This window comes from Mastigoproctus giganteus, chromosome 2, assembly GCF_048544385.1.
Source record: "Mastigoproctus giganteus isolate SK-2022 chromosome 2, ASM4854438v1, whole genome shotgun sequence".
In the NCBI taxonomy this organism is placed as follows: domain Eukaryota; kingdom Metazoa; phylum Arthropoda; class Arachnida; order Uropygi; family Thelyphonidae; genus Mastigoproctus; species Mastigoproctus giganteus.
The window spans coordinates 235,655,758-235,727,846 of record NC_143576.1 but is presented as its reverse complement, the minus strand read 5'-3'; the positions used below and the strand labels follow the sequence as shown (position 1 = coordinate 235,727,846).

Below are 72,089 nucleotides of genomic sequence, written 5' to 3'. Positions count from 1 at the left end.
ATGGATTTGGCGTCAACAACATGAGGCTCTTGTACCATCATGCATGGTATCAAAAGTGCAGGCTGTTGTACGGTGTGGGGCATGTTTCACTGGCAGGAACTTGGATCTCTGGTGCATGTGGAACAACGTATCAGTGGTCTCCGCTATTGTCAACTGCTTGCTGACTGTGTACACCCTGCTATGTTACACTTTTTTCCCGAATGGCGATGGTGTCTTCCAAGATGACAATGCGCTGAGCCACCGGGCACTTGTTGTGCAGGAATGGTTTGAGGAACACAGTTCTGACTTCCAGTATGTCGATTGGCTTCCGAATTCCAACGATATCAATCCCATAGAGCACTTGTGGGACACTATGGAAAGGCATATCAGACATCTGGATACACCAATCACATCCATACCTGCATTGCTGACCACATTACACACAGCTTGGTTGGTCATACCTCCTGAACGCTTCCGACATCTTGTTGAATCAATAGCACCTTCCATATATGCTGTACTGAGGCCAAAAGGAGGACCTACAAAGTATTAGGTAGGTGGTCATAATTCGGTGATCACTCAGTGTATAGGCACCTCTGTAGCCAGGTGGGCAGGAGCAGCAGTGCGTAGCACATGCTTCTTGATTAGACTGGGGTTCGAGCCCGTGACCACCAAATACGGAGGATGCGGAAAGGTCAGAGAATGACCACCGCATATCCCCTGAGCAATATGGCCTTAGTTGCTAATGCTCCTAAAAACCAAAATAATAACAAATAACTCAGTGTATATATATACACGCCCATATTTAAAATGAAAGAAATCACAAATGGAATAAATGAGATAAGTTGTGTCAACCAATAATTGAGCTTGTGTCAAAAAAAATGTAGTGGGGCTTAGCAGATTGTAGATGGAAAGCATCTGTCCTATTTTAAAAATTTTTAAAAGTAGGTCAGAAATTTTTATAAGATGGCAATCCTACTTATATGTACACATACCCCTCAATTCATACATGCAGACTAGAATATTTTATGGTTTGGATGGTACTGGACACCCTACTTTCTATGTACTCATAACCAGTAAGCAAGTCAACAAGTGTTCCTGTCACTGATCAACCTATGTATATATACCCTGTAACTTGAAAAATACATTTTTGTTGATATAAAATGCTCAGCTGCTTTGAGAATAACTTACTTGAACATTTACCATTTAGCATTTGTATTTATTAAAATTCCATTTGGTCTCAGTATAAAAAAAGTAATAGTAAATAAAACTTAGAAGATGCTTTTTTATTGAGGAAAGATGTCTAAGATCACTGTAATTTGCATTGCAAAAATCAAAAATACAGTAATTATTTCTTTAACTCTAGACTGGTAGTGCTTTTCATATTGCGTTATTGGTAGCATGGAATAATTTTTACTACCATGGGTAAAATCCTAATGTTAGAACACAGAGAATTGCAGCAAACTTCACATAGCACAGTATTTTTGAGCTTTTGTGCAGGGGAAACCCTGCTATTATGTTGGATGTAATTTTTAAACATTTCCATTCTTTTTTGTGAATCCCTGCTGTTAACTGGTATGTCATTATGCAAAAAAATTATTGGGAAATCTCTGTATTATATTTTGTGTGGAAATCTCCGCATTAGGTTCTGTGCTATTGGACTTGTGCTTGTTTGAGACCATAAAAAATTGACTTTGAAACGTGACTGACTTTTAAGGTTTTTGTAAGGTTCTTTTGGTTTTTATTTGATTGTTTATAAATTTTTCTGGGATGTATTACTAAAGTTTGTTCTTAAGAACTGTATTGGAATAATTTCTTTATTGTGAATTGAATTCCAGCCCTAAATTATGCCTAAGATAAGTAAAAATTCACCACTCAAAAGAAACTTTTATTTCTCTAGAATAAAAGATACAAATTTTGGATCATCTTAGAAAAGGTATCACAAATTGCAAAAAGTTTAAATTTAAATGAAGCAACAATCTGGACCGTAAAGAAAAATGAACAGAAAATTAGAACTGCTGTTGCTGCAGGATCTTTCATTTCCGAAAATATGACAGCTTGTCACAGAGTGCTAATAATTGAGAAAACGGAAAAAGCACTCAGTATTTGGATTGACGATAGCTGTAAAAAACGGATCCCATTTTTCAATTGTGGACTGTATTGGTATCATAGCTTTATTGCTAAAAGAAGTAAAACCATTAACATTAAATGCATGCTGGAAAAATGTATGGCCAGAGTTAGTTCAACCAGGAAATATGGTCAAACTGGTAGAAAACAGGATTGGTGTGATAGTAGAACTTGCTGAGTTGGTTGGTAGAAGGGGAAGGTTTTGATGATGTGACTACTGAAGACTTTCAAGAATTACTGGTAGAAGAGGCTGACAAAGAGGATTTGGCAGGAAATGGCACTGGACGATGCCATTTCAATTCAGAGGGTGATAGCACAAATGAAAATTCTGAAGTTTCAAATTTTACATTAAAAAGCATATGGAAAGAAATAAAATTAGCCGAGCAATTAAATCTTATTTTTTGAATACATACCTTTAGACTGAAAGAAGTGCAGTTCAAAAGGGAGCTTCAAAAATGCTTAGCTCCATACCATGAAATTTACTAAGATCTATGAAGCAAACAAACCCAGATTACTGATTTTTTAAAGAGTGCAGAGGATACACGAAATTTAAATGCTATAGAAGAAAGTTCAGAAGGTGAAGATATTCTGCAATAGAGAAAACGTTATCATTTGATTATGCTTAGCAGCGATGAAGAGGAAGAAAATTAAATGAACATACATTATCTGACATATATGTATCACAGTTTGTAAGACATCTGTTCAGTTATTACTATTTTAATAAAAATTAAAGTTTCCGATAGCTATATAAAAATGGAGTATTTTTGTTAGCTTTTGGAACGCAACTCCCCATTTTGTACTGGTTCTTAGTCCTGTATAACATGGTTTTGTACTACATGAAATTTTATAGAAACCTAACTGCCATGTTAGTATTAGTATTAGCAATGGCCACATGATGCCATTATGTTATTGTTATTGATTAGATGTCAATCAGATTGTCAAGCATGTTACATTGGTAGTACAACAACTAAATTTGGGACTTCAAAAATTTCTAACACACGTGCCTACTACCACTTTAATAGCTTCAAATCTAATTTATCGGGTACAGAATTAACATAACATGTTCAATCTTATAATCATAACCCACACATCAATTTGGCTATTACAGTAGTTAAACTGAATTCCAGTTATAAAATTCTTCAAAATGAGGCTCTCGACATTGAGTGGTTTAAACACCACACATCGTTGAACATATTAAACATGAAGGTTCCAATCAACTTCTCCCCTATTTGGAATTTAGTAAGTATAAAGTTTCCACGTGCACTGAAATGCATTTCGGGAACTTAACCAGTATATAACATACTTTGCGTGTTCTTCTCTTCCCACTATAGCTAACTGAGGATGGTTTCAAAAGTCGCTCGTGCACTGCTATTAGCTTTTATCTCACTTTTATTTTATTTTAATAAGACAACTGTGGAATGGAATGTGCACTTTCCTTTCTTAGGCAAATTTTAACATTTTTTAAAGCTCATAATTTAGTAAATTTTTAATGTTTTAAAATTCATGTTGTTGTTGTTGTATGTTTTACGGCGCAACGGCAGCTATAGTCCATTATGCGCCATTAAAATTCATAATTACTTTAAGTTATGAATAGCTACTAATCGGAATTTAAAAGTTTTATAACTACTATGTACCTGTTATAAGTTTCATCAAACCAAGCGGATTACTATGAGGTGAGTGCTGATAATTAAGCTACGCTATACCTACAATCTAATAAGAAAATGTTAAAAATATAAATAATTAATAAGAGAAAAGGAAATAGACAACTTATATGTTTCCCTCCTCCCATAGGTAATTATCCAGCTGACCCTTGAATTTCGCCAAACTGTCAGCTTGACAGTTTGGAGAAACTGTCAGGCTGACAGTTTACATAGCTAACTTATTCCAGTAATTTATAACTCGCTTGCTAAAATAAAAAAATAAACTTCCTGAAATCCAGTCTAAACATCTCCCCCACCATAACTTGAAATTATGGTCCCTAGTTCTAGAATCATTATAACCATGAAAATTTCATCCTCATTCATTTTACTTATGCCTCTTAGAGCCTTAAACACCTCAATCAAGTCTCCTCTAAGGTGCCTAGTTTCCAAGCTATGCAACCCACATATTCAAAGTCTTTCCTTAGATGCCCTTTTGCCAATTTCATCAGGCAAGTTACTCGTCTTTGGGCCCTTTCAAAAAGCACATCTTTCTTTAGGTGTGGTCTCCATACTTGAACACAGTATTCCAAGTGGTCTCACAATAGCCTTATATAATGGGATTATGACTGATAGCAATTGTTCGATAAATCATTGATAGGACACCATGGGCCTTCCTTGAAACCCACCTACAATGCTCATACAACTTCATGTCTGACCGTACTGTAACACCCAAGTCCCTTTCCTCGACTACCGCCTTTAGTTTCAACTCCACCAAGTATATAAGTTATTTTGGGGTTACTGTTCCCCAGGTATAATACCTTACACTTTGCTGGATTAAAGCATAGCTGCCATTTTTCTGATCATCCCTAAAGTCTATCTAGGTCACTCTGCTTGGTGGTGATCATTAACTACTCTACCAATCTATACATTATCTGCAAATTTAGACATCGTGCCCTCTATCCCTTCATTGATGTCATTTATGAAAATAAAAAACAACAGCAGTCCTACTACTGATCCTTGGGGAACCCCACTTCTTACATCAACCCAACTGAGGAATAACCATTTATCACAACCCTCTGCCTCCTGCCCTGAAGCCATCTAGCTAAGGATTTTCCCTGTGATTCCAACTTGTTCCAGCTCATAAAGTAACCGTTCATGTGGGACTGAGTCAAATGCTATGACAAAATCCACATTTCCTAAAATGTGTGATATAAGGGTTACCTGTATTTGTTAATAACAAAATTAAATTCACCTAACACTTAAATGATTAAATATTTCACACTATTTTTATTTATTTTTTTATTTTTTCAACTGACTCTCATGATGTTCTTGTAATAGCAGTTGGTCCAGGTAGAATATGAATTTTGTTCTTCTTGGAAATTTTAGTGTTCCTGGATTTCGGTTTTGTATCCCCAAAAAATCCATTTCTCTCTACTAAACGTCCTTCATTCACCTTTAGCACCAAGTTCATAGAATACAATGTTGCAGGTGATGATGAGGAAGTCGAAGGCCTGTTAGAGGCTGAAGATACATTTGCTTTTTGACCCTTTTTTTTTTTTTTTTTTTTTTGAGGTTCACATTCAATAGCTCTTGTTTACTCAACAAGTCTGATTTACATCGTCTTCAATTAAAGGGATATAATCTGGATCATCAGATCTGGTATCATCTGATGGTAGTGATGAAGCTGCTGCTTCTACAATGCCTTCATCCTCAAAATCAGACTTAATTTCAGCTAGGATCTGAAGAATATCCTCCAGCTAGTCAACCTCTCCTGGTCCGTCAATGGATAAGTTCGCTAAATATCTTCTCAGTAGGCTTTTATGAAAGAAAAAGTAAAAAAAATAATAAAAAATAAATAAATAAAATAATAATAATATGAATGAAGAATAGTCATTTAGTTATGAATGAGATTTTACATACTTTGGTAGCAATACAAAAAAATATGTAAAAAAATTACATCACACCCAGGTAACGATAGATAAAATTTACTCCTTAGCCTTTTGCTTTCACTTTATATTAACAAATTAATTAATAAATGACAGAGTTATGAAGGCACAATAAGTTCTACATTATATATCAATTAATAATGAATAAGAGGAATTACCTCAATGCTAACATGTGGAACACTTCAATGCTGACCCTCTCCATTATTCAAATAAGTATAAAATTAATTTAAATAAATTCTTTACACTCGAATAAAAAAATTTATGAACCAATGCACCCGGAATCGAATGTCCAAGAGCTCCAAAAACTCGACCCCAAAATACACTGTTGGTAGCTTGATGTATTTTGAGTTTGGGTTTTGGAGCTCTTGGACCTTTGATTCTGGGTGCATTGGTTCATCAATATTTTTCTTCAAGTGTAAAGAATTCATTTAAATTAATTTTATACTCATTTGAATAACAGAGAGAGTCAGCATTAAAGTGTTCTACATGTTAGCATTAAGGTAATTCCTCTTATTCATTATTAATTAACAAATGAATGCACATTGAACTCCAGCCACCTGTCACATCTCACGACTGACTAACCATAGAAGGAATAAATTGGGGAAAGGGGTAAAATGTCTTAAAGGAAAGAGGTGAGACTAGTTTCTAAGAACCATGTGAGTAAGGTTTACACACACTACCAATCTAGAGTTAAACAAATCCCATTTGTTTTAAGTGTATAATAAAAGTTTTCATTTTATTTACCATCATCTCCAATATTCTAAAATGAAAGAATGCATTTGCACAATTAGATAAATATTGTATAATAAAACAAATAAATATAAATAACAATAAATAAAATATTGATAAGAAAATATAGATATTACCTTGGCTTTACAGCAGAGTTATATTCTTTGACAGGAGAAATATTTTCAAATTCACCGGCAAAGAAAAATTCATTTTCATCTTGCAAAGAGGAGTTAATATCACTTAAGTAATGAGCAAAATCTTTTTGCTGATTATCATTATCTGCTTTTGATGGATGGTTTTCATTTTCAGATCTTTTGGAAAATTCTGATTTGACAGGTGAATGCAATAAGCAGTTTGTGGTCATAAGTTGCTTATGACCACAACTAGGTTCCAAAGTTGCTAAAACAGAATTATTCAAAATTTTAGTATTGCATTTAGCCTGATTGCTGCTATCTGAGAAGGAATAATGTGTGGGTTCTGGCTGTAGTCTATCTTTGTTTTCACTGTAAGTATTTAAAATTTCTATTTCTGGTTCCTGAGCATAGGTACTGGAAACATGAGCAGTATTAGAATAACTACAAGGATAAAGTTCATTTTTGTTTTCACTACAAGTATCTGCAAAAATTTCTATTTCTGGTTCCTCGGTATGGGCGCTAAAAGTATCAACAGTACTAGAATACTCACAAGAAAAAAGTTGATCTCTGTTTTTACTACAAGTATCTACAAAAATTTCTATTTCTGGTTCCTGAGCATGACTTCTAGAAGTACTGGCAGTATTAGAAGACTTGCAAGGAAGAAGATCATCTTTTTCAATAAAAGTGTCTACCAAAATCTCTATTTCTGGTTCCTGAGCATGACTTCTAGAAGTATTGGCAGACTTGCAAAGAAGACGATCAACTTTTTCACTACAACTATCTGCCAAAATTTCTGGTTCCTGAGCATGAGTGCTAGAAGTATCAACAGTACTAGAACACTCACAAGGAAAAAGTTGATCTCTGTTTTTACTACAAGTATCTACAAAAATTTCTATTTCTGGTTCCTGACCATGACTTCTAGAAGTACTGGCAGACTTGCAAGGAAGATCTTTTTCACTACAAGTATCTGCCAAAATTTCTATTTCTGATTCCTGAGCATGACTTCTAGAATTACTAGCAGCCTTGCAAGGAAGAAGATCTTTTTCACTACAAGTATCTGCCAAAATTTCTATTTCTGATTCCTGAGCATGGGTGCTAGAAGTATCAGAATTATTAGATTTCTCATAAGGATAAAGTTCACCTTGACAATCTGATGTAAGCCCATTCTTCAGTTCAATTTCAAAACCACTAGAAGAATTTTCTGACGATGCTTCACTGTTCAAAGGCAAATTTTTTTTTGTTTTTTTTGGATTTGGAGATGAACCTTTTCGGCACGAACGTTTTACAAATGCAGAATCAAAATTAGTTTGAGATGAACAAATAATAAGCTTTTTCTGGACCATAGCCTTTTCCTTTTCTGTGGTATTGTTTTTCAAAATACATCTTCTTACCAAATGTCTCTTGGTATGATATTTTGGTAGCCTTCTTTGAAGAAATTCGGGTGTATCAGGAATTTCATTAACATCGTCCAGGGATGCATCAGCAATTGGTGTTGCTGATGAAGCAGCACTTTTGGTAAAACAACTTGAATCTGTATTATGGAAACCATTAAAAATTAAATTTGCATTCAACATAGTCTTACCCGTCTGTATTTCATTACTAGATGTTGCATGGAATGGAATTGTTGAAGTTGAAAAAAATTTATTTTTAGGGCCACAAAACTGAGTTCCAGGAATGATGAAATCATTTTCACTGATGGAATTTTCGGAAATAGGTTTAACTTCAACAGGACATTTATTTTCATCCAAATATTTTAGAGTGTGTGCAATAATTTCACTGCCGAGCTCTTCACTATTGGAACCATTTATTATTAATGAAGGCTTTTCCCCAGGTTTTGCAGGAAGTGAACTAATTTTACTGATTTCTTCATTAGATGGGGAATTTAATAATGAAGTCCTTTCCGCATTCTTTTCAGCAATCAAACCATTCGATTGTTTTGGCAAGAAAGATAACCTTGATTGACCAAGAGAAAGTTTGTTGCGAGATTTGGTTCCATTTTCTGATGATTTAACCTGCAAGAGAAGGGTTACTATGTAAAGTAGGAAATATTTTTTTAAATTTATTTTTTTTTTTAAATACAGTTTACATGAAAAAGACTGCAAACTTAACTTTTGAAAGTTAGGAAGTCTATTAAAAAAAATTAATTAAGTGCAAATATGAAGAAATTTATGAAATAGAGCAGACATACAGCCTACTCTGCATTTCCTCGTTTAATAATTAACCAACTGTTAAGACCTTTTTTTTTTTTTTTTTTTTTTTTTTTCACTGTTTATTTAACCTTTTTTTTTGCTTTATAAAATATATTACCTCCAGTTATGAGCACTAAGGTGTTCAAATAAGATATTCCATCAAATGTAGGCTGATGGACAGAAGGAACAAACTGTTAAGTCCTTTGTTTCACTATTTACTTAACCTTTTCTGCCTTAAAATATATTACCTCCAGTTATGTTCAAAGAAGATATTCCATCAAATGTAGACCAATAAATAGCAGAAAAATATACCTCATACAGAGTAAAATGGATTCAAAGTCGGCATTGCTGGAACTGCCAAGTGTATCTTATGTGAGCAAATCACATAAACTGCTTGTAATACTAGCATGGCATGCAATACAAGTGATTTAATAGACACAAAAGACCATGTACTTGTATTTTAAAATAATCAATAACCCTTCACATCATAAATTGTGCAGCGTGGGCAATTAGAAATAGGTATGAAAGTAAGACTATTTAAAAGATACAGGAGTAATGATATAAAAAAATCAACAAATAAAGGCATTGCCTGAAAATGCTCAATGTAAAACAACACATTTTTAATGAAGTTCAAGTTTATTTTGAGAAATTAGCATTTTTCATTGAGAAATCCAAGTAAAAGAAAATTAAAAATACAGTAAAATACCATAATAACAAATACTGTTTTTGTAAAAATAAAAATACTTCCAAGTCATACACGACTTCTCTCATAAAAATACTTCTCCCAAGTCACAAATAACTGCCCTCATTAAAAGTACAGTAGAGCGTTGCAAACCCGAATGTCAATAATCCGAATGAGCCAGCATTTATTTATTAATATTGTAAAGCTGGGTACACTGTATTGTATAGCTACACGCGTGGTTTGAAATGCAGTATTTATGAACGTTTAACATTCATTTTTTTTGCAATTAATGTTCATATTTTTGATTTCGTTGATACTTGATACTTTGAAAAAAAAAAAAAAAAAAAAAACAAACAAAAAAAAACTCATAAACCTGGGAACTTGTAAAGCGATAGTGTGGATGATGGTCCACACCATCAAGCATCTCTCATATTGTAGATTTATACTTCGCAACTGGGTTGTCATCATTGCAACACCAGGGTACCTGCCCACCCAGTGATGAGGAGCCAATCAGCTCTGAAATGGTTTGTTTGTTTGTTATTTGGTTTTTAGAAGCATTAGCAACTGAGGCCATATTGCTCCGGGATATGCGGTGGTCATTCCCTGACCTTTCCGCATCCTCCGTATTTGGTGGTGACGGGCTCGAACCCCGGTCTAATCAAGAAGCATGTGCTATGCACTGCTGCTGCTCCTTCCCAGCTGGCTACGGAGGTGCCTCTCTGAAATGGTGCCATATGGGTGATGGTATCCGCTGAGAATAAGTAACAATACTCTTCACCTATGGCGAACCATTACTTATTCGAGGTAGTGCAATATCATGGCAACTCGTGAAGGTAATCACAATATGAGATATACTTAATGATGCCAATTTATAACTACTTAAGTAGTTGGCTATGTACCGAAATGATGCAATTGCACTAACTTGTACATTAGTTAAACTCTTTACATAACCCGAGGCTTCAGCCCTAAACTATGCCATAATTTTTAAAGTTAATTTTTAATTATTCGCCATAATTAAAATGAATTAATTTAATTCTGTTGATGTCATAAAATTAGTTCCTTGTCAAGATCTTTTGAATGATATAAAACATCTTAAGGGCAAGATTGTGAACAAGCATAAACAGGTAGTTCTCGTTTTACGAGTTTTTTTCCCCAAGTATCAAGTATCAACAAAATCAAAAATATGAACATTAATTGCAAAAAATGAATGTTAAACATTCATAAATACCCCATTCCAAACCACGTGCATAGCTATACAATACAGTGTACCCTGCTTTACGATATTAATCAGTTCCAGAGACACCATCGTATCGTAAAAATATCGTAATGTGAACCCAACAACATTGTTTTTTTGTAATTCGTTTCAAGATCTCGGAAGTTGTATAACTAAGCTATTTATCTCTCTAAAATGTCATTTTTAAGGTCACGGGCGTGACCTTAAGGCCATATAAAAGGTCGTGAGCATGGTTTGTAAATTGCATTCATTAGCGCTAGGGAAGGACGAGAAGATGGCATCCTTAACGAAATCAGTTATCTACTCGTCCTTCCACAAATCCGTATGTTTTCTTCCTGCTGTTTCAAGGTAAAATTGAAAAATAAAATCTAATTAGTGTTTGTCGCAATCTTATTGGAATAATTATTTTTGTTTAAGTAGTTGACTTGTTTTCTTCCTTTTTATCTGCAGTTTGCCGGTTTCACGTTCGTACCACAAGTTTCATATGATCCTGGCATCCGGAGCAAGAACATATTAACCTTTGAATGTCTATATTTAGTCCTTCTCCGGAGTATATTTTATCAAACTTAATATGGATTATATGACTTTTTTAATGGGTAGGGATTATATGTATGCTAAGAAACATATTATAGTAATTTCTAAGGCTAGTATTGCAGAATTTATTTTGTGCTGTTATAAAATATGGCCTTAACTCAAATTTCTGTGAACCAAAAACTAGGATACACTTTGTTTAGTAGTAGTGGACTGGTATAAAAATATATATGCATATGTAGGTAATAAAATAAAATAAATTGACACAATCTCGAAAACTGAAAATTTGTAATGCAAATGCAGTGGGTTAGGCCAGTATTGTAGTAGAAAGAAAAGCTCCCCTCAGAAAAAGTAAAATACAAATTTTGTTTGGATCCGTAGGTGTACTGATTATCTTAACGAAGGCCCTTCCACAAGCACCCTCTCCATTATATTTTTATTTTACTAGTCCAGGCTGACACAATGAAAAGTTCTTTCTTAATCAAGGCTCTGATGATATGAAATCTACTGCATTCAGGAGTTTTTTAAAGTTTTTGACATGATCTTTACTTTGAAAAGTACATATTTTATGTGAATATAGTTAGCAAAACAGTTGGCTTGTCAAATGCAGTACCATATTTATATATGTAATTTCATGATGTTACTAGAAGTCTGATAATGATTCATAAAATCATTATGCTTTTACAAAATAACAGAAAATAATAATGCACGATTTGAGATATGGAATTATTAATTGGTGAATAATAATTTCCAAACTGATTGCCAAAACATGTAATATTACAAGTGAAGTGTTGATGAAATTTCACTACATGTAGGTGGTAGATGACTTTCTTCAACCGGTGAAATACCACCACTTTGCTTATTGGAGGCTTGAAGTGGTGAAACCCATGTTTAGTCTCTAGAGCAAAGTTTCCAGCATCCCCCTCCCCCCATAGTTCTCCTTCAACCCATGCACGGTACTAAGTACTATAGGTTTTGATACCTTTCGTGTTTGGGGTTTTCATAAAAAAAAAAAAAAGTTACCAATTCAAATCATTAAAATGCACTACACTTTCATCATTATCATATATTCCTTTATAAGAATCAATTTTAAATGCCTTTGTGATATTTTTCTAAAGCACATTTCTGGAGGTCATGACCATAAAACAATAAAAACAATTTTCACTTTCCGGTTTATTGGTCTTTTCTGTTACTGCAAGCAATTATAAATGGGTATTAAACTCGATCTTTTTGCATTTGCGAAAATACCGATAGCTGGAATTGTGTGGTTTTTTAAGTTATGGTGAAATGTGTTTGCCCTTCACTGAAATCTTCAATTGTATCAAAAACAAAATTTCAAAATCTTCACTTCATTCCTTTTTTTTTTAAGCTTCATAAACTTGTTACTCCATGCGAATTGTGTTAGTTGCAATTTGTGTGTGCCGTTAAAAAATGCTTATGCATGCAATCGTGAAATTTATAATTAAAAGAGAAGATTATCAAGGAAACAAACGCCTCTTGAAGCATTTCTGAAGAAGACAACCCTCTGTGCAACAAACCAACGAGTGCCAAGCCAATTATGAGTGATAAACGAGTGTGCATTTAGTCAATGATGATGAAGAATAAACATTCTTTAACATTTGTAAGTTGTAAAGAATTTCTCTATTATTATAATTCGTTTAATTTTACAGACTGTTTTCATTTCTTTGGATAAATCAGTCGTTGTTTAAAAAAACTAAAAACTAATTAGCTAACTAATTTTAACATAATGTCTATGGAAAATAAATTCCCGTTTCACGAGTTTTCGCTTTACGAGTGCGCATTAGGAACAAATTAACTCATAAAGACGAGAACTACCTGTATTTCACAAAGTTTTAATAATACAATATATATTATAATGTATTAAAAATTCTAAATCTGCTATCATCATCAGCCATTTTCAATCCACTGCTGGATGAAGGCCTCTCCAGCAACTTTCCAGTTCCTTCTGTTTTGTGCAATGGCCATCTATTTACTGCTCACAAACTCATGAATTTCATCTGTCCATCTCTGTTGTTGTCTTCCAGGTTTTCTTTTAGCTCCTCTTGGGTACCATTCTGTTATTTTCTTAGTCCATCTGTCATCGTCTTCGAGCTATGCGACCTGCCCAAGACCATTTTAGTTCTTTAGTTTTGATAAGAATGTCCTTTACTTGAGTTTGCTGCCTAATCCATGTGTTTCTCTTCTTATCTAACAGTCTGATTCCCAATATGATTCGTTCCATTCTTCGCTGTGTAGTTCTCAGCTTCTCTTCCATTCTATTGGTGAGTGCCCAAGTTTCACTTCCATAAGTCATGGTGGGGAGTATACATTGGTTCATTATTTTAAGTTTCAGACAAATTGAGATATTGCTCCTCAGTAGTAGGCGCCTCCGTAGCCAGGTGGGCAGGAGCAGCAGTGCATAGCACACGCTTCTTGATTAGACCGGGGTTCGAGCCCGTGACCACCAAATGCGGAAAGATCAGGGAATGACCACCGCATATCCCCGAAGCAATATGGCCTTAGTTGCTAATGCTCCTATAAACCAAATAACAAACAAACAAGCTCCTCACAGTATGTGACTATATTTCCTGAATGCTATCCATCCAAAATTTATTCTTCTCTTGACTTCCAACCATTTATCAATATTATAGCTAATGACTTGTCTCAGATAAGTATATGACTCCACCTTTTCAATTACTGCTCATTCAATCATTATATCCCTTTCTGTGGCATACTTGTTCATCATTACTTTTGTTTTAGCCATATTCACTTTTAGTCCAAATCCTTGCTAACTCTGCATAAATGATTAAGATTTTCCTCTAATTCTTTGGGATCGTGGCTTATGACCACAATGCCATCTGCAAATCGTAAATAGTTTAGGTACTCTCCATTCACATTGACTCCTTTCTGCAACCAGTCTAATCTTCTGAAAGCTTCCTCAAGGGCAGCAATAAACAACCTCGGAGATATCGTGTCTCCTTGTTGAACTCCTTTCTCAATTTTAAATTTACTACCGTCTTTGTCTAGTCTAATAAAGGAGGTAGCATTGTCATATATTTTCTTCAAAATCATTATATATGGGGTATCTATGCCTTGTCTTTCCAGTGCCCGAAACATTACCTTATGCTGTATGTAGTCAAATGCCTTTTCATAATCCACAAATGCCAGGCATAATGGTGTTTTATATTTATTTGCTTTCTCCATTAGCTGTGACATTACTTGAAGGTGATCCATAGTTGAGAATACAGCCAGCTTGCTCTTTCGGTAGATTCTCATCAAGTATTCTTTCTAATCTGTTAGTAATGACCCTTGTGAACAACTTGTAGATGTGAGATAACAAACTAATTGGTCTATAATTTCCAATATCTGATTTATCTCCTTTCTTATGCAGCAAAACTATGATTCCATTATTCCACTGCTTAGGCATTACACCTTTTCTAATGCATTTTGTGAAGAGTCTTGCCAATTTTTGTGTCATGTCTCTTCCTCCCAATTTTAACAACTCTACAGTAACTTCATCTTCCCCTGGGGCTTTCTGATTCTTCATTTTCTTCAAAGCACATTCTACCTCATCAGGAAGGATATCAGGTATGTTGTATGTGTTACTAATTTGCGATCCATCTTCTCCACTGCTGGCATCATTCCCTCGCTCCTTGTATAACTCTTTATAGTAGTCTTCTGTTATTTGAATTATGCCTTCTCTGCTATTTATAAGTACACCATCGCTATTCTTCAGTTTCAGTATCATTTGTCTTTCTGTATTACTGCTCATGGCTGCTGATTTAAATCCTTTGTTTTCCCTTAATGTTTGTTCTACTTTTCTTGTGTTAAATTTTCTTATGTCCTCTCTGAGTCTCTTTCTAATAGCTTTGCATAACTCAGTATACTCAATTTTCTCCTTGTCAGTGTTTTTCTTGCTCTTCATTTGTCGTCTTCGGTTCATCACGACAAGTGTTTCTTGACTAATTTTTTCTTCTTTGGATTTCTTTTTACCTATAGGTAAAAACCTATACTGAGTGTAGGTAAAATCTTGCTATACTGAGTTATATTTTTAAATGTCAGTATTTTAATGTTTGCAATATCTTCTAGTAGAACATTAAAAGCAGAAAATCATAACAAGCATTGGCACAATGATTCCATTAATCAAAATTTATTTCTATACTTACAAAAAAGGCTGATAACTTGGGTTGCAGCTTATCTTCAACAAGCTATAAAAGAAGAAGGTTATAAATAAAAAGATCTGGAAAGTATAATAATACTTCATATATTCAAAATAAACAAATTTTATATTAAAAACAAAAAACTGAAGAGCATAATTAGCCAATATTTCCAGACAAAAGTTCAGTGATTACAGAAATAGTAGTTGGAACATTTTAACTTCTGATTTTTTTTCTTTACTAAGCAATTAGACAAAGAACAAAGCCTCCTCTTGTCTCCTGTTTGGGATATTTTTCAATGATAAAAAGCATGGTATTTTTGGTTAGAGGATACAGAAAAATTGAGGCTAATTACAATAACAGCTGGTATATCTGATAGTCAAATGTGAGGGTACAGTAGTACAGATGTTTCATTTGACATGGTTCTGGCCCGTATTCAGTGGCAAAACTGCCATACTGCCAAGTTTGCCACTACAGGGAGTCCAACATTGTGTGGTATGGCTGTTAAGGATCATGTTGGTGCATCTGACAGGAAAAGGGGGGGGGGAATTATAGTTTTTATATTATAGCTAAACAAGGTGATTTTCTCTGTCTTGTAAACACCTCTAGCTGTATGTGATTGTTCTGGAATAAAAACAGAAAATTTGTTTATTTATATGTTGCTCTGCCTACTAGCAGCAGACAACTGCAGTTTGACTAGTTTTAATATAGTCCTATTCTGAAGTAACCTCATTAATATATAAAACCTAATATAAAAGAATAATAAAATTACTGATTAACTATAGATTTATAGATCCCAATAAAATCATCTTTATTGAACAGGATATTGTTTAATAAATCATCCTTCAGAGGATGAATCTTCATATATTCATAAATATCCTCCATCACAGAGTTGTCTGATTTAATGTTTCTGTCATAATCACCACAGAGAAAATAAAAGACAGAAACATTAAATCAGACAATTCCACTGAAGGATATTTATGAATATATGAAGATTCATCCTCTGAAGGATGATTTATTGAACAATATCTTGTAAAAGATAGGGAGGTCATAAACCCACTGTACAAGGCAATTGTAAGAGTACATTTGAAATACTGTGTCCAAGTATGGAGACTCATCTGAAAACGGTCTTTGAGCTTCTTGAAAGGGTCCAAATATGGGAAATTTGCATGGCGAGATTGGCAGAAGGGAAACCACATGAGAAAAAACTGATTATGTGGGCTACAGAGCTTGGCAATCAGGCAACTAAAGGGGACCTGACTGAGATTCATAAGGTTCTGTGAGGGGTTAGCCAAATGAATGAAGGCAGAATTTTCAGTTATAAAGAATTCCAGAACTAGGGGCCATAAATTCAAATTACAGGGGAAGATGTTTACATTAGATTGTAGAAAGTTTTCTTTTAGACAGTGAGCTGTTGATTATTGGAACAAGTTGCACTCAGATAGTTGCAGCTGACAGTTTGAAGAAATTCAAGGGACTACTGGATAATTACCCATATGGTGAGAGAAGTGAATAATTGGTATTTTCTTAACGGTTTTTTTTTTTTTTTTTTTTATTTTGGCCAGTGCAGCAAAAGAGTGTGGCTAATACTAATACTAAAAGGATTAACATACCTTCAGAAGAGTTTGCCTGTATAGATATCAAAGGCTAATGTAGGTTTATAGGGTGATATTTTCCATATAATTCACCTTCTGATAAGTTATTGTTGGGGTGGATGTTTTACATACAGTATACTGCCTGCTTGTTATACCCGGGTCTTTCTTTCTTTTTTTTTAATAACTACAGTTCTGTACATATTCAGCACAAGAGTAAGAATCTACCAGTGTCTAAGTAATACATGGAGGGTAGACCAGCTTTCATGTTTTGGGAGAATAGTATTAGTAAATGATGCATGAAAGTAAGCTTATACATCAGCAAAAAAAAAATATACTTCCTACATCACCTGTCCATCCCCTTTAACAATTTGTCTAGTTCTTCCTTGATTTATTCGGACTACACCAGATGGAAACCTGTTCCAAGAGTCAACTACTTGCTTGCTGAAGGCAAACTTGTACACATTTAACTTGCAATCAGATTTGAATTTATGCCTCCATCCCACGAGTGTAATTTGAGCAAGAGGAAGGATGTCATCTGCATTGAGCTTACTCAATTCATTAAAAGCCTTAAATACCTCAATCAGATCTCTGTGCTGGTGCTTAGTCTCCAGACTGCAATTTTCAGAACCAAAGAAGCCTTTCTTGGTAAGAGCAGCCATTTGTTACCCTCACTAATCTTGCTGCTCTTCTCTGCATCCATTCCAACATATCCATATCCTTCTTAAAATGTACTGTATCCATGTGCAGTACCTTGCATTTGTCAATGTTAAGCTTCATTTGCCACTTCTAAATCCACCTGACTAATTTTTCTAGACCTTGTTGCAGTAGCTTACCCTGATTACTGGCATTAACTACTCTGCCAATCTTCTTATCATCTGCAAACTAAGACATTAAGCCTGATATGCCTTCATCGACGTCATCAATAAATATGGAAAACAACTGAACAATTTCTTATGCTGGTAATAACAGCATAAGAAATTTTTCTTTTTACAGATAACACTGAAGTAAAATATATATATATATATATATATATATATATATATATATATATATATATATATATATATAATGTTTATTATGGAAAGAGAAACTATACAAATCCCTTCACAGCATTAGAATGCCAGGAGTTAACGATTTGAGTGAAGCATTAAAAGTGACAAAATACAAGTAATAGGAGAATACACAGAGAGATGATACAATTAAAATACAAGCAACAAAAAGCATTATATAAATGGGAAAATAAAACTACATACAAACAAGTAAAAGTGTGTAGACTAGACAGTGGTAAATTATGGCAGCAGATTATGGTGGAGAGGTCTCTATGGCAAGGAGAATCCTCTGTCCATACTTTTTATCTGGCACCAATTTGTGCATGTCACTATTTATTTTGCTGAGTGTGTCAAGCATTTGGTTGGGAAGGTACTGTCTGCCAGGGCAAGCCTGTTAGTATGACTGAAGAGCATCAGAGTGGATCTGAGGCAAGGGTGCAAAATCCTCCAGGGGCATAAGTCCCAAATGGTGGATTGGGAGATTGATCCTATTAGCATTTTAGCTGTGAAAATGATCCTCCTTTCATTAATAATGGACTCTGATTGGCATGATGGCTGCCAGTTCAGTGGTAGTGATCCTGGGATTGTGATAGAGTTTGGCATTGGTCCACTTAAGAAGCCATACTCACTGCGTAAATTCTCTCCATGCTTTTGAATTAATCTTTACTGGGGTAGGGATAATCCCCAGGACCGTCAAAAAGAAAGTCCGGTTCCACAGGTAAAATAAGCTGGCGGGGGGGGGGGGAGTATACGTTTTAGGGTTTGATAATATATACTCCTTTAAAATTAGAAAAATGAATAAATTGTTGATACAAACTAGTTTTTTTTTTAATCCTTGGCTTTTATTTGTCCAAGATATTGTGTATATATTTTAATATAATTCATACAAGTAGCCCAATTGTAAACGTTGGGAGACAGTAATATTCGCATTTGAGTTAACCACTAAACAAAACGATGTCCTTGCATTCATTATTTCGTAAACTCCACTGAGCTTACGTGGCCATCAAATGATATAAACAGAAATTTTATATATCAAAATTGGCTGAATTCTAGATTATGGGTACACCTTGTCACCACATTGCACACATGGGCAATTTTGAGATGAATTCAAGCAAAAGAAGTGTGAGCTTTTTAATATACTAATTTTTGGCTAGTGAAAAAAGGTTCAGTTAGTTTATGCCAGTAATTCTGGACGGATTCAAGCAAAAGAAGCCACTTCTTCCGGAGGTGTACCCATAATCTGGAGAATAATCCCAAAATTTTGGGGAGTGCTTAAAGTGACCAGACGTCCCGGATTATGTTAGACATTCCTGGATTTCAGTCATTTGCCCGGCATAACAAACTGTACCGGATTGGCATTATGTTTTCCTCATTTAACTCATTTGCATTATGTTTTATGGGAACCAATGGTACAACAGAGTTTCTGTAGTAAATAAGTTGTGGACATCAACAAAAACACAACTGACTGTAGGAACGATGAAAGCAATACTACAAGTTAAGTTGCAATTTTTGCTAATTCTTGTGAAGAATTTTACGAAGAAATAGCAAATAATGAAGAATTATTAAGAAAAATTCACTAAGGGGAAAAAATATATTTAATTTCTCTTGTTTGTATTAAAAGAAGTATGTACTTTTATTATTAGTAGTATTCACAGATAAAACCTAACTTTTTTGACTAAACAAAAATGAAAGTTGATTAAAAACATGACTCCTCTAATAAGTGTTTTTTTCCTTCTAATTACAACTATTTTTCTCAGTTCATATCCTTCACAAAACCTTCTGTTCGTCACGTAGCGTAACACAAGGGATACTATATATTGAATGCATATCCTTTCTGTAGAACAAAAAAAATAGTAATAACAGAACTTAAGCCAGCATTATGGCAGACCAATAGAGTGAAGAATAGAGTAGAAGTTACTCCAAAGAATTTAGAATAATTAGAATTAGAATAATATTTGTTTTTTTTTAAGAAGTGTTATTTTTTTTTATAAGTTTAGTTCAAAGAAGTATATGTATTTTATTTATATTTTGTATGTGAATATTTTTTTATAAATAAGAAAATAAATTTTAAAAAATGTGTATATTGTTTCTTGGTGGTGGGGGGGGGAAGGATTGTAAAACCCACTCCCCCAATGTCCTGCATTGGAATACTCAGAATATGGTCACTTTGCAGTGTTGCAACTGTACTATGGCCCACATAGCAAATTTGTGATTTTCTTTTTTTTTTTTTTTATTATTAGCCATGTGGTGCAAGGAAGCCTGAGGCTTATGCTGCACCAGCAGAAAAAAAAAAAAAAATTCTGAATTACCCCGAGAGAGAGAGAGAGAGAGAATCACCAAGAAAAAGAAGAATGATGATATCCAGCTCAGGACCCTGGGTGTGCCAAGCCCATACTGTCATGTAGTAGTAGTAGTGGCATGTGATGCAAGAAATCAAGTGTATGAGCTTATGCAGCATCAGCCAAAAAAAAAAAAAAAAAAAAATCACACCATTCCCACCAAATGCCTGTCCAGTTCCTCCTTAAATTTATTAAACCTATCAACTTCACACAACGACAGATGGAAGTTTGTTCCAGCAATTAACAACCCGCTGGCTAAAGGCAAACTTCCGCACATCTATTCTTCATCTGTCCTTTCTTAATTTGAATTTATGCCCCCTTAGGTTCGTAATCTGAACAAGTGGAAGGATCCCATCAGAATTCAGTGTGCTCAATCCATTCAAGGCCTTATACACCTCAATCAGATCACCGCACAGGTGCCTAGTCTCCAGCCACTGCAATTTACAGAACTTAAGCCTCTATTGGTAAGAGGATCCCTTCATTCCCCTCACCAATCTTGTTGCTCTTCTCTATACACGCTCAAGCAAATCTACATCCTTCCTAAAATGAGGCCTCCAGACCTGTGCGCAGTACTCAAGGCGTGGCCTGACCATTGCCTTATACAGAGGGACAATCACCTCCTTTTCCCTGCTAGCAAAATTCCTATATATCATTGACAAAACCCCATGAGCTGCCGTGGCAGCCTGTCTGCATTGCTCAGAAAATTTCATATTGTTGTTATTTGTTGTTATTTGGTTTTTAGGAGCATTAGCAACTAAGGCCATATTGCTCCGGTGCGGTGGTCATTCCCTGACCTTTCCGCATCCTCCGCATTTGGTGGTGACGGGCTCGAACCCCGGTCTAATCAAGAAGCGTGTGCTACGCACTGCTGCTCCTTCCCACCTGGCTACGGAGGCGCCAAAATTTCATATCTGACTGCACAATTACTCCCAGGTCTTTTTCATTTTCTACCACCTTAAGTGTAGTACCACACAGTTGGTACGTTTCTCTGGGGTTACTTCTACCCATATGCAGTACTTTGCATTTGTCAAGGTTAAACTTCAGTTGCCACTTCTTAGCCCATCTGCCCAAATTATCTAGATCTTGTTGCAGTAGCACACTGCCATTAACAACCCTGTCAACCTTTGTATCATCTGCAAACTTCGACATTAAGCCTGATATACCTTCATCAATATCATTGATAAATATACAAAACAACGGTGGACCCAACACCAAACCCTGTGGGGCTCCACTAATAACATTAGTCCACGAAGAGCAGCACCCATTGATTACCACCCTCTGCTGTCTTCTCCCACTTAACCATCCTTTTATCCATTGTAGCAACTTCCCCTTAAACCATTCTGCTCCAATTTGTACAATAGTCTTCCATGCGCAACAGTGTCAAAAGCTTTCCTGAAATCCAAATATATATCAAAATTATTTTTTGCATCCAGTTCCTTTGTAACCACATCGTTATATATATATATATATATATATATATAATCACTAATTGTTTCAATTATTATTTTAGATCATTCTAAAAGAATAACCGAAAAGAACTGGTTTTTTAAATGGCACCACTGTTACATCCCATTTTAACAATTGACAGAGAATAAAGTGCAAATAAACCTCGATTCAAGACTGGAAAAATTCCATAGGATATTAACTACCAAATTAATATTAATTTATAAACAAAATGCAATGTTATTAAAACCTACCTTTTTTTTAACCATCATGGATTTCTTATTTTTGTGCAATGTTTATGTTATGAAGTCAATGTTAACATTCTCGTACAAACAGGAATAGCAACACCACATCAGTAGTTATCATGTGTTTACCGGTTAAATTATTCGCGGGAAACTCACACTCTCGACATCAGCACAAACATTACGCGGCATATAAAAACGGTAAATCCATAAATATTTAAAGATGGATATGGGAAGATAAAATAATATTAATTATGTGCAATAAATATTAGGCTAATAATAGAAACTGTTTAAAAAATTTTGACAGCTAAGAAATCAGACTATCACGTTATCTTCGACCGTTTAGAGTTTGCATCGTGACTATAAAGGCCATGAGGAGTTAGTATATTGTGTCTGTAAGTTTCATGATCGATTTGTAGCTTTGTGAAAAGAAACACCCACATTTAGGGCAGAGAAAACTCATGTTACAATCACCCACATTTAGGGCAGAGAAAATTCATGTTACAATTACCCAAGGCCAATTGGCAGGGTCGTAAGTGGGGGGAAAAAAACCCATAGACGTTCTTCCCATTCTTAGAAATATTTCGTAACATGGGTCGATAACGGGAATCAAACCCAAGTCTGTTCCCCACATGTCAGAGAGTAGCAACAAGATCTATTACACTACACTTTCGGAGAAACCAGGTAACCAACTGTGTGATACTACAATGGGAGCCGGCAGGGTATTTTTCAAGGTGGTGCATGTGGGAATACATTTTTGTTCCCCAAATTTTAATTATTTAAAATTTTCACCAAAATTTAATTATTTAATTAAAATAACTTACTTTAATTGTGTTCTTGTTTTGATAAATTATTTTAATTAATATGAGGTGTTTCTGAAAAGTAAGGTAACACATTTTTTCTCTCGATGATGTTTATTTAATAATACGATGTTGAAATTACACACCAAGAAATAAGTGAACATGCGCTACCTCACCACAAAGTCTCCAGTTTTATTGATGCACTTGTCCCAACGATGGACCAGTTTATCAATACCAGTACTGAAGAAGTCCATGCCCACACCAACTCGCACCGCATGATGAACTTCCTCATCCGTGGTGAAATTATTTCCTGAAAAGTGTTTTTTCAGAGGGCCAAACAAATGAAAATATGAAAGCGATAAGTCTGGACTGTAGGGGAGGGGATGTGACTGAATTTCCCAACGATTACGGCGCAACCACTCACGAGTGGTGCGGGCAGTGTGTGGAGTTGCGTTGTCGTGCAACAAAATCACGCCGCTTGCCAGGAGTCCTGGTCGTTTGCGTCGAATGTTGGCTTTCAGTTTTTCCAACGTTGCACAGTAAAGCTGTGCATTGATTATTCCTTCCTTTTGGCAAGAAATCCACCAACAGAACCCCTTGGCGATCCAGAACACTGTGGCCATGACTTTTCAGACACTGGGAACAGTTTTGAATTTTTTGCGCATGGGAGATTGAGGATGTTTCCAAGTCATGGAATTTTGTCTGCTCTCCGGAGTAAAGTGATGAACCCACGTTTCGTCTGTTGTGACTATGCGCGCGAGAAAATCTTCTCCTTCGTCGCTGTATCGCAACAGGTTCTCCAAACGCATTCCCATGCGTTTTGCTTTGTCCTCCTCTGACAATTGTCAGGACACCAGGCGGCAGCACACCTTTCGAAACAAGGACATCGTAAATAATTTCGTGAACAGTTGACTTACTCACGTTGTCTTCTGTCTTGCCCGTCTGATGTCGATCTTCAATGTCAACACGGCCCGCTTTAAATTCATTGCACCAAAAACACACCTGCTTCTTTATCATCGCCTTTTCGCCACAGACAGAAACAGTTCACGGTGAATGTCACTTGGTGACGACCCTTTTGCTTGCAAAAAGCGAATAACTTCACAAACACCTGTTTTGAACCACACTCGCACCATAGTCGCCATTTTGCAACTGAAATTCAAAAAGACTGCAACACTGCACTGGCGGTCTTTTTGAACGTTATTAATGGGTCTATCTGCCCACCGAGTTTCATCTCATTACCTTTCACCATTATTAAGAAACAAAATGTGTTACCTAAAGTTTCGGAAACCCCTCGTATTTTAGTTTTTTTTCTTTTTTCTTTTTTGTAGAATTTGTATTATTTTAATGTTTTGATGGTAAAAAAAAAAAAAAGACAAATTTAACAGATTAACACGTAGTAAATAATTCTGGTTAAACATCGAAAATTATCAAATCACTTTATTACTGATTGGAGATAGCAGAGTTGGGAGAAACTCCTGTTGCCGTTAGACCATAAACATACTTTACTGATTGGAGATGAACATCCAAGAAACATGTAATCATAAACAATATCAGAACCGAAGGTGAGCAGAATGGATCCATCGACTCAATTCGGCTATTGCAAGAAACACCAATGATATTACAATATAAACATATACATATGTTATAAGCATAAACATATTACAAGATTATAAGCATATACATATCTTATCACATAACATTTGTATTAGTCACTCAACGAAAAAAATATGATCAGAAGAAATAAATTTTTAATGATGGATATTGCCTCACGCTTCTAATGACATCAGTAACCCTCTGTTACAAACTTTCTGCAAATAAAGTATACGGATGGAAACCTGATATGTGTTCCACATATAATAGTACACTGGTGTGGAAAACTTAAGGACCAACACTATTTCTAAAGGTTACAACCACAAAATCAAACGAAACAGCCTTTGGCCATTCAGTAGAAAGCTGGTGCACATGCAAAAATTTTAATCGTGATGAGAGGGCTCACATAAACAGATAAAAGCTGCAGTTCAGCAGTTAAGTGTAAATTGCCAAATGGTAAGCACGATTATTACAGACGTTCGATTGGTTTCATACAGTGCTACAGACAACAAAATGGCCAGTAGACAACATCTGGATGACTTTACCCGGGGTCGAATAATTGGGAAGCTCCAGGAAGGTCAAAGGGCGAGGAGTGGCTGCAGAGTTCGGTATCTCCCATAGCATCGTCTCACGTGCGTGGTCGGCCTTCGAACGACAGGTACAGCTGTTCGAGGGACCAGTGGTGGTTGTCCACGAAAAACAACGCCCAATGATGACTGCTATATACTCCTACAGGCCAAGAGGGACCGATACCAGACAGCGGGATCCATTGCAAACCAGCTGCACAGGAGCAGAGGATGCAGAATATCGAGGTTTACTGCGGCCAGGCGACTCCAGAAAGGTGGACTGTGGAATGAGGCAAGAAATATATATATATTTCTTGCCTCATCGTTCTTCTGTTTATGCTGCCCTTTAAAGATTGGCGCCCCTAGCAACGGCGCTACTAGCCCGTGCCTTAATCCGGCACTGCCGTTGCCACAAGTAAACGCATTAGAGGCACTCTGAACAGCCAATCGTACTAGGCTAAATGACTTCATATGTTATAAAAGCACATGCAATTTACATACAGAATATACTTATGGGTGATTTGTTCAATGAATGCGTAACTAAAAATGGTTCTATTTTAGTTAGTTAAGTTTCCCATATATTATATACATTACCCTACCAATTAATATCCAAACGCTTGCCTATCTGGGAAAACTAATAATGTATGCTGAAATCTTTAGCCTTTAAAAAAGTTTCTAGTCTCTGTAAAACTACACTGGTGTGCAAAACGTATGGATCAGTCATGGGTTTCATCTGTAGCTTTTCATAGGAGTTTCATAGGATATGGGAAAAGCATACCAAAGGAACCTCGTGAGGTACAGAAATGGTGAAGGAAACAACACCGACACAAGCCCCAGGCGCTCACATCTGGTGAGTATGGGCTTAGCATACCTAGGGTCCTGAGCTGAATATCATCATTCTTCTCTTTCTTGGTGATTTCCTTCTACCGCTGATTCTCTCTCTCTCTCTCTCTCTCTCTCTCTCTCTCTCTCTCTCTCTCTCTCTCTCTCTCTCTCTCTCTCTCTCTCAGGGTTACTCCATTTTTTTTTCTTTTTTTTTTTTTTTTTGGCTGGTGCAGCATAAGCCTCAGGCTTCCTTGCACCATATGGCTAATAATAATATTAATAACAGCAGAAACAAACGGTACAGAGAGACTTTATTCAAAAATGGCAACATAGCACTGGTTGCCATGATACAGATGCATCACTGCCAAAGTGGAACAATGGGAACAGGTGGTCCTCAGTAGGAGATATGGCCACCCCCTAATGTCGACCCAGGCTTTGCCCCACCTATCCATACTTAGAAAAATGTTGTTGATAAGTTCTTGCGGTAACATCGTCCATTCCTCTGTCAGCGCCATCTTCAGTTGGTGAACATTTTCTGATTGGCGTGGATGTGCCGCTAAGCGACTCCCTGGAGCGTCCCATTTGTGCTCGATGGGATTTAGATCGATGGAACGACCAGGCCAATCCATACGAACAATGTCCTCGCTTTCCAAAAGCATATCAACAGCTGCAGTGCGATGGGGTGTGGCGTTATCATTCATAAACAAGAACTCGGGGCCAATGGTACCTCGGAACAGACACGCATGGGGAAGGATTACCTCAGTACAGTAGCGTGCACAAGTTACAGTACCGCCTTCCAATATCTGGAGTTGTGTACGCCTATCCAAGATAACGCCTCCCCAGACGAGAACACCTTGACCGTCATATCGATCCCTTTCAGTGATGTTTGCGAGGTGATACTGTGTGCCAACCTCTCGCTAGATTAGCTGACGTCCAGAATTGCTGCTGAGACTGAATCTACTCTCATCAGTAAAGAGTACCTTACCACACTGCGCTGCTGTTCAGTCCTTGTGTTCGATACCCCACTGTAAACGGTGTCTCTGATGGGCAGGTGTTAAAGGGACACAACGTACTGGCCGTCGGGCAAACAGTCCACCTTTGTGAAGGCGTCTGGTCACAGTAAACCGCCATATCCTGCGTCCTGTGCTCCTGTGCAACTGGTTTCCAATGGATCCCGCTGTCTGGTGTCGGTCCCTCTTGGCCTGTAGAAGTATATAGTGGTCATCAGTGGGCGTTGTTTTTCGTGGACGACCACCACTAGGCCTTTGAACAGCTGTACCTGTCGTTCTGAAGGCCGACCACGCAAGTGAGACGATGCTATGGCGATACCGGACTCTGGTGCCACACTCCTTGCATTTCGACCTTCCTCGAGCTTCCCAATTATTGGACCCCGGGTAAAATCATCCAGATGTTGTCTTCTGGCCATTTTGTTGTCTGTAGTGCTGTATGAAACCAATCGAACGTCTGTAGCAATCGTGCTCACCATTCGGTAATTTGCACAAAACTGCTGAACTGCTGCTTTTATCTGTTTATGTCAACCCTCTCATCACGATTCATTTTGCATGTGCACCAGCTTTCTACTGAACAGCCACAGTTATGCAAATCGCCACAGGTTGTTTCGTTTAATTTTGTAGTTGTAACCTCTAGAAATAGTGTTGGTCCTTAAGTTTTGCACACCAGTGTAGTGTCTGTAGAACACACTCCTGCTGTTTTTTGTAAATGTCCTATATTTTCTGCCATTCAGCCTTCGAAGGAGCAACCACTTCAGCTCTGTTTTTTTTTTTTTTTTTGGGGTTAGGGACAGTCTCTCCTCACACGCACCCGAAGATTCAGTTCAACCCAGAAGTTCTCTGTAGAAGTTCTCTTGAGGTCACGGCACTGGGCTGGCACGTTTAACGTGTTGATGCTCATGTCCTTAAACCAGTCCATCACAAAGTGAGCAGTGCGATATGGAGCGTTGTCCTGCTGAAACAGGTATGGGCCTTCTCCTATGCGTTGCTACAGCATAAGTAGCACATTATTGTCCAGGACGCCTAGATAGACAATAACATTCATGATTTTGTCCAAAATAACCAATAGTCATAGACCAAACTATAAAAAGCAGGGCCAACCCAACACGCTGCAGCCGCCGAACTTCATTGTCTGGATTACACAGTCCGGCAGTCAGCTCTTTCCGGGCATCCGTCATACCAAGGCACGATCGTCAGACTGGTGGACCGTTAACTGTGACCGTGGAGCTTTCCATTGCTCCACGGTCCAAGAACGTCGGATCTTACACAAACCTAGATGGCGTGTGGCATTTGTCGGGGTGACTGGTGATTTGTAGACGGCTTTTCAACCGTGGTAACCCATTTCATGTAGTGCTCTGAGCACTGTAAATTGCATTCACCATCGTGCTACTCTCTCTTTCATGGCCTATGAGCATGTTTATAGTTGTATCTGACACGTTGTGTTTGAATAGGACTTGATCAATTATCAATGGAAGGTGTCCGGAAGGTGGCAGGCCAGTGTATGTATTTTACCCAGAATTAATGCTTCATTTTATGTTACTTTATTGTAAAAGAAATGAAGCCCTAGTTTTCTGGTATAGATTTCATTTATTTACGTATCGTTATTATTGCTCCCACTTCTTTTGGGACAAAAAATGATTTTTCACCAGAATGGTTTGCGGTCATCTACCAGTGTTTAACTCAATTTCTACTGGTCAGCAAAAATGGAGAAAAAAGAATAGTGCACATTTTAGGTTTCAAAATACTGTACTAGTACAATTGTAAACATATTGATCCTCATCAACGGAATCTATGATACTTGTACATCAATTTGTTAAGTTAAAATAAAAAAGAAAAGAAACGTATCAATCAACCGTGGTAAGCGAGACCCAAAGTCTTTAATGGAATTTTAGAGATCTCCGTATTCAAAAGTTAGGAGACAAAGCACCAAAATAAATATTTCTGACTGCAATATTTAAATATTTCTAGCATCTTAACAATTTCCGTATTACGCCATCAACGCTGATTTTGAAAGTCTTTACTGTTTCCAAGACACATTGCAACATGTCTTTATATCAGACTTGAGAGGCTGATACCAAAGCATGTTATCAGACTTGGGTGGCTTGGATAATGTTATGATTCAGCGAAATTTTAAATAGTCGATTTAACGGATGAAAGTTTACGATATCAATCACGCCTTTGCGAACAAAAACAAAGTGACTTTTAGCTTTCGGTTAGCAGGTTTTTTTGTTTTTTTTTTTTCCTTGTCATCTGCTAATGAACAGATTTCACTCTTCAAAAATTGGTTAAGTATGCTTCAACCAACCAATCAGTTAGTTGCAGATCTTCAAAATGAATCCAATGCTAATAATTCTGATCATATACAATTCAATCAATAAGAGCGTGACACTATATAAGTAAAGAACAAGAAAAAATATTAAAATATTTTGAACACGTGAACATATTAAGTCGCAATTAATAATTTGGCATATTAAAATGGAAAAATGGACAAGAGATCTCCATATAAGAGAAAACAACAGATGATATTCTGATAACGGACTAAATGAGCAATATGACAGAGTTAATGGGTATCGTGAAAGAGTTGCGTAAGTTGCCCTGGAAACCTTTTTTTCTTTTTTTTTTCATCCAGTAAAACGGGTAATCCGATGTTAGTATATATCGTAACAGGCTGATGCAGCATAGTCTTAGCTTTTTTACTTATCAATTCTATACTAGTATGTTAAAGATACAACAAAAGAAAGCAATACTCCTGATCTGATTACCAGCAGTGGTACTTCACCAATTAAGAATCTCCAGAGAAAAGTAACAATACGTGGCAGTGATCATAATATTGATGTGGGATATACTTAAAGATATAACTACTGTCAAGGGTAAATGAATGGCCATTGCTTGCAAAAAGGTGACTACAGTGACCTTAACTGGTTTTTAAATTCTTTCTGTTGTACAAACTAATGACGATACCAACTACTAATTTTAAACAGGAGGCATTCAAGGAAGTAATCGTCGAAGTTCTTAAGCTGTTTATGCCAACTAAAGAGACGTTGTTCAAGGTTTTGAAATGGATGTCAGATGGCATTATTGACAAAGAATAAAAATGCATCAGGCAATTAAAAATCATCAGGATACAAAGAAAACTACAATAAACATAAACTAATCTGCAATCAAATCACCAATGGAGTTACACAAGCTAAGGCAGATTATGAAAATTCTTTGGCTTAGAAGGTAAAGGAAAGTAGCAGACTTCTTCGCTTATGTTAACACTGAAAGGAAAGGGATGAACCACGTTGGCGGACTAGATGTTTTTATTGTCGTTGTGATTGGTTTTTTAGGAGCATCGGCTACTAAAGCCATATTGCTCCGTGTATACTGTCTGCAAATTGTATGTGTTCTGAGGCAGATTTTCTGTTTACTGGATAAAAAACCCGAGTTTCCGGGAGAAAAACCATGCTACCTTCGTCTGAGACCTAATTTACATCTGCATTCACAGTTTTCACGCATGAAGCAGGTATTAGGAACGGGAGTACTAGAACCACTGTATAAAGTAAAGTGCAGCCATTATCAACCCACTGCAGGATGGAAGCCTCCTCAACAATTCATGCTGAGGGAAATGGAACATAATCTGCCACGCTGGTCTAGTGCGGGTTGGTAGATCGACCATATTCAGCAGTCAGCGGCTTGAACCCCGGTCTACTGCAAAGAGCGTGTGCTACTGCACACCCGCTCCTGACCACTCGGCTACGGAGGCCGTGTATACTAAGTTGTAACTGGGAGCTAAATGATTTTGCGATAACTGAGAAGAAAGCGGGACAGAAGATAACTCTAAAAGTAAATAAAGCACATTACTCAGATTGATTCTATTCAGTTAGAATCATCAGCAAGCGTTAAAAGAAGCAGCAAGGGCTATAGGCAAACCTATGGCCACGAATATGAGATATCCTTGATTGTAGGAAGATGCCTATAGAGTGTACTTGTACAATGTTTCTCTTGTTCACCAATGGGAATCAAAGGGTGAAGCTAACAATTACAGACCTATTAGCTTGACTTTTCTTCCTGTGAAAATAATTGGTCAATGGTTGTAGAAGTATTATTATTATTATCACCATCATCAGTTTATTTAACAAACACCCCTGTACATAAATTATCTAGGAGGGTGTCTCATACATACATCCAACTAAACTTATTAGAGTGTAACATTGAATAAAATATCAGAAAATACATAAAATAAATAAATATAGAGGAAAAATTACATAAATAAATATAGAGGAAAAATTACATAGATTTCAAATCATAGATTCATAGAAAAATTAAAAATTTACAAAATATTATACATACAGTGTAAAATGAATAGTCATTTACACTATGAATTGATTCTGATTGTCATTCTGTTGAACAAAAAGGAATATCCTCAGTCCTATAAGAGTCTTTTGAAGACACTATAAATTGTTCTTTTCAAATTTTTATGAATTCAAGGGCCCTTGAAATCTTTCTTGAATTACGTTCTTCATTATATTTGTACTTGCGTATATAGATCCGCTGCATTGAGCTGCCTGCAAGTTTAAGTATTGTATACAAGTCTGGAAGCTTGATTTCAGGAGGATGTGGACTTGTTTGTACGGGTACAGAGAAGGGTAGTGAGATTATTCAGAGGAATCCAAGAAAGACTGCACTTCTGCAAATTGCAGTGTCTGGAAACTGAGCACCTGCGTAGAGATCTGATTGAGGTGTTTCTGACTTTGAATGGTTTGCCTAAGCTCAGTGCTGATGGCATTCTCAGTCTTGCTTAGACTAAACACATGAGGGGAAAATAAATTCAATTTGAAGAAGTATGAATGCAGAATAGATGTAAGAAATTTTTTCGAGGGTAGTTGATTGTTGTAACAAACTTCCATCTGGTGTTGTAAAAGTGGGTATTCGAATGGATAGAAAGATGAGGTCGGGTAGTGTTTTTTTTTTTTTATTACGCTGTATAAGCATGCTTTTTTGCATTATTTGCTACTACTAATGCTAATATTAATGCTTATACTAAAGCAACAACATCTACAGCAGTGCAATGAATCAGTAAAAGTGCTCCCCCAAACATTTCATTTTTTTTTTTTTTTTTTTGTGTTGTCTCTCCTGACTGTTTCTATATAGCCCCCGACGCTCCAAATTTGAATCTCTTCAGACTTTACAGAAAATGTAACATTCATAAGTAATACTGTGGCTAGAGGTTCCATTCTTCCACATATCCATACATTTTGAAGAAACATATCAATTTGATATTTATTAATTAAATTATTTATTTCATAATTAAGTTATAGGATTAATGCTTCAGAAATTTGGTCATCTGCCCCTGCCTCATACCTTCAGAAGTATCTCAGTTTAGAGTACTGGTTGCTTAGATGGATGAACAGGGTGGTAGGCTACCCCCTAACTATCTCCAGATCTATCCTACAAGCAAATCTGGGCACCACTCCCTGGAGACATATCATCATGACAAAAAATGTCCTCACGCTTGCACGGCTGAGAGAGAGAGAGAGAGAGAAGTAGGTGTGCCAAGCCCATATCACACGATGTGAGCCCCTGGGGTTAGTTAACCGACTTTGAAAGAGAGATGATAGTAGGTGCTCGACGCATGGGTCACTCTATGACGGATGTGGTAGAAAAATTGCCCGTTCGACAGTATTGAACTATGCCCGTTCGACAGTATTAAGAGTGTATCGGGAATACACCACTTCCAGTTGGTTGGTTGGTTGACTGGGGATTTTTTTGGCGCATCAGCATCTATGGCCATATTGCGCCACACCACTTCCGGAATAACATTTCATTATGGACAGTGCTTTGGACGGAGAAAGGTGGTGGATGAACGTGGCCGTCGACATCTGTATCGCATTGTTCCAGCCAACCGGAGAGCGAGGGGGGGAGGCACAAAACATCGCCAACTTCAACGAGAGAGGTGCCAGAAACGTCTCAACCGAGACTATCAGGCGATCATTGGCCGCAATACGTTATGGAAGCCGCCGACCCAACAGAGTCCCATTGTTAACATTACACAGGACACAGGACTATGCCTCAAGTGGACTAAAGAACATCAGCACTGGACCTTGGATGATTGGAAGCGGGTCTCCTGGTCCGATGAGTTCCGTTTCCAGTTATTTCGAGCGGACGGGACGATGCGTATTTGGCGGAAACTGCCCGAAGCTGTGCATCGGTCATGTCAACAAGGAACTGTTCAGGTAGGTGGACGGTCGATAATGGTCTGAAGTGTGTTCAACTGGCACACGTTGAGACCTATGCTACGTCTAGACGCATCTCTGAATGGTCCAGGTTACGTGTCCATCCTTGCAGACCATCCATGGTCATCGTGCACCTACAGGGCAATAGATTATTCCAGCAGGACAATGCGCCTCCCCACAGAGCCATGGTGACTAGAACACGATTTTAAGAGCATTCTGCAGATTTTACCACCAAGGAATGGCCTCCCCGTTCACTGGACATGAACCCTGTGGAGCATCTTTTGGATGCTGTGGAAAGGTCTGTTCGAGCTTTGGATCCTCCACCCAGGAATGCGACGGAATTATGGACAGCGGTGCAGTAAGCATCGATGAAAATACCTGTGGAACGCCTTCGTGAACTAGTGGACTCAATGCCTCGCCGTGTGACTGCCCTTATCCGGGCGAAAGGTGGGCCTACCCGTTAGGTAGGTATCCCATGATTTCTGTTCACTCAGTGTACACATACATGCATAAAAATGTCCGACTGAAACCTATTTTAATTTCTTTCTAGTGGGTGATTCCAGAGGTGAGTGGAAAATTGTTTTTATTATTCATTTTATTTTGCTCTTTGTGGTCGGTAATTTATTTCATTTTATTTCCTTCTATGTTTTTAATTCTAACTGCTAATGACCATGGGGAAAAACAGTTAATTGAGAAGGAGAAGAAATGGTAATTCCCTTCCAGGTTGCTTGTCAGATGTAGGTCTATAAACGCCCTTTTGGCGTTTATAAGTCTACATCTCGAGGGTTTTGTGTCAAACAACGTTAACTACAAAATTGCATTTTCTTTTTGCGATAACTTTGGTTTTACTTTAGACAAATAACAATTCATACCATGTCATAGAACTATGAACGGCCTCCGTTGTCGAATGGTCAGGAGCTGGAGGGCAATAGTACACGCTCATTTAGCAGACTGGGGTTCCAGCCCCTTACTGCTAAATATGGTTGATCTGCCAACCCGCACTGGACCAGCATGGCAGATTATGGTCCATTTCCCACAGCATGAATTTTTGAGGAGGTTTCCATCCTGCAGTGGGTTAATAATGGCTGCAGTTTCCCTTTTTTCCCATAGAACTGTATCTCTCTAGTACTTTACAAGTCAGCTTGGGCTGTAAGTACATTTATGGTAAACCAAGAAAATGTCAAATAACTTTTTCTTGTTTAAATTACAAAAACGTTGACTACAAAATAATTTTGTAGTTAACGTTGTTTGACACTAAACCTTCGACCTGAGTAGTGGTTTTTCTTACCCATGCGAATTTTGTTTCTAATCTTTGAAAGTGATTTTCCTTTCGTGCAGCATGAATTGTTGAGGAGGCTTCCACCCTGCAGTGGGTTGATAATGGCTGCACTTTACTTTTTTACTTTTAGGGGAAAGAATCCACTGGGATGCGAGGGATAGCCTATTTTGTATTTCTTTTAATTATACATGCGATTTATTTTGAATTAATATTCCATTTTTAATTCTGTTCCATTCCTTTTATACCACTGTGCAGTGTTTATTTATTTTTATTAATTATTCCATTTTTTATCGCAATCATTTTATATGTTCCTCAAGTAATATTCCACTTGTCCAAGAGTTTTTTTTTTTTTAATCCCATTCCTTTTGTTTCCCTGTATGGTTTTTATTTCCTTTTATTAATATTAATTTTTTTTAGTTAACAATTATACCTTTTTGTATGTTCAAGTAATATTTCATTCTTTGCGTCTGATAGGACCAACTTTAGAAATCAGAGGGTACATCCCCTCAAGGTCGTTTGTTAGAGGTAAAGCTACCTCTGAAGATGATGGTAAATATATTTCGGTACTATATTCTTTCCTTCTCTGTTTAACATTTCTTTTATTAAAGCCGTCCTTTGAGTTAATTTTTTTTTCTTTATCGTGTTTAAGGTTATCAGCATTGTCGAATTTTGCATGTGCTCGTTTGAAAAATTTCATTTTAAATAAAGTTAACGATAATTATCAATAAAACAGTAAAATACAACAACAGAATGCACACAGAAAGCCATTTGTTTAGCATTTAACCCTTTAAAAATCGCAAAACTGACTGAAATATTGTTGTAAACAGCATTTTGAAACTTTAAGAAAGTTAGACACAGTACAGAAATCAAGCCTACTAGTAAAGTTATGTTCATATACTCAAGTTTTACAAACGCGACATTATACAACCTACATAACTGATACAGTTGGGAAAATCAATAAAACTTAATCTCACTTAAAAATGTTTAGACCACAAAAAAAAACCATTTCGCTATCATTTGCGATTGCACAAAATCGGTGATTTTACCAAACTAGGTCTGCTATGGGCGCTAACATATGGACCCGTAAATTCCAATTGTAAATGTTCCTTAGAAGCGTTTCCATTTATGCATGGGTCTGGCCTGTGGCGTAGCCAGGGTAAAGTCATCAGGTGCATTGTATCACCACGAAATCTGGTAAAAAAAAAACTGCAGCCATTATCAATCCACTGCAGGATGGAAGCCTCCTCAACCATTCATATTGAGAGGAATGGACCATAATCTGCCACGTTGGTCCAGTTCGCATTGACAGATCGACCCTATTTAGCAGTCAGGGACTTGAACCCGAGTCTACTCAATAGAGCGTGTGTTACGGCACTCCCGCTTCTGACCACTCGCCTACGGAGGCATTGTGGTGCATTTTTAGGAAAGTAATATCGTAATATACATTGTACAACTTTCTTAAATATTTATGTTTATAATTCACCGTTCTTTCTAGTTAATTACATGCATCTTACAATGTCTTTAATGATATATTTCCTAAAATAACAGGTAGGTTAGCATTAGGCAATTGGCCCCTTTTTTCTGAACATACCTGCTGATAAAAAATCCCGGCTACGCCACTGGGTCTGGCGCAGTATTCTTAGCATGCATGGCTTGGTGAAGTCGCTGTTTGTTCTCACGGAAAAACAAACTTGTCTTGAGTTGCTCTGGTATTATAATAGTGTACTTTCAAACAAGATAGCCTTGCAAAAGGTTAATTTTGTCCATTTGTTTAAAAGGTATGACACCACCTTCTATCTCGGGTGGGACCAGTAGTCCTGCTAATAGCTGTGATAACACTGTCACATGTTCTACACAAATAGCCAATTAACCTTTTGGCAAGGCCATCTGTTAGTAATGTGTGGCCCCCAGACAAATGTCCAACTCCACCTGGTTTTCATGTCTTAATTATACAATCATTGAAAATGGGTGTGAAGTATGTGTTGTGTAAGGTAATGCAGTAAAGTGTATGTGTGTTGCATCAGGCCTCTTAGCCACCAGGGAGCAGCTAATACCTGATCAACTGCTGCCTGGTGTTCGTCCCTAGCCACGAGGAGGTAGGCCTTATTCTACTTTCTGTGGCTAAAATCACGAATCCTGCACCCACCGGAAGTAGTGCGGGATCGGTGGGTGCCAGCGTCTAGCACCCAGGTTGCCCAGCCTGAGTGCCAACAAAAAAAAAAAGAAATCCAAAACTATGGAGGAAGGGAAATTCAAACACTATGGAAAAAAAAAAAAAGCGTACAGCAAGAAAGCCTAATTAGAAATAATTAGTGCAGATAATTGTCTTCTTTTATTAAAAACACGTTTAAAAAATTCCTGGAAAGCAGAAAATGTTACATTATTTTGCAGATAATGTAACATTATTTACCTTCTGACCTCTTACAAAATTTGGAATAGCTGACAGTAAGTCACTTCTAACCTCATCATACAGTGAACAGTCATACATAATATGGCACCATGATTCTTCAGCATTACAGTAACAAAAGGGATCAGGTACTAAACCAAAATAAAATTTGGGACGCTGGACAAATCTTTTTACGTAATCCAAATATAAAATTTAATGAAAATCTGTCCACCGGGAGACGAATTATGACATGCATACAGGCGGACATGGTGAAGACAATTGGCTTTATGAGTATATAGGCAAACGCACCTGAAATTGCAATGAGATCTGGTGTTGTTGTTTGGCAAAATTGATTTCGTGAATATTAGCATAGTAGCTTTAATCATCAACATTTATATGCAGAATGAAACTTTTAAAATAAGCTCATACACTTAAAATGCCTCAGCAAAACGATCCAACTACTTGAAAATGTGAATATTGGTAATTGAAACTACCACTGTTTTACACTTCAGAAATGTTTTTTGAAGGTGCCTGGTTTTCAGTATCTATATTTTGGGTGGTGGCACCCAAAATGTAGCATAAACGGTGACGGGTTACTTGGCAGGTGATCAACTTTCTTTTTAATTTCTGGAAAACGTTTGCAGCTTTAATTGTGTTTGTAAAATATAAATATTCTCATTTTCTTAATGGATTTCAATACTTATTTTAAGAGATTTTTTTTTTTTCTAATTTTACTAGATAAACAAGAGCGCTTAAAGTTATCTGGATTCCTTTAGTGAAAACCAGACAACCTCAAGCTGTGTGGTTTTCAATAAGAGGTTACTTGGCAGCTCTCAATATAGCAGAGGGACTCCTGGTATTTTTGGGACCAAACCTCCACCTGTATCAATTTGTTTTTATTTACTTGTCTGCTATATCTGTTCTTAGTTCAAGGCTCCACGGTTTTATATCTACAGAGAATAAGTTAGGGATTGCTTATCATTTGTTGTCTAAAATATCACAAAGAATAGCATAAACGAAGGAATTCTTTTATTATTTCAACAGTTTTAACAAGTAATGAGTTTCATATTTTTAGCGATGTAGTAAAATTGCAAAATATATATATATATATATACACATTTTTTTTTTCTGTTAAATTGATGGTCGCCTTGTTTTGTCATTTTCTTGTATATTTCGAATTCTTTGGACCCTTTTACGCTTACACAGCAAACCACCTGGTTCAAGAAACCACATCAAACCACAGACAATACAGGACACTCCTAGGAATTGAAACAAATGGTCATATGTGCCCATGACGTCCCGAAAGAAACCTGGAAAATAAAAGATTATTATTATTATTGCAATACAATTATGTATTGAAAACAATTGGAGATTCCCAATGTTCTTATTGTGATCTCGAGTTGAAATAATGAAAACTTAAATATAAGAATAAAAATAACATTCTGTTTTGCCTCTTGTAAAAATTTACTTCATAGAGAGACTCAGACATGCTTTCATTTTATAATTCACACTAGGTTTAACCATGTAGAGAAATAGTGAAATGAAGAAAATAGTTACTAATGATCCTTTAGCGCTGCTCAACTTTCTTTTTAATACAAGGATTGTTAAAAAAAATGTTCTGAAAAAGGTTGTACAAAATTTACTGATAAATTATAGAATTGGTTATTTTGATAGTTTGATGTCTTATATAATAACATGAAAAAAAATTGAACGTCAATGTCTCAATGCAGTTCTTAAAATTTATTTTTTTTATGTCGGTACGTAGAAGAAGAAGAATGAATATCCAGCAAATCGTGCATCGTTAAATAATGAAATTTTTGACCAAAGAGGTAAAAAATGATAAACAAATCCATGAAAGAATGACTACAGCGTTTGGGGAAAAAATTTAGAAAACAGAAGAATTAAAGTGTCTGAACTTGGAAAAAGTACTTAACATTTCCCATGGAAGTATTTTAACAATAATAATCAGCAGCTGGAAATGTCCAAAGTTTGTGCAAGATGGGTTCCCAGAATTCTCCATTTATGATAAACATCGGAGGGTAGAGTTATCAAAAGAGAATTTAAAACTAATTCTTGCTAATCTAGATAGATTTTTATTCCATTTGTTGACTGGAAATGAAACTTGGCTTGGAAAGCATTCAGAAGAAGCACAAGGGGATCTACAGCTGCGAAAAAGTTTCGAACTAAACTATCAGCTGAAAAAATATTGGTCTTATTTTTATAAGACACAAAAGGATTGTTGTTAATTGATTATCTTGCACCAAGAACCACAATCAAATATGCCAAAGTTAAAATTTGCAATTCAGAAAAAAATACGAGGAAAGGTGGGTAATCGCGTTTTGCAAATCCATGACAATGCATTCGTGCACAAAGCCTGGGCTGCACAGGCTAATTCATGAGTGTGGATTAAACCAACGACATCGCTGGACAGTGCAGTGTGGAGTCAGTTTGGTGTGACATAAACATTGGGAGATCAAAATTGAGAGTAGGAGTGTGCTATAGGCCTAATGACTCTGATGAGTATAATAAGGAACTGTACAGGGAAATAGAGTGGTCCAGTAAATCAGAGTGTCTTATAATGGGAGATTTTAATTTCCCAGATATTGACTGGAATTTGGGGGCTGGTTACTCACACACTAGCAGGGCTTTTGTGGATTTATTGGATGATTGTTTTCTACATCAGCATGTTCGGGAGGCAACTAGAGGGAGTAATACTCTTGATTTGATTATCAGCAGTGATTCTTCATGCATTAAGAATCTGCAGATAAATGAACCACTAGGTGGCAGTGATCACAGTGTGCTGAAGTGGGATTTACTCAAAGAGGTAACTACCATTAGGGGTAAAGGGAAGGGTTATTGCTTCCGTAAAGGCGACTACGATGGACTGAGACAGTATTTAAATTCTATACAGTGGGACCAACTGATGATGCCAACAGCAAATTCAAAATGGGAAGCATTCAAAGAACTTATCTTGGAAGCTACTAGGCTTTACATACCAACTAAGAAATATTGTTCAAGGTTTAGGCCAAAATGGATGTCAGATGAACTAATGAGGCATATGGCAGAGAAGAAAAATGCATGGGATACATACAAATTAACACATGACACAGAAGCTTATGATAGATATAAGTTGATATGCAACCAAGTTACAAAGGAGGTTAGGCAGGCGAAGGCAGATTACGAGAAATCCTAGGCAAGGGATGCAAAGAAAAACAGCAAAGAGTTCTTTACTTATGTAAACTCTAGAAGGAAGGGGATGAATCAGATTGGTCCACTTGATATTGATGGATCAAGTGTTGATGATCCTGCTCAGGTAGCTAACAAACTAAATGAATATTTTGCATCGACATTCACACATGAGGAGTTATTCAGCGAGGGGAATGCCAGAGGTGTATTCAACTCTAGCAGTAAGCTACAGAATCTTGAAATAACTGGGAGTAAAGTGGAGGAGAAACTGTTGAAGATAAACACAAGAAAGGCACCCGGGGTGGATGGGATCTATCCAGTTATATTAAAGGAGGCAGCAAAGGAAGTAAGCAAACCCTTAGCCATAATTATGAGAGCTTCCTTGGACTCAGAGGAGGTACCCATAGACTGGAAATGTGCAAATGTGACCCCAATTCACAAAGGAGGATCAAAGGCTGACACAAGTAATTATAGACCTGTGAGCTTAACTTCTGTTCCAGGAAAATTAATGGAGGCACTGGTTAAAGAAGCACTGCAGGATCATTTAGACAAGACTTCAGTTATAGCTCAGACACAGCATGGTTTTGTTAAGGGGAAGTCTTGCCTGACCAACTTGATTGGATACTATGATGCAGTCACAAAAGAACTGGATGCAGGGAATAACTTTGATATTATATACTTGGATCTTAGAAAGGCTTTTGATACTGTTGCACATGGAAGACTGCTACACAAATTGGAGCAGTGTGACATTGGAGGCAAATTGCTGCTATGGATAAAGGGGTGGTGGAGGGGGAGAAGACAGAGAGTGGTAATCAATGGACACTGCTCATCGTGGACTGATGTTATTAGTGGAGTCCCTCAGGGCTCAGTGTTGGGTCCATTATTGTTTTCTGTATTTGTAAATGATATTGATGATGGTATATCGGGCTTAATGTCCAAGTTTGCAGACGATACAAAGGTTGGCAGGGTTGTCAAGGACACTACTGACACTATGCTGCTGCAACAGGATCTGGAAAGGTTGAGCAGATGGGCTGAGAGGTGGCAAATGAAGTTTAACATTGACAAATGTAAAGTACTACACATGGGAAACAGCAACCCCAGAGCAACGTATCAACTCTGTGGTACTACACTGACAGTGGTAGAGAATGAAAGGGACTTGGGGGTGGTTGTGCAGGCAGATATTAAGTTCTCTGAGCAGTGCAGACGGGCTGCAAGAGTAGCTCATGGAGTATTGTCAATGATATACAGGAATTTTTCCAGCAAGGATAAGGAGGTGATTATTCCATTGTATAAGGCGATGGTCAGGCCACACCTAGAGTACTGTATACAGGTCTGGAGGCCTCATTTCAAGAAGGATGTAGAGCTGCTGGAACGAGTACAGAGAAGGGCAACAAGATTAGTGAATGGAACAAAGGGGTGCTCTTACGAAGAAAGGCTTAAGTTTTGCAAATTACAGTGTCTGGAGACTAGGCACCAGCGAGGTGATCTGATAGAGGTGTATAAAGCCTTGAATGGTTTAAGCATGCTCAATGCTGATGGGATTCTTCCTCTAGCTCAGAAAAATCACCTGAGAGGGCATAAATTCAAATTGAGGAAAGACAGATGTAGGTTAGACGTGCGGAAATTTGCCTTTAGCCAGCGGGTGGTTGGTTGGTGGAACAGACTTCCATCCCTTGTGGTGGAGGTTGATAGCCTAAATAAGTTTAAGGCTCAGCTGGACAGGTATTTTGAACGAACAGAGGGGTGAAGTGGAAGTGTTTTTTTTTTTTTTTTTTTGGGCTGATGCTGCATAAGCTTGCTTTCTTGCATCAAATGCCTCTACTAATGCTACTAATGCTAATGCTAACCATCCATGTACAGTACGGAATGACACTAAGTGACTATTATTTGCTCGGAAACCTCAAGTCTCATCTTCGTGGAGCTCATTTTAAAGATAATGAAGTACTAAAAGCAGCTGTGAAAGCTTGGTTTGATGTCCAACCTGAAGGTTGCCCTTTTTTTTTTTTTTGAAAGATTAAACTCTTTTCAGATTAAATAATATAAATGTATTGAACTTCAGGGAACTAAAATAAAAAAAATAATAATAATGATAAATAAATAAAAACAACATAGAATTTTGTGCCTATGTCTTCTGTACTCTTTTCTTAGATCTTTTTGATCATCCCCTCGTAATATGATTTATGAAAATTTATTATTCACATCCGTATAAAGAATACACTTATTCAACTTGTTTTCTTAGAAGAAAGCCAGAAGCGTAAAATTGTGCTCAGCGTAAAATGAACAAGTGCTGCGTTTATATAAGCAAACAAAATATCATATAGAAGAGGTGTTAAGCTTAGTAAACCTGAGATCGGCACAAAATAATCATCAAAGTTTTGACAGCATTATTTCTATATCTCATTTTTAATGTATAAAATTTACATGAGCAATAAAAATATACCTTTCATCTCCAGTTATTTCAAAATCATGATTATAGCTTGGTTTTTTACGATTCATGTTAACTAATACTTAACATGCTGAGTATTAAATGAAGGCAGCATATAATGAAAGCTGAACCGCAAGCAACGATAGAAAAAAAAAAAAAAAAAGGTTTACAGCAATTTCTAAATTATCCTGTCAAATATCTACTCAGAAATCTTTTGAAACTGAAGAAATTGTATGCAGGAATGTTGATGTTTTTCTAATAAGGAAGAGGAAAACTTTCTGTATATCTCCATAAAATGTCATGTAGTTATTAAATTCATTAGACATTCAGTTATTCGTTAAGTTTTTCATTTGCTCTCAATCGAAAGTACTATTTTGAGGCATGAATTACTGCAGTCCATATTTTTCCAAGAGGTACACTTCGAGGCGCATGAGGCTCGCCACTATGGTTAGACTATCCCTGATATATAGTTAATGTTTTAAAAAAAATAATATGTATACTATATTGCCACAAGTACTCGCACATAACTGGGATTTGGGAAAAATGAACCATCACGTAAGTAGATCAACTGGACGCAGTAGATAGGTCGAGACATTGTTGTTGTGAGGGTTTGAGCCGTTGAGCACAGCGATAATCAACATGGAGTCATCCTACGATGCCATATTAGCAATTAATCTGTTTGTGCTATTGCAGCAAACATTGCAGCACTCTAAATCACTGGTGGCTAACGAAATCAACAAACGTAAATATCATGGTGGTAAATAACTTTCGGGTAGGCAGCAACTTTTGCGGACAACCGGAAAGTTTCTTTACTAGAAGAAACCCAAGAACGCTCAGAAGGGTGGTACAAAGTTCCTGTCAGAATTTAATCAGAATTTAACCGCGGTAGGAGTGTAATTTTCGCTAAAATATTTTAGAAGGTTACCAGCAAGTTAATAAATACTATTAATTCAGTGCAAAGTCAGCTTGCTATTAGATGGTGATCTGCTCACAAGCACAGAAAGATTTTAACATTTTTGTTGTATTGTTAAATCACTGCTGTTGAAAAAAAAAATGTTTTGCTTGGTTACCTTTTGGATTTGACTCACACCACTTGCATACCCAGAGAAATCGCTGCTGAAAATGCCTTCCAATTATATGGATTTTATTATTTAACCCTTTGATTGTAATAACTCATTGAGCAGGTCATATTCTCAATCTGTATTCCAGTACCATTTGGCATTCGCTCATCATGTGATTTAACTAGTTACTGTTTCAGATACAGTCCCACCAACTAAATGACAAAAGCTGTCAAAATGACTGGGTGAGATGATATTTGAGGACTTCATGCCTATTTTTATATGCTCCTACCCTTTTATTTGCAAATACATACACTAGAACGCTCCACTGAACCATCATTTTATTAACAGCGTTTCGGATAGCCATAAAAATAGAAAGGAAGCAATTAAGTAGTCATTTTCAATAAGCTGAATGGATGTACTGACTGATTATAATACCGAAATTTAATAGCTTGTAGTGTTAACACAAAATGTATTTAAAAATAGATGGTTAAAAACATACTGTATGTAGAATTTGTGTTATCAGAATTTGTATTACCGTTATTAGTTTGCTTGTTTTCTTTCACACCGAAAGAGACTAGGGCAATGAAGGGTCCATTAAGTCTATTCTTTGGTCAGCTGCCATATTTTTCTGGATAAAAATCCAATTTCCTGGATAAAAATCATGCAACCCTCATTGGAGACTAACTCGGCCACTAAGTGAAAAATGCCATAAAAATGTCTGGTATTTTCACAGGATTCCAATTCAGGCCTTTTTCACATGGTGTGAAAGGAGAGCAGTTGTAACTACTATCTGTACAATATATGAGCATGAAAATCATGCATTCAGTACAGGCAACACTGATTAAACGTTTGACAGTTTTGTAATGTCTACAGAAGCGATCATAAACTTATTCGCTCTAAGTCCAATTAAAAATTTAAAACCCTATGAGGATACATAGTAAAATTTATATTTTACTGAATAAATTTCTAATTTGTTTTAAAGGAAACAAAAGCCAAGTAATCATAATACTGCTAACTCTTTGAATACAGCCAACTTTTGCAAAACATTTTTACCGAATTAAATCACCGAAAGGCTTTAAATCTTACCCGGCGGTATGATGGGTTAGGTCAACTAGTTTAATAAAATTATTGAAAAAGAATAAAACAGATTATTTAGAACAAATACCGTTATTTAGAGTAAGCATGAAGTAATTAATTAGAAATCACGTTTTAATAATCATTAATTTCATTAAGTAATTTTAATTAATCATTTATTATTATTAAATTAATTAATTATGCTTAATTATTAATTTTAATTAAAGAAATTAATAATTATTAAAGATTAAAGTTTTTGATTAACTCTTGATTTTTAAGGAGTCTTAGCTAAGCTATGCCTATGATCTAATTTTTGATTAATCTAAATTAATGTTATTTAGAATAAAATAATGTTATTTAGAAGAAATAACGTTGACAGCGCCACAGTTTACTAATAATCAGCGCGCATGTCACTATTGACATTCGTAGTAATGACAGACATATACAATACATAACGGAACATTTCCCACTATTCAAAAAAATAATCACTGGCATATGCATTTTTTGAAAGGAAATATTCTTAATTTGGATAGTTTGTAAATATTATTAATATTCTTAAATTTAATACATTTAGTTTTTGTTTCTGAAATTATTCCGGTCAGGGGATTGTTCACCACTGGTTTAGAATGATAAATCATAATAGCAATTGTAACATCTTAAGTCAGTTGAAGCGATTTTGATAGTAACAGACGTGTACAATACATAACTATTGAATAAATAGTCTTAATCTGGATAGTCTGTAAGTATTATTACTATTTTTAACTTTAATATTTTTAATTTTCGCACCTTGAATTTCTAGCGGGCAGGATTTATCGCCACTGGTATAAAAGAGACTAAATCTAAAATAATAACAGCAATTGCAATACCCTACAGTTAGTTGAAGCGTGAGGCCTTCCTCTTCCGTATACTGTAACATTATGCAATGGGTCACGTTTATATTTGTGCTATTTTTGTATCTTGCCCTCCATTCAACGTTATTCTTACCTCTGGTAATTGGTCGAACTTTCTGCTTATAAATCAAACCGCGTAACTTTCTGTATTAAACTAGTGGTACAAACTGTGAGGCCTGCTTTAGGACGGGAGCAAATTACGTGTTATTCTATCCTTCTCCCGGAATTACAGAGCATCAGAATTCCGGAAAAAAAAGAGGGAGAGAGAGAGAGATGATATGTAGAATCCAGATGTTTATAAACTCTGTATGTGGGAAATTCAGTCAAACAAGCAATGTTTACACGCGCGACCACTCCGTGAGAAAGAGAAGACACGAGCTAAAAATTGTAGGCGTATGTGTTCTAAATTGTAGAGGTGGATGACCCCTTTTTTTTTTTTTTTCTTCATTCATCTCCAAGAGCCTCACTGAATTTTTAGGAATCCACCAGTTTATTTCGTAGTAATGGGAAAAACGTGACAAATGTAATACTTAATGTGTAAGAAAAGAATCTATACGAGTATTAGTTTTGTTTTTTGTACAGGGCGTTTCAAATATATGTATGCAAAAAATTCCAGGATGTATTCTAGGGTTAAAAAAAAAAAAAGAGAGGATAAAAAGTCTTACAAACACGTGTTCGATTCGAAACGGTTATGTTTGAATTTTAACAAGATGAATAATATATCTGTTATTTCGAACGTGTACACTGCGTTGCATTTTTGAATTTTCCCGAAATTAACTGTTTTTTTTTTTTTTTTTTTCTGTGATTATTAGAAATTTTGTTGTTTTTGTTGGCGCATCAGCAACTTTGGCGCAATACGGCCTTATACAATAATATGTCTGAAAATTGCCTGTGTTCTGTGGCAGATTTGTTATTTGCTGGAAGAAAAACCGAGTTTCCGGCATAAAAACCATACTACCATCGCCTGAGGCCAAGTAATTCAGCCACGTTGCGAAAAAAGACCCATAAAAATTCCTCGCGCATCGACGGGATTTGCACCCGGTGTGGGTAGGACGATGATCACACCAAACGTGCTACCACGAGGGCCTACCACGCTCGTTATAAACATTGTTTTAACCGCGAGGGCTCCTTGTTTTTTTTTTTTTTTTATATCTTCTTTGTCCTTGGATTTTCCCTGGAGATCTGAAATGTCATGAAACCTTTGAAACCCTGAGTACTGCGTGCAGGTCTTCCTCATTTTCGGAAGGATGTAGATTGGCTTGAGCGTGTACAGAGAAGAGCAACAAGATTGGTGAGGGGAATGAAGGAATCCTCTTACCAGGAGAGGCTTAAGTTCTGCAAATTGCAGCAGCTCGAGACTAGGCACCTGCGAGGTGATCTGATTGGGGTGTATAAGGCCTTGAATGGGTTGAGCACGCTGAATTCTGATGGTTTTGGTTTGGTTTGGTTTGGTTTTATTGGCGCATTAGCATCAAGGCTATAATGCGCCAAGACCAGGAATTCTGATGGGATTCTTCCACTTGTTCAGATTACGAACCTAAGGGGGCATAAATTGAAATTGAGGAAGGACAGATGTAGAATAGATGTGCGAAAATTTGCCTTTAGCCAGCGGGTGGTTAATTGCTGGAACAAACTTCCATCTATCGTTGTGCAAGTTGATAGGTTAAATAAATTTAAAGAGGAACTGGACAAATACTTAGAGGGGATTGTTTTGTAATTTTTTTTTTTTTTTTTTTGGCTGATGCTGCATAAGCTCATACGCTTGCTTTCTTGCATCATATGCCACTACTACTACTACTACTACCATTGAACGTAAAAGATTGGTTTCTGTAACAAGAAGAAACCATTGGAGCCAGATCTGATGAAGACAGCTCAAGAGGCATGTTATTTTTGGCCTGAACATTCGTACATATTCGGGCTGGCGTTAGCAGAAACCTTGTGATGTGGTAGCTAATCAACAGCAAGATTTTTTATTTATTTATTTATTTTTTGTTATAAGATAACATAACATCTTCTAACTGTACCTGCTGCAGCACTTCTTTTTAGAAATTCGAATCATCCCAGTAGACTAAATTCTCGATTAATTATCCTATCGATATCAAAATTCACTATCAAATTGTTCTTGTAAATGAAAGAACCTATTCACTCCAACTTGAATGTGCGAATACTTCTAACGAAGATGAAAACTGTGGATACTGATTTCCAGTGATTATTTATTGTTTTAAAACTAAAATTTGTAAATGCTATCCGAGAACTTTTTTTTTTTACCACGCATGTGGGCATGTCGTTCTGCTGTACTAAATGTTAGAGTTTCGAATTTTTACCAGCGCTGTTACTGTTAGAAAATATTTTAATTAACTACAAAAAAACTTACCTGTTACAATAGGCACAATGAAAGCTACACATCCGTTGATAAAGTTCATGAGACCTACAGCCATGGCTAGTTTAGTTAGTCCTATGTATTCTTCGAGAAGGGCAAAGAATATAATGAGATTGACTCCTACGAGAAGACCCAAAACTACAGCCAGTGACAACATCACAGTGTATTGAGCAATTTCTGGAGTTGCTACGAACAAGGTCCCTATAACTGCCATGTTTGCCATCATGAGATTTCTCCTCTTAATGTATCCACTGTCAGTTATCCAGCCAGAACCAATCCTTCCAAACAGATCTGCTATGGAAAACACAGATACTAAAAATACAGCGTTCACTTTTGGTATGAAATGATCGAGGGCAAAATCCACAATTACAATGAGGTAGGTCATATAAGTCATGAAAAACACAGCATGATTCAGAGCAATGATAATGAAAACAGGATTTGTTAATATTGAGGCAACCATCCGAAAGTGGCGAAGTAGATTAGCGCGAACTGGATTATGAACACGGTTTAAGGAACGAGACTTCGTAACTTCCAGTGAGTCGGATACTGAAGTTTTTACTTTTAGTATTTCATTCTCGCATTCTGAATTTACTCCATTTTGAGATGGCTTCACTAAAGCTTCTTTATTAGACTCCTCGATCCTCAGAAGGGCGTCTTTCTCCTCAACTGGACCAATTTCACAGTATCCATTAGAATTGTTGTCCACCACACGTTTTACTGCCTCTTGCTTCAAAGAAGAAGTTATTCTCATCCAGCCTGGCGACTTCATGAGAACGGCTGCCAGCACCCCCTGTAGAGTAATTCCTGCAATTAGCAGAAAGCCTCCTTTAAGTCCAAACTCGTCCAGTACATACTCGACCAGATAAGGAAGCGTAAATGATCCTAGAGTTGATCCTGCACAACCTATTCCCATTCCTGTGGTTTTGTACTTGACAAAGTACTGATTGATGATGACAGGAACAAGGGTTACAGCCATTCCGATTCCTAGACCTATTAAGAAAAAAAATTAAATCTTAGAAAATGAAATCAAGATTTGTATCAGATGTGAAGATTACAAAACTGTGCGAATAATTTACCTTGAATGATACCTAAAGACACGGTGACGAAGGTTATGTCGTTTGCAAAGAAACAAAGGGCATTTCCTAAACTGACAATCAAAACGCCAACGAAGGTTATAGTTCGTATCGTCCAGCAGTAGCTGAGGGTGCCTGCAATTGGTCCTGCAACAAACCAACATGTAATTAGTATTTTCTTGTGGGATCACTTTAGAATTTTTAGTGTGCATTGCTAAGTTTATATAACGCATTATAACTACCTTCTCGTTAAATACTGCTCGCATCTGGTGAGTATGGGCTTGGCACACCCAGGGTTCTGACCTGGATATCATCATTCTTCTCTTTCTTCGTGATTCCCCCCCACTCTCTCTCTCTCTCTCTCTCTCTCTCTCTCTCTCTCTCTCTCTCTCTCTCTCTCTCTCTATAACCTTGCTGTTTTTGCGCCACAAAAATCAAAATCAAATCAAATCAAACTCCCTCAGGGTAACTCGGAAATTTTTGTTTTTAACTGGTGCAGCATAAGCCTCAGGCTTCTTTGCATTATATGACTAGTAATAATAATAATAATAATCGCAAAGGAGCCCGGAATGTCAGATGACACATGTCGACGATGCGACCTGGCCTCAGAAACGATCCAACACGTCATTGCGGGGTGCAAGGTGATCACCCAGGCTGAGTACACTCATAGACACGACGAGGTAGCCTGGATAATACATCAGAAGCCAGCGAGGAAATACCAGTTGACCAAAGAAAGTATACCATACTACAAATACGAACCCCAGGCAGTAATAGAGAGCCGAACCCACAAGCTGTACTGGGACCGCGCCGTAATAACGGATAAGACCACCCCGCACAACAGACCTGACCGGACATACCCTTGTGGACAAGATGGAAAAGGCTACCTATCTGATTGACATAGCGGTGCCGAACACTAGCAATGTCCAGAAAACCCATGAGGAAAAATTAGGAAGTACACGAACCTGAGACATGAGATCAAGGAGATGTGGCATATGCAAGAAGTATCAACCATCCCAATTATCGTGTCAACAACCGGTATGGTACCAAAGACTCTACATAGCAGCCTAGCAGCAATAGGTCTCCCAGAGAACACCTACAAGGAACTACAGAAAGTCGCAATCCTGAATACCTGTAGGATAGTCAGAGATTTCCTCGATCGACGGTAGCACCAGACATTACAACCACCCTGTGTACTTGGTAGCAGTACCCGTCACTGAGTGGAATCCCCCAATCAGGGAGAAATAATATAAGAGCAACAACAATAATAATAATAAACAACCAATTACTATTGATTAAAGATGGCGTTAGTTGTTAACGATTTAAAAATTAAACATTATTTTACCACGTTAAAAGGACTGTTGCAAACTGTAACATGTAGGGCTGAAGAGGTGCAGTTCCATCTTTATTCAAGCGAAAATTAAAAATTAATTTACATTTTAATTAGTTGTTTAAAAAGCAAAGTAATACCCATAATGCAAAATCTAAACAACTTGGAGACTGAATGTTTGCTACTCTAATAAGTTTTTTTTTTTTGTTTGTTTTTTTGGTTTTTAGGAGCGTTAGCAACTAAGGCCATATTACTCCGGGAATATGCGGTGGTCATTCCTTGACCTTTCCGCATCCTCCGTATTTGGTGGTGACGGGCTCGAACCCCGGTCTAATCAAGAAGCGTGTGCTATGCACTGCTGCTCCTTCCCACCTGGCTACGGAGGCGCCCCCTCTAATAAGTCAACGCTATATAAATGTGAAGTTCAACGACAATCGAGACGAGAATTTGCTATATAACTGCCATCACGAAAAACAAATTTTAAAAATTCGTGATAAATTTGAGACGCAGAAGACACTGCAAGAAAAGATCTGGAACACCCTGCTATCAGAGGGTGAGGAAAATTCTGATATGGTGTAGGAGCGATTTACAGGCCCATACAGATAGCGTGTACCGCATTTTAAAAAGATCTAGGTGGAATTCTTACGTGGCAAACTTACTATACGAAATGATGAAGATGATCCCGATCGCTGCGTAAAGGCGAAGATGGACAAGAATGCATCATTCTTGCCACAATGTGTGCACGATATTCTGCGAGCCATTGGAGGTTAAACTAGATATTAGGTAGGTAGTCCTATTTCAATATTTCTTGGACATTAGGAAGGTGGTCCTGTTTCTTGAAGTAATGCTCATTAGCTCCATCTTATTTCTTTTTTTCATCGATGTTTCTTTTTTTTTATGTAATAATATAATTTTTATACTTTTGTTTCTTTTTGGAACGAAACAAGCACTCAAAAAAATTTTAAATGAAATTGAGAGAAATTAAAGTTTCGTTCCAAAAAGAAACAAATAAAGAAGTATATAAAATATATTTTTACATGAAGTAAAAAACAAAAACAACCCCCCCCCCCCCGCAAGATGGAGCTAATGGGCATTATTTAAAAAAATAAAAAAAAAATTAATACCGTCCTAAAAATGTTTTCATAAGGACTTGTAAAAACATAAAACACCAAAGAAACTTGACACTAATTAAGAACCGGAAATCCAAGCTTTACTATATGATTTAAGATTGAGGGCAGATCATAATTTAGGGGTGAACACAGAGGCTTCGATTCAAAGATAGGGAAGTTCCATATGCCAACAAAGCGTTACAATGTTACTTTTCATATTAAAAAAAAAAAAAAACGATGGAGTTTCGTAAGAGACATAAATGACCAAGACAAGATTACAAACACCTTGAAGAAATTTCGCAAACACTAAGGCCAACTTATCGAGACAATCGCGTGGTTTCGAATAAAGAACTGCCCTGCCAACTAACCTGTTCAGTCTTTCGACACACTCCACACGCAAGTCACCATTCTGAAATCATTGCGCTAGCGAAGGTGTGTCTGACAAGGTTAATGTGCGTTGCAAGTAGTGATATCAGCAGGTCAAGGATTATTTAATTGCTTCTATTAGTGATAATGTTTATTAATCTCGGACTATCAGTTTAATAGACGGTCAAAGTAAAATGTAACGAAATGCAAGTTAACGGTTTCATTTAAAACAATTGGAATTATCGAAGGTTACACGGATAACCCTTTGTGGTTCTGATCTAGTGGTTTCTCAGTGGCTTGAAGTGCAACTATCATTAAATGATTAGCACCAGTTACCCCTTGATAATGTGTTACTATAAACTAAATTTTAATTTGGACATCATTTTATTGGTATGCAGTCTTTCTTGAGGGAATGGAAAGTGTCAACAGAAAACTGCAGAGCGACAAGTCGGGTCTGACAATCACCACTGACAATATATTTTGCTACCAGGGATGAGGAGGTGATTATCCTATACAGAGGTGAACTATACAGAGCTGGGATCCATCACTGACTTGTTTGTTTAGGTTAGGTTATGCTCATCCTCTCCCTTTCTCAATGCTCTGAGACGTAGCAGGCATACTAGTACTTGTCAAATGATAGTCAACATGGAAAGAAGTTACAGCAACGAAGGGTATGCAGACATGCACTTCATGTATGGTAAAGCTAACGGCAGTGCATTCGAGGCTGCACGTTTGTACCCAGAAGCATTTCCCTGCCGAAGTTTGCCCAACAGGCGCATATTCATCAGGGTACATCAACGCCTTAGAGAACATGGGCGCTTCGCACATGGAGTAAGAGTAGGTAGGCCCAGAAGCATAACACCGGATGTTGAGGAAAGGGTGTTAGAAAGAATATTATTATTACTATTATTATTTTAGGGTTGCCCGTAATGAATACGCATTTGTGTCTGTAAATTGCGTGTGTTCTATGGTCGATTTGCCTGTTTTGCTGGCAAATCGACCATGACGAAAAAACCCCAGTTTCTAGGGAGAAAAACCTTGCTATCTACCTGAAACAGAATGACTCAAGCACGGAGTGAAAAAAAAGCCCATTAAAGTTCCTCGCGTCATCGACGGGACTCGAACCCGGGCCTTTTCCACCCGGTGTGGGGAGGACAGTGACGATACCACAATGCTACCCGCGCGGACTGTTAGAAAGAATAGAACAAAATCTAGGCATTTCGACAAGGAGGGTTGCTCTGCAAGTGCGTGTACTGAGTCATAATGGTGTGTGGCGAATTTTACATTGCCAATTACTGTACCCCTACCATATCCAGGGTGTACAAGGTCTCAGCAATACAGACTACCCTCCCAGAGTGCTCCCATAGTCAGTGGCGGATCTTAACAGAAAATATGCATTATCTCGAAAACGGTTCACTTGCGGCCCGATGTTCACTGGGACTTTTTTTGTTTATTTTAGTTTGTACTTTTCACCTTTAAATTGTTGACCATAATTTTTGAAACGCCCTGTATTCAAGGAAGAACTAGACGAACAATTGGAGTGGATGTATACGTGAATTGAGAAGTTTTTTTTTTTTTTTTTGGCTGATACTTTCTTTCTTGCATGATTTGTCACTACAATACTAATACTATTAAACTTTTGACCTCAGTATTTACCCTTAACATCTGCCATCATACATGCTAAAATAGCTTTGAATACAGTCGAGACTTTTTTAAAATATATATTTTATTATCAAATTAAAAATTATTATTAGCGGGATTAGCCTATGTGCGTAATGCGCCTATTGTCTTCAATCATGTTCATCTGTCTGTATGTCCTTCCGTCCGTTCGCATGTAATAACTCGACTTCTAGTGAACGGATATTCATAAAAAAAATTATATTTGGCTCAGATTTTTTTGAGCATTCCCTAATTTCATTAAAATCGGACCAACAGAAATCCGGCATTTATTATTTCTTTTTTTATTCATACGTGTCACATAGGCCATCCATATACCGTATATTGTAGCTGAAGCACTTGATGTTCTCGACGTGCTTGTTGGAGGAATGAATGAACAATATGGCTAGATGCCCATTCATTCCTCCAACCAGCGCAAGTTCGCGTATAAAAATCGCTGTGGAAAATCGTGTTTTTTTTGTTGTTATTTACTAAATACGATGATAAATTATTACATTAATCACAGCAGAAACGTCAATCACGTGTTATAACTCAATCGTTATTAAATCCAGGAAGAAATAAGTCAGATGCATTACGAAAAATTTGACAGCATATTATGATTGTTTAATTTATTAAATCGCAGAGCCTGGGGAAATAGGTGTTGCATTTCACGCACCGTGATGTACAAAATATTACAAAACGTGGAGTGAATATGCGTTGTGGGGTAAATGCAATGAAGTTAAAATAATTACTTTTCTATATAATTACTTAATCATTTAGTAATTAATTGGTAACAAGATAAAAGGTTATTTACTTTTCACTTCTATTAGTCAGAGAAAAAAAATCAGTTATTTTAAGAAATAAATTGTCCAAATAGACAAACCAACCACAGAAGTCCCCAAAGATTGCTGCTATTGTTTCTGTCCACACGCGCTCACTCATCATGGATTGAAAGTGGCACTAGCCGCGAAATAAGCAGATTTGAGTGGTGCAAATCGACTTTCTAAAACCGAATCGAATCGAATTGAAATGAATCTCGAAGCTTCGTAGGACCACTCTACTTGAAGGTTCATTTCTCACCTTCCCAGTTGACTACTTTGAAAATTTTGGCAGTGTCACCGAAGACAGAAGAAGAAAGATTTCAAATTATTAAAATCAAGATACAATAGGCAAGAGATAGAAAGGAAGTTGGTCAGCATGACGGCTGATTAATGAGGTCACTGTAAAAAGAAACCACCAGCTAAACGCATAAAAAATAAGACGCTCCTCCCGTCTGGACGGGAGGTATTTCTTGACTCGACCGATGAAGGTAATCAAACCCAGAAATTTTCCACATGGTGAAACAGAGCAATGACACTATCTACTGGTCTACCCATTAGGGCAGTCTAATCAATGACTATTTCTCAAAAGACCAATATCTACAAGCACGATAATTAAATATCTTAAAAATCCATCCGTTGAGAGTCAAGTTATTATATGATGGCGAACCAACGGACATGAAGACAATATGCGCTTATGCATACATACGAACGCGCTTTAAAAAAAAAAAAAAAAAACTGTCAAGGTATGAGGGGGAGGGAGAAGATCTAGACCCTTTGCTCGCTACAGACTAATTCTTTCAGGAAGTAAAAATAGCCCGAACGGAGAATATTTAATTTCTGCGCATCTACCATATTTCCCATTCATTCCTTCAATCAGCGCACGGCAACCAACATAATATCAAGTGCTTCAGCGACAATATACGGTCTATGGATAGGCCTAACGATATGTGTGAATAAAAGAAATTGATAATTGCTGAATTTCTATTGGTGCGATTTTAATGAAAATTTGGGAGGGCTCGACAAATATTTCAATAAGAAGCAAACATAAAATTTTATGAAGATCCATTCAATAGGAGTCCAGTTATTATATCCTAATTGACGGAGGTGGTTAACACTTTACACATACATGCTAACGCGACTAATAACGATCTTTAATTTGATAATAAAATATTTTTGAAAAGTCGACTGTATTCAAAGATATTTTAAAATGGAAAGGAGGTATGTGTATGAACAGGTGCAGCATGACAGAAATTAAGGCTATTTGCGAATATACTGATGGACGTAAATGTTTAATCACAGTAACTAATGGATACAATTGCATTGCATTATCGCTATCTAGATCTATGGTTAGATAATAACGGAATAGCAATGACACGGCACTTTTTTTCCCGTACTTCTCCCTAGAAGGTTAGTTAGTTAGTTATTTGGTTTTTAGGAGCATTAGCAACTAAGGCCATATTGCTCCGGGATATGCGGTGGTCATTCCCTGACCTTTCCGCATTCTCCGTATTTGGTGGTGACGGGCTCGAACCCCGGTCTAATCAAGAAGCGTGTGCTATGCACTGCTGCTCCTTCCCACCTGGCTACGGAAGTGCCTCTCCCTAGAAGGATGAATCTGATAAACCTGGGGTGTACCTAAACGAAGAAGAAGAAGAAAATCTTTATTGTACAGTAGAGATACAGATACAATTACTAATGAAAATTTCTTTCATATAGAGGCATGTGATGCAAGAAAGCAAGAGTATGAGCTTATGTAGCATCAACCAAAAAAAAAAAAAAAATCACACAACCATTCCCTCTAAAAGTCTAGTTCCTCCTTGAATTTATTTAAACTATCAACTTCCACAACGACAGATGGAAGTTTGTTCCAGAAATTAATCACCCGCTGGATAAAGGCAAATTTCCGCACATCTGTTCTACAACTGTCTTTCCTCAATTTGAATTATGACCCTTTAGGTTCGTAATATGAGCAAGTGGAAGAATATCATCAGAATTCAGCGTGCTCAATCCATTCAAGGCCTTATACATCAGAATTCAGCGTGCTCAACCCATTCAAGGCCTTATACACCTTAATCAGATCACCTCGCAGGTGTTTAGTCTCCAGCCGTTACAATTTGCAGAACTTAAGCCTGTCTTGATAAGAGTAGATCCCTTCATTCCCCTCACCAACCTTGTACCCTTCTATTCTGTGTACACGCTCAAGTAAATCTACATCCTTCCTAAAATGAGGCCTCCAGACCTGTATGCAGTACTCAAGGCGTGGCCTGACCATTGCCTTATACAGAGGGAAAATCACCTCCTTTTCCCTGCTAGCAAAATTCCTGTATATCATTGACAAAACCCCATGACCTGCTCTCGCTGCCTGTCTGCACTGCTCAGAAAACTTCATATCTGACTCACAATTACTCCCAGGTCTTTTTCATTTTCTACCACTCCAAGTATAGTACCACACAGTTAGTACGTGCCTCTAGGGTTATTTCAACCCATATGCAGTACTTTGCATTTGTCAAAGTTAAATTTCAGTTGCACTTCTCAGCCCATCTGCCCAAATTTTCTAGACCCTGTTGCAGTAGCACACTGCCATTACTGTCATTAACAACCCTGCCAACCGTGGCATCATCTGCAAACTTCGACACAAAGCCTGTTATACCTGCATCAATATCATTGATAAATAGACAAAACAACAGTGGACCCAACAGCGAACCCTGTGCGAGTCCACTAATAACATTAGTCCACGAAGAGCAGCACTCATTTATTACCACCCTCTTGTCTTCTCCCACTCAATAACCCTTTTATCCATTGTAGCAACTTACCCTTAATACCATTCTGCTCCAATTTGTACAGTAGTCTACCATGCGCAACAGTGTCAAAAGCTTTCCTGAAATCCAAGTATATGATATCAAAATTATTTTTTGCATCCAGTTCTTTTGTAACCACATCATAGTATTTAATCAAATTTGTCAGACAAGACTTTCCATTAACGAATCCATACTGTGTCTGAATTATTGCTGCAGTCTTGTCTAGATGATCCTGGAATGCATCTTTAACCAGTGACTCCATTATTTTACTCGGAACAGAAGTTAAACTAACTGATCTGTAATTACTTGTGTCACCCTTCGATCCCCCTTTGTGAATTGGGGATACATTTGCACATCTCCAGCCCGTGGTGACTTCCCCAGAGTCCAAGGATGCTCTCATAATTATGGCTAAGGGTTTGCTTAGTTGCTTTGCCGCCTCCTTTAATATAACTGGATAGATCCCATCACCCCAGGTGCCTTTCATATGTTTACCTTCAACAATTTCTTCTCCACTTTGCTCTCAGTTATTACAAAATCATTGTAAGCACCATGTTACAATTTGATAAACTTCTGGCATTTTCCTTCCTTAATAACTCCTGATCTGTGAATATAAATGCAAAATACTCATAAATTTGTGTGCTTTCTGAGCAGGATCATCAACAGTCGAACCATCGATATCAAGTGGACCAATCTGATTCATCCCCTTCCTTTTTGAGTTTATATAAGTAAAGAAATCCTTGCTGTTTTTCTTAGCATTCTTTTCCAAAGATTGCTTGTAATCTGCCTTCGCTTGCCTAATCTGCTTTGTGACTTGATTACAGACCAGCTTATATCTGCCATAGGCTTCTGTGTCGCCTGATAATTTATATGCATCCCATGCATTTTTCGTCCCCGCCATGATGTCATCAGTTCATCTTATATCAGTTTAGGCTTAAACTTGAACAGTATTTCTTAATAGGTATGAAACTTTTAGTAGCTTCCATGATTAATTCCTTGAATGCTTCCACTTAAAATGTGCTGTTGGTAACATCATCAGTTGATCCCATTGTACAGAATATAAAAACTGTCTGAGACCACAATAGTCAGCTTAACTGAAGCAAAAACCCCTTCCTTTACCCCCGATGGTAATTACATCTTTAAGTGAATCCTACATCAGTACACTGTGATCATTGCCACTTAGTGGTTCCTTTATCTGCAAATTCTTAATACACGAATGATCACTGCTGATAACCAAATCAAGAGTATTACCCTCTCTGGTTGCCTCTCTATCATGCTGCTGCAGAAAACAACCATCCAAAAAATCCATAAAAGTCTTGCTAGTGTGCGAGTAACCAATCCACAAGTTGCAGTCAATATCTGGGAAGTTAAAATCCCCCATTATAAGACATTCTGTTTTACCAGCGCACTATTTCTATATACAATAGTTCCTTGTACTGATCCGAGTCATTCGGCCAATAACACACTCCTCTTATTTTTGCTTTCCCAGTGCTTATGTCACATCAGTGGTTGTGGCGGGCAACGTGGAGTCCCAGTAGGAGTCCCGCGACCAAGCAGCCAGACACAACAACAGAACAAAGCACAATACTACATTAACCAGACATTACAATTTTTTTTCTGGCTGTGCAGTAGTTCTGCATTTCACCACAGAGTACATATGGTGCAGATGTGGGAAACCACCGGTGGCGCCTGAACCTAAATACTATGCCACTATGCTTATGTCACACCAAACTGACTCAGCACTGCACTGTCCATCTATGTGAACTGGATGCACTTCCTTTGATTTTATGTTTTTCTTAATTAATAGCATAATCCCTCCTCTCTTCCTATCCTTTCAGTACACATTGTACTCCCCAAATTACAATTCTGCATTCCTAATATCTGGGTGAAACCACGTTTCTTATATTTCAACAATATCCGCCTTTGAAGTCTTGACCAACACTTCAAATTCATTTACTATAGTTCTAGCATTGGTTACATGCAAGTATACATGCACATATTCTTATTCTTAGTTACCCTAACACATCCCATGTATTTATTTGTTTCATGATGACTGCCATCAGTCCCTGAAACCTCCAGCACCCCTCGTTTCAGGCCGCTGCTCATTCTAATAAAAGTAGTGCAAGAATTACTTTCACCTCTGCCTGCGGCTACTTTTAACCTTTTAGTCTGTGAATCCCCCAAGCTAGCAGTTTACCGACCCACCTAACACTGCCTCGATAGCATCAGCAAACACTCTTGCACCCTTTCTATTTAAGTGAATCCCATCCCTGTAGAATCAGTCTCTATTGCTGAACTTGTGACAGAAGTGAATAGAATTTTCCAAGATGACAGTGCCACTGACTAAGCGTGGAGAATTACTTCCCCTTATTCTTTTGACGTGAATCTACTTGAATATCTTTGAGATTATTTAGGACCCATCAGAGAGAGATACAGAGCGGATGAAGACACGGAAATGAATTCCCTCTACTAGGAATGTCAAGGACAGCTACTATTAACTTGCTATTAATTGCGGTCTTTAACATTTCAATATGGAACTGTAAAACACATATGGCTATTTATTTCATTATTTCCGTCGATTTTTTTTTTTTTTTCATTATTTTTCGCATCATTAGTTTTGTCGTAGTTTTTTATGTTTACTTCCGTTCATTTTTATTCGCTCAATGACTAACTTGACCTTGAGTAAACAAGTTCGTGGCTAGATAAATTTCCAAAATATATACTGGTTATATAGCGAGTAAAGGTTAATCTAAACACTAATTTAAATATAAATCATTTAAAGATAGAATTTACAACGGTCACATTATGGAATTTATTGTTAAGTTTCCTTATGAGCTGTTTAATGTTGTGGCCAAACTAGTCGGTCTCGGGCGAAAGCTGATGGTTTTAGCTTCCTGAAACTTGGCTATTCATTTAACCTGACGCTTCATAGCCTCAATTTCCTAAGCTCAGATAAAATTTATGCGACAATGACAGTAGACATATTGTTAACTGATCCAAGAAAGGGAACCTGACCTTTTCTTGTAGATAGAGACATTTCTCTAGAGTGAAGCCAATCGAATCGGTCTGTTGAACTTCGCATATTCAAGTTGAGGTATTGTGGTGCTGTTAGCGTGACCTACTTATTCTAGAAAATTTGTGACTAACTGGCTACATTTCTTTGGAGTTACTTGTAAACGCTACGTACAATATTCTAGAAAGCTTACTAAGCGAACCTGTACAAGTTGCGTAGTGTAATTGCGAAAGTAATGATCATTTTTCAGATGAGTTGTAAATATAATGCCAAGAATTCAAAATTTTCTTGAGGTCAGGAATGACAAGTAGAAAATTCTTGTCTGTAGTCAAGAATTCAGATTTTCTTGAGATCCCATGGGAATGACAGAGCAGGAACAAGTGGAAAATTCTAGTCTTTCCTTTTCTTCATTAATGTTATTTTGAAAATTGTAATCATAATCATAAGCCATGTAAACGTGGCTAAAATTTGTTTCATCATAAACAATGTTGCGATTCTGATTGTCCTCTAACTGGAAGTAAAAGAAGTGTATAACCTCAGTAAAAATATAAACTCGCTAAGCTCTGTTAAAAAAAAGAAAAAGAGTGACGATATCTATCGGCCAAATTCAGATTTTAAAATATGCTTGTAATTAAATCCAAGGGAAAAAAAAAAAAAAAAAACACTAAAGTGTAAATAAATCTAAAATTGTTTGATTAGATGAGAGAATGTTAGTCGTTTTAATACAATGTGTTTTAATAATGCGCAAATTCTGGAAAAATTTCGATGTGGAGTTAAAAAGTTATACAAATCAGTTCATGAGCGGCGAAAAATGGCGCATCGGGTGGTTGGTTGTAGGCGCATCAGCAACTTCAGCCATAATTCGCCGTATATAATATGTCTGTAGATTGTGTGCATTCCCCAGTCGATTTGCTGTTTTCTGGACAAAAAAAACCTGAGTTTCCAGGAGACAAAACCATGCCTGAGACCGACTTATTAAGTCACGCTGTGAAAAAGGGCTAAAAATTCCTCACGCCACCGATGGGACTCGAACTCCGGTCTTTTCCGCCCGGTATGGAGATGACGGTCATTATACTAATCGTGCTACCCACGAGGGTAAACGCATCGGTAACCCATAGAAACACTCATTTTAGCACCAAGGGCCAATGTAAGCTAAATGAAGTTTCTGGTCGGGGCTATGACTTGTAACGCTCCTGCCTAGCACATCACAGTGGTGCTCCATCGGAATGAGTACTGAGGGTTTAGCTGGCTATTCGCGCTGGATGCAGTTTTCCTCTGAAGGTGGGAGTCACTAAGCAAATGCTTTGTATTCATGGACTCTGGAGACCTATATTATCGATCACTAAAACAGTCTGGACGAATTATTTCTGCAGAAGGGCCAACACAGGTGCGACAAGGATCTCATTTCGATAGCTTACACTCGTGAGAGAACCTTGTGGAACTGTCACGACTGTAACGTATTGAGATGAGATATGACGAGCACATGGAGTTCTTTATGTCTAGCGACAGTGATTCCAGTGTACATCATTAAATTGCTTCTAAATGTGTCTCTTCGTGATGTTAGTGGGGTGGAATCTGTTTCCCTCCAAATGAAACAGAATCAAGAATTCAATCGAAGACCATCTCGTCTTATCAGTGGAGAGATCTATATCCAGTTACTGCTGGGGCCTGTCAGCATGCGGCAGAAACCAATTTACACTGGCTCTTTCGTGAATAAGGGTGAAGACAACGCGAACAGCTAGTTGTCGTGCATATGACCCCTTTCATAAAGGGATCTATATATGACACGCCTGGATAATAAGTTGCCCTGTACAGCGAACAAGTTCTGAAGCAAAGCATGCTCTCCACTCTCTATGATATTTCGTAGCTAATGTCAAACATATTAGTTAATGTACATACACATTGCGTACATTTTAGCTTCGATTCTCAAATAATGCATCTCGGAGGTTAAAAACATTCTTTACAATACTCAAAAAGTTCATTAACACCTCCTCAGGAAATGTTCACATGACGGACAACTATCAGGTTCAATTTGTGTAGCAATTATTTTTAAGAGGTGCAGAGGGACATGATATTTGGTACAAAGGTCCAGAAGACTATTTTAAATAAGTGCTGAAATATCATGCCAGTAGGTTAATCATGGAATCAATTCTGATTTTATATTCTTTCTCTGTTCCAGAAGACTCCTCCGTAGGCAGACGCAGCAGTGCGTAGCACAGACTTCTTGATTAGACCGGGGTTCGAGCCCGTGACCACCAAATACGGAGGATGCGAAAAGGTCAAGGAATGACCATCGCATGTCCCCGTAGCCATATGGCCTTAGTTGCTAATGCTCCTAAAAATCAAATAACAACAACTGTTCCAGATTGATCGTAGCAGCGTTTTTGTGTAGAAGATGAAGAGGACCTGAAGACCAATTCACAAAGGGGGATCAAAGGGTGACACGAGTTATTAAAGACCTTTTAGTTTAAATTCTGTTTCGGGGAAAATAATGAAATCACTGGTTAAAGAAGCATGGCAGGATCATCTAGACAAGACTGCAATTATAATTCAGACACAGCATGGGTTTGTTAAGGGGAAACATTGTCTGACCAATTCGATTGGATACTACGATGCGATCACAAAGGAACTGGATGAAAAAAATAATTTTGATATCATATACTGGAATTTTAGGAATGCTTTTGATACGGTTGCGCACGGAAGACTACTGTACAAATTGGAGCAGTATGACATTAAGGTCAAGTTGCTACAATAGATAAAAGGGTGGTTCAGTGGGAGAAGAGAGAGAGAGAGAGTGGTAATCAATGGACACTGCCTGCTCTTTGTGGACTAATGTTAGTAGTGGAGTTCCCCAGCGTTCAGTGTTGGGTCCATTGTTGTTTTCTGTATTTAAAAATGATGATATTGATGAAGGTATATCAGACTTAATGTCCAAGTTTGCGATTGATACAAAAGTTGGCAGGGATGTTAATAACAGTATGCTACTGCAACAAGATCTACAAAAGTTGGGCAGATGGGCTGAGAAGTGGCAACTGAAGTTTAACATTTGACAAATGCAAAGTACTGCATATTGGTAGAAGTAACCCCAGATAAATATACCAACTGTGTGGTACTACACAAGTGGCAGAGAATAAAAAAGACCTAGGGTCAACTATGCAGTCAAATATGAAGTTTTCTGAGTAGTGCAGACTGGCTGCCAGAGCACCTCATGAGGTCTTGTTAATGATATACAGGAATTTTGCTAGCATAGATAAGGAGGTGATTATCCTTTTGTACAAGGCAATGGTCAGTCCATACCTTGAGTGCTGCATACAAGTCTGGAGGCCTCAGACCTCATTTTAGGAAGGATGTAAAGCTGTTGGAATGAGTACAGAGAAGGAAAACCAGATTGGTGAGGGAAACAAAGGGTTGCTCTTACCCAGAAAGGCTTAAGCTCTGCAAATTGCAGCTTCTGGAGACTAGGTACCTGCGAGGTGATCTGATTGAGGTGAATAAGGCTTTGAATGGTTTGAGCAAGCTCAATGCTAATGGGATTCTTCTTCATGCTCAGAGTCTGCGCGGGTAGTACAGTTGTACCAGAGAATGGAAAGTGTCGGATTTGAGTCCCGTCACTATCGCGAGGAACGTCTATGGGCTTTTTTCACTCCGTGGTTGAGTTAGTTGATCTCAGGCGTCGATAGGAAGGTTTTCCTCCGGCAACTCTGTTTTTTCATCCAGCAAAACAGGCAAATCAACCATAGAGCACGCGCAATTTATGGACATAATACACAATGCACGGCAGATGAATAAAATATTCGGGTGGCCTGATATGATAATTTTTCCTCTTGCTCAGATTACGCACCTGAGGAGGCATAAATTAAAATTGAGGAAGGACAGTTGTAGAATAGATGTGCGGAAATTTGCCTTTAGCCAGCGGGTGGTTGATTGTTGGAACAAACTTCCATCTGTCGTTATGGAAGTTGATAGCTGAAATAAATTCAAGGAAGAGCTGGACAATCTTTTGGAGCAAATGGATAGGCAAAATAGGAAGCTTTTTAAAATTTTTATTTATTTATTTGTTTATTGGCTGATGCTGTATAGGCTTGCTTTCTTGCATCACATGCCTCTACTAATGCAAAAAAAGGGCTTTAGAAATATTCCTGAAACCTTCACAAGGACCAAAAACACGTGTTGAAAATTTAGTGTTGATCCGACATTTCCTTCTAGAATAATGCCCAAAACATACTTTCATTTACATAGATTTCCATTATCTATGAGCGGGAAGGACCGAAGGACCATGCAATCGTAATTTGCCTTCAAGGCTTCCCAAGAACAAAAGAAACATAGGCTCAAAATATGACATTTATTCGATTTTTCCTTATTGAGTAATTCTCAAACATCCGAAACTAAATTTTGTTTTGGAGGGAGGGAATTGAGGACGGCTGTCCAATCAGAATTAGTTCTAAAACTTTTTAGAACTAATTCATCTAAAAGTTCCATGGAAATTTTAGAATCAATTTTTAGCGTATGTTTTAACAAATGAAATCATAACAAATCATAAATTTGTTCGACTTAAATGAGATTTTGGGTGTGTCTATAAATATTTCTAAGAGACCAAATGTAATATTTCATTAAAATCCGTCCACTGAAAGTCGAGTTGTTGCATCTTCATAGCCATGGGGAAGGTAATAGGCATTTATCGCATTCGTGAATCAATCACTTTTCGAGGAGATGATTCGAGGATGACCTGGAACAGGTCTTCAAGAGACAGTGAGTGTTTTGGAACTGATTTCACAGTCTGTTTACAGTTTTGCGAAACATATCCAACCACCTGGCCATTCCGGCATCATTTATTTCTGCCACCACAAAATGTTATAGACACCATTCAGATGGTGCGTCACCCTGAAGAATAATCTGAACGGGATCTGTGATATTTTCACAATGATAACTATCTTGAAATCGATGGATCAAGCAATAAATGCAAAACACGGGCGTTCATAAAACCGGCTGATTTTATCCGGATACTCCATATTCCTTTATTTGCTGGATCAGACGGAGATTGTGATTTTTCATAATGCCGAATATTTGGTTCTGTTATTATTTGTATTTAATAATGTATCAGAGTTTTAATTCATTAACTTTTCCAACTATGTTTATTAACTGTTCAGAATAATTATATATTTTTTAATAATTGTCTTCTTTGAAAACTTGCATCGCAACTAATTATAATGATAGCCTCCATTTTCCTTAGATAATCAATAAAGTGATTAAAACCGGTTGAGTAGCGCAGTTCAGAAGCAGAACAACAACATACTCGTACCTTAGAATTTATGTGGTTTGAAATTTTAATTAGCTTACAAGATATAATCTTTAAATATTGTTTTGCAAATACTCTTTTATCATCCTCTAATTTTCCGTTTTACGACCATTTTAATGGTATCCTGCAGGAGGTATATGTTTATATGAAGTACAGAATTATACAATCGTTACTTAACTTTGTTCTATGCATATGTCTTATTATGGGTGATTTCAATTTGCCTCTAATTGATTGGAGTAAATGGGAAGGAAACTCGACATGGAGAACAAAATTTTTAAATCAACTAGATGACTGTTATTTGTATCAACATGTCAAGTACTAGAGAAAAGAATATCCTAGACCTCATCATCACACATGAATCAGATGACATAACAGGGCTGACAGTAGAGGAACCAGTAGCAGGAAGTGATCACGGAGTTCTACGGTGGATGATGACGAGAGAGGTAGCAGTAGTTAAAGGCAAAGGAATGGGTTTTAATTTCAGAAAATGAAATTACGATGCCTTAAGGTACTACATGGCCTCTATTAACTGGGTAGATATCGCGCAGAGAATGAATACAATTGAACTGTAGTACGCTTTTAAAACATTAATCACAGATGCCTTGAATGCGTATATACCATTAAAAAAATACTCCGAGAAGGGTTCCAAGTTGGATGAATAGTGAAGTTGCCGCATTACTTGAGCAGAAAAAGGTGGCATGGAAAGGTTACAGAGCAATAAAAAGTACTGAAGCCTATAACAGCTACAAGGTGATGTGTAATAGAACCACAAAAAAGGTTCGACAGGCAAAGGCAGTTTATGAGAAATCACTAGCAAACAGAGCAAAGAGGGGGGATAAAGAATTCTTCACATATATAAATGCCAAGAAGAGCAGGACAAACCAGATCGGACCTTTACGTAAGGGAAATGGGATAGTAATAAATACACCAGCTACCGTTGCAGATGAACTCAAGTTATTTTGCATCGATATTTACAAATGAAAAGCCTTTTGTGGCAATGGGAAATTGTGGGAGCGAAGTTAAAAAATATGTAATTAATGATATTGAAATTTCGCAAGTTATTTAATGAAAAAACTTTCCAGCCTACAGACCAGTAAGGCTCCTGGAGTTGATGGAATATACCCTATAATCTTAAGAGAGGCGGCGAGCGAGTGCATTGAACCATTGAGGCTAATTATGCGAGCATCACTAGACTCTGGGGAGATTTCGTTGGATTGGAAAAGTGCAAATGTATCTCCCATACATAAGGGTGGCTCTAAAAGTGAAGTTGGAAATTATCGACCTGTCAGTCTGACTTCAGTAGAAGGGAAAATCATGGAGGCAATGATCAAGGGTGGAATTCAGGATCATTTGGATCGAATTGAAATTCTCAAGGATACTCAGCATGGTTTTGTAAAGGGAAAATCATGTTTAACAAATCTGGTTCGCTATTTCGAAAGGGTCACTCACGAGCTGGATTTAGGGAATAATTTCGACATTGTTTATTTAGATTTCAGCAAAGCTTTTGACTCAGTCCCACATGAGCGGTTGCTTTATAAGCTGGAACAGGTTGGAATCACTGGGAAAATCCTTAGATGGATAGAAGGATGGCTTCACGGCAGGAGGCAGAGGGTTGTGATAAATGGCTATTCCTCAGATTGGGTTGATGTAAGAAGTGGGGTTCCCCAAGGATCAGTATTAGGACCACTGTTGTTTTTAATTTTCATAAACGACATTGATGAAGGGATAGAGGGCGTGATGTCTAAATTTGCAGATGATGTTAAAATTGGTAGAGTAGTTAATGATCACTGTCAAGCTGAGCTTCTTCAGAGAGACCTAGATAGACTTCAGGAATGGTCAGAAAAATGGCAGCTGTGCTTTAATCCAACAAAGTGTAAGGTATTACATCTGGGAAACAGTAATCCCAAAATAACGTATTCACTTGGTGGAGTTCAACTAAACCCAGTACTGGAGGAAAGGGACTTGGGTGTTAAGATACGGTCAGACATGAAATTATCTGATCATTGTAAACAGGTTGCAAGGAAGGCCCATGGTGTCCTATCGATGATCTATCGAACTTTTGCAAGTAGAGATAGGGACGTGATAATCCCATTATATAAGGCTTATGTTAGACCACACTTGGAATACTGTGTTCAAGTATGGAGAACGCACCTAAAGAAAGACATCGAGCTTCTTGAAAGGGTGCAAAGAAGGGTAACTCGCCTGGTGAGATCGGCAAAAGGGCGTCCTTATGATGAAAGACTTCGAATATGTGGGTTGCAGAGTTTGGAAACTAGACACCTTAGAGGAGATTTGATTGAGGTGTTTAAGGCTCTGAGAGGCATCAGTAAAATGAATGAGGACAAAATTTTCAAGATTATAAATGATGCTAGAACTAGGGGACATAAATTCAAGTTACGGGGGGAAATATTTAGAGTGGACTGCAGGAAGTTTTATTTTAGCCAGTGAGTTATAAATTACTGGAATAAGTTGCCTTCATGGGTGGTAGAGGCCGACAGTTTGGGGAAATTCAAAGGTCATCTGGATAGTACTTTCGGGTAAGGGAAGCGCATAGGATGATAGGTTTAATTTCCTTTTTATTTATTTTTTTTTATTTATTGATTATTATTAATTAGTTATTTATTTTATTTATCTATTTATTTATTTATTTTTTGTGTTTATCATTGTTTTGTTCGGATTTTTTTTTTTTTTTTTTTTTGGCTGGTGCAGCATAAGCCATAGGCTTTCTCGCACCATGCGGCCGTTACTAATACTAATATAAAATGCAACCATTAATTCCATAAATTCACACAGAAATTGGACTTCTCACCTTCCTTGAAACTTCGCTGTCAGTCTGGGATAGATATAACAGGTCTAAAATTTAAAGTTTTAGGCTTGATTTTCCAACTGACCACACAAAGAAACAGTGTCTGTCCCTTTGTGGGATCAATTTAAAAAACAAGCCAAATTAAAATTATTTTGGGATTTTATGACATTCAGACAAAAGAATTATTTTTATTTTATTTTAGTTATTATTTTTTATGAAACCCCAGAGGTATTAGAATCTACAGTATAGTACTTACTATCGTGCCTAGGTCGAAGATTGAGAAGATGAAAGAAGATACATGCGTTTGTTTACATTAGACTTGAACTTCTATAGATTATAATTTTCAGGAAATATGTATGAAGGAAGGTTGTTCCAGAAAACGGAAGTTGAATAAATAAATGTGGAAGAAGGAAAGCTGGTTCTGTGAGTTTGAAGTTGGACAGTAAAAGGATGCTGACTGGTCTGGTTGCGACACGTGTTCTGACTGGACATATGAACAGTAATTAGCAGCCTATGAGTTTTAACTTGTTGTTAAGGAGAATTGGTTTCTCACCAGCTCTTTGAACATAATAACCTTAACTTGAATTTTCATCTATCAAGGCTATAATAGGACATGATGGATAGCCATCATTATAAAGTTGAAATGTTAAGGCCAATAGGCATAGGAACTCCTTTAATCTTAAGTTCAAGTGCCAGTGTCAAAAAAAAATAATAATAATAAATAAAAATACAATAGGCCCTTGCCACTGAAATCTTCAGAAACTAGGTGGCGGGGTCTGCCAGAGTACTTAGTGATCCCTCTATTGCCTGACCTGCCTCCTCGGGGAAAAGTGTGGGCAATGGAGGGTCCCACTAGGGGCCCAACGGCTGAAACGTCAGAGAAACAACACAACATAAACACACACGACACTTTTTGAAAATCTCTGGCCTTCACAGACTACTGTGGTACACAAACAGAGTACACAACGCGGAGATGGGCTAAACCCTTGGGGCAAAATTGTAGTAAAGTGTTAGTTGTCTAACGAGACGACTAACACTTTGCACTTTTCCTCCGGAACCTGCCAGAGAATAATGGGCAGCCTCGCTTACCTCTTAGCGGTGTGTACGGGCAAAGTGGGGTTCCATTCGGAGTTCTGCGGCCTAAAGCAGACCACAATAAAAGAACCAAACATAATATTTCTCATATACCGCACACAATACTTTTGTCTGGCTTTTACGGAATAATGTATACTTCACAAGAGTACTTATGGTGCAGTTGTGGGAAACCATCTTTGGAATCTCGGTTTCTTTTCTTTTTTTTTTTTTCCCCATCCATAAAACAAATTGTTAGAGAATAAAATTAAAATGGTTTAGATTTCTTTCTTTTTTTTTACAACTCGAATCATTTTATCAAGCAAGTTAAGTGCAACATAAATAGGATATCTCTATCCACCCTCTTCATTCAAGAGCTAATACCTTTGATATCAAAAAAAAAAATAAATAAATAAAAAATTGCTTGCAATGTAAAAGATAATTCAGAAGCAGCTTCTAAACTTTGTGAGCCTAAAACTTCGTATGCTTTGTCCTTAATACAGGCAAAGGTGGCTATACACTAACATAAGTGTACCCCAGCCTACCCCATGGAGAATTTTTGCGAAAAAAAAAACGGTTGACCTAAAGCCTTACAAAAAAAAACAATTCAAGCTATTACAAACTCTGCTGCTGGTGCCCCCCTTTGTGACATTTCACATACCAGTGGCTCCCCAAACTTTGGAAATTTTCTTTTCAGTTAAACAATACAGAGAGCATGTTTACTGATTAACAAACCTCCAAGAGCGAAAGGAAGATCCCACACAAGATTGTTGACAGCTGTTATTAGCTCACATTTTTTCACTTAATCTGTATTTTTTTTCTTTTTTATAGTTATGTGTGGTTGAGAAAGAATAGCGTTACGGTTATCTTTCCTCCATCCGGCCTCAATGTGACAGAAAGAATTACAAATACCGGAGACTTTGCTCCCTGGCATCGCTGACGGTCAGGGTCAGAAAGATAAACAAATTGCCTTTATAGTACACTTTCATAGATTAGGTATTATCCATACTCTAGAATATATTAGTAAATGGTTGCAATACTTTCTTAATAAAACTGAGCCGTGCGTCATATGATTGTAAAGTTCTTAATAAGTAATGTTAATGCCTATAATCATGACTACTGGCAGCCAAACTCCTGGTAGGTTGTTGGGTTTTAGAAGCATCAGCGACCAAGGCCATATTGCTCCTTATATATTGTCTGTAAATTTCGTGTGTTCTGGGGTCGAATTGGCTGGATGAAAACCGGAGTTTCCGGGGAAAAAAGCCATCCAATCCTCACCTGAGACATACTAATTCAACCACGATGTGAAAAAAGGCCCAAAAAATTCGCATCAATGATGGGATTTAAACCTCGGGCTATTTCTACCCAGTGAGGGGAGGACGATGCTTATATGCACTCTGCTACACATGAGGATAAATGGGTGGTGACAGGACATCATTGGAAGGGAGGAGACTGTGTGAAAAGGTTAATAACCCCTGCGTTATGGAGAGCTTTCCCTTATCTATTGTATGATAAGTCGATGTCTACAATAGAGACAGACTGTCTACAATAGAGACAGACTGTATATTAAATTCGGAACTCTTAACTTTATTAACTAAATTATATACAAAATATATTTTTCTGTAAACGCAATTATTATAATTACTTTTATTCTTTACAATGTAACCCTAATAGCCGAACCAGAGTGTACCAACAAATGTCGAAGTAAAAATATATTATTAATAATAAAAATGTCGCATTCACATAGGTAAGTTGCAAATTGAACATCATGTTGAAGTTACGGATTATTAAATATCATTAAGGTTAGGTTACCTAAAATGGGTTAAAGAAAACAAGTTTAATCACGGTAAGTTTGATTTTCGTTTGCTGTCAATAATGACAGTACTATTGACAATACTTCTTATTCGTGATCAGTAGAAACCAATGGCAAATGATCATCATGAGATTATCAAGCTATTGACCTATTATATGAAAGTAAAGGCAAAGTTTTCCATAGAATTAGAAAAGTCGCTTAACTCTTGCCCTTCAATGACAGGAGGGATAGTCATTCAATCGTAAACGACCGCTATTAAAGAATTTTAAATTGAATTATGGGACATGGAAACAAAAGGACTTTCCTATGTAGGTTTTTACAATTGAGAGTGAACACCTGATCCTATTGACTACAACTATCTACTGTACTTACCAGTAATGTTCCATATCGCTATCCGTAGCGTGAAGGGCCACGATGCTTCTCCGCGGGAGACGGCAAATGTATCTATTAGGGTCACGTAAATCACTCCACCACACCGTACGAGTCCCTGGATCACAAACGTCAACCAGCAGCAAGCGATCGCTATTACCCAGCTCCACGAACTGTCTGGGACACCAGCGTTGATCCTGCCCCGTGCAGGAGCCATATGATTAACAGGTGACGGGGGTAAAGACAATGTCGCCGTCAGAGCGACGCACGCTTTTCATTCACTTTATTTATGTTGAAGTGCGGAACCTGTTTGCGCACAGAAAACGATGTTTGGTTGCCCAAGACAGCCTTTGCCAAGATTTTTGTTAATGAGACCGCGTCACTATGCAGATTTGTAACAAACGTGACTGTGTGAATCTCAGCCAAACGTGTCTTCATGGCTGGTTGGCTTAGTTGAGCACCGATGCCAAGGCGGAGTTAAGTTCAAGATAAAACCACGTGATAATTCCGTTATATTTCTGCCAGGTGAAAGTTGTCTGCTACCGTCGCCTGATACGTTTAGCCTAGATAGTTTTTTTCGTTTTCTGCTCTCTCTCCTTCCTTGACATGGAAATTGGGAAACCGCCTAATTGCCTGTTTAACCTAGCCTTAATTCTGCCCTCCTAAATAATAATAACATTGCCATAAATAAGAAACGATCAGTGCATTTTAATGGATTTATTTCGTTTTAATTGAATTTAATCTCATGTTAGGCTTAAAATATGTACGTAGCTCTTTGCTTAGCGTTACCTACACCCCTTCGGGGGGGGGGGATATTAGAATAATGCAATAGAAGAAAATAAATAAAACCTCATTTTTCAATTGCGCTTTTTAA

General features: G+C 37.3%; 1 protein-coding gene across 1 annotated transcript; it reads right to left on the bottom strand.

Annotated features, from left to right (window-relative positions):
• Positions 1–37,815: 37,815 nt before the first annotated feature.
• On the bottom strand, positions 37,816–71,628 carry LOC150090265 (monocarboxylate transporter 12-like). Its single transcript, XM_090390237.1, has 4 exons — positions 71,219–71,628; positions 48,777–48,920; positions 47,695–48,690; positions 37,816–37,994 (listed from the first exon to the last, which is right to left on the bottom strand). The coding sequence occupies exons 1-4, from the start codon at positions 71,430–71,432 to the stop codon at positions 37,816–37,818; spliced, it is 1,533 nt and encodes a 510-aa protein (XP_090246363.1). The 5' UTR covers positions 71,433–71,628.
• Between the last annotated feature and the right edge of the window lie 461 nt (positions 71,629–72,089).

Bases quoted from the DNA above. Each gene is read 5' to 3' on its own strand.
- LOC150090265 (XM_090390237.1), bottom strand. From the start codon at position 71,432: ATGGCTCCTGCACGGGGCAGGATCAACGCTGGTGTCCCAGACAGTTCG. The intron at 48,691-48,776 runs GTAAATTATTCG...TTTTCTTAATAG, and splicing joins GTCTTTAGGTATCATTCAAG to GTCTAGGAATCGGAATGGCT. The intron at 37,995-47,694 runs GTAAGTTTTTTT...TTTATTTTCCAG, and splicing joins CATTGTGCCTATTGTAACAG to GTTTCTTTCGGGACGTCATG.